At 54.5% G+C, this 67,983-nt stretch overlaps 6 protein-coding genes across 6 annotated transcripts; all 6 read left to right on the forward strand.

The window, feature by feature from the left end:
• The first annotated feature begins 665 nt into the window (after positions 1-665).
• Positions 666-21,432, forward strand: ADAM9 (ADAM metallopeptidase domain 9). The gene is made up of 22 exons (XM_080634466.1): positions 666-787; positions 7,267-7,364; positions 8,225-8,289; positions 9,302-9,380; positions 9,492-9,568; positions 10,025-10,214; positions 10,983-11,048; positions 11,677-11,748; positions 12,096-12,265; positions 13,100-13,181; positions 13,469-13,602; positions 13,798-13,969; positions 14,080-14,172; positions 14,311-14,506; positions 14,995-15,100; positions 15,771-15,954; positions 16,516-16,596; positions 17,441-17,546; positions 18,660-18,792; positions 19,248-19,353; positions 19,485-19,612; positions 20,303-21,432. Exons 1-22 carry the CDS (start codon positions 682-684, stop codon positions 20,418-20,420), a joined length of 2,562 nt encoding a protein of 853 aa, XP_080490592.1. The 5' UTR covers positions 666-681; the 3' UTR covers positions 20,421-21,432.
• Positions 21,433-21,993: 561 nt separating this feature from the next.
• Positions 21,994-28,889, forward strand: LOC308230051 (disintegrin and metalloproteinase domain-containing protein 2-like; the record flags this gene model as incomplete). The annotated part of the gene is made up of 20 exons (XM_080634503.1): positions 21,994-22,042; positions 22,127-22,185; positions 22,343-22,449; positions 22,594-22,672; positions 22,774-22,850; positions 22,926-23,118; positions 23,455-23,520; positions 23,760-23,831; positions 24,021-24,187; positions 24,529-24,610; positions 24,733-24,869; positions 24,967-25,153; positions 25,306-25,395; positions 25,652-25,850; positions 26,271-26,379; positions 26,653-26,836; positions 26,935-27,015; positions 27,373-27,490; positions 27,570-27,723; positions 28,781-28,889. The coding sequence occupies 20 exons, from the start codon at positions 21,994-21,996 to the stop codon at positions 28,887-28,889; spliced, it is 2,319 nt and encodes a 772-aa protein (XP_080490629.1).
• A 76-nt stretch (positions 28,890-28,965) lies between these two features.
• On the forward strand, positions 28,966-37,076 carry LOC308230052 (disintegrin and metalloproteinase domain-containing protein 2-like; the record flags this gene model as incomplete). The annotated part of the gene is made up of 20 exons (XM_080634504.1): positions 28,966-29,011; positions 29,292-29,363; positions 29,649-29,713; positions 30,120-30,217; positions 30,369-30,447; positions 30,804-30,880; positions 30,956-31,148; positions 31,658-31,708; positions 31,928-31,999; positions 32,608-32,843; positions 33,016-33,097; positions 33,234-33,370; positions 33,581-33,761; positions 34,484-34,682; positions 34,931-35,039; positions 35,419-35,602; positions 35,836-35,916; positions 36,358-36,466; positions 36,577-36,724; positions 36,944-37,076. 20 exons carry the CDS (start codon positions 28,966-28,968, stop codon positions 37,074-37,076), a joined length of 2,352 nt encoding a protein of 783 aa, XP_080490630.1.
• A 77-nt stretch (positions 37,077-37,153) lies between these two features.
• On the forward strand, positions 37,154-42,960 carry LOC308230053 (disintegrin and metalloproteinase domain-containing protein 32-like; the record flags this gene model as incomplete). The annotated part of the gene is made up of 18 exons (XM_080634505.1): positions 37,154-37,240; positions 37,321-37,382; positions 37,504-37,582; positions 37,971-38,047; positions 38,137-38,314; positions 38,860-38,925; positions 39,031-39,102; positions 39,242-39,408; positions 39,499-39,580; positions 39,767-39,903; positions 40,071-40,251; positions 40,637-40,726; positions 40,879-41,077; positions 41,434-41,539; positions 41,811-41,994; positions 42,225-42,299; positions 42,544-42,652; positions 42,812-42,960. The coding sequence occupies 18 exons, from the start codon at positions 37,154-37,156 to the stop codon at positions 42,958-42,960; spliced, it is 2,100 nt and encodes a 699-aa protein (XP_080490631.1).
• Positions 42,961-44,579: 1,619 nt separating this feature from the next.
• LOC308230082 (indoleamine 2,3-dioxygenase 2-like) lies at positions 44,580-50,113 on the forward strand (the record flags this gene model as incomplete). The annotated part of the gene is given in 11 exon segments (XM_080634553.1): positions 44,580-44,711; positions 44,714-44,863; positions 45,370-45,465; positions 45,989-46,108; positions 46,270-46,388; positions 46,623-46,637; positions 47,066-47,165; positions 47,332-47,449; positions 47,879-47,930; positions 49,054-49,202; positions 49,743-50,113. Coding segments are annotated over 11 exon segments (1,422 nt in total).
• A 14,950-nt stretch (positions 50,114-65,063) lies between these two features.
• Positions 65,064-65,390, forward strand: TCIM (transcriptional and immune response regulator; the record flags this gene model as incomplete). Its single annotated transcript, XM_080634563.1, has 1 exon — positions 65,064-65,390. The coding sequence occupies exon 1, from the start codon at positions 65,070-65,072 to the stop codon at positions 65,388-65,390; it is 321 nt and encodes a 106-aa protein (XP_080490689.1). The 5' UTR covers positions 65,064-65,069.
• Between the last annotated feature and the right edge of the window lie 2,593 nt (positions 65,391-67,983).

A 67,983-nucleotide genomic window follows, 5' to 3' on the forward strand; every position in this document is an offset into this window, starting at 1 on the left:
GTCCTGACTGCATCCAAACCCCTTCCCCTGTCTTATTTATGGTGCTTGTCAGCAAACCCCATACACGTGGTAGGCGGAGAGGATGCGGGGTTGAGGTTGGAGGGGGGACGTGACCCTTGGCTGTTTAAAACCACCGTTCCCCAGCGTTGTTGGAGCCCAAGGCGCTTGTTCAGCATTCCCTGGAGATGGGAGTGGAGCGAATAACCCCGTGCTTCCGAAGTAACGTCGGGTTTGGAGGAGGAAAAGCCAAAGAAAGAGGCGTTGTGTCTGCGTCCCCGTTCAGCTTCGGGACTGGGTCGTTGTTGAGAGGTGTTATTTAGTTTAAATGAGTTTTAAGTAGTTGGTGTGGGATATATCGGTTGTTTAGCTTACATAGGCGGAGGTTAAGGACGGGTTTCCGCAGGCTCCATCCCTCGGGAGCCGTCGCTGGCGCTCTTTGGACCGCAGCCGGCCCAGGCTCAGCCCCGGCCCCGCGAGGCCGCTGCCCTTCGGCTCGGCCACCGGAGCGGCCCCTTCCCCGCCGCGCCCCCCGCTGCTCCCGCGGGCGGAGCGGAGCGGCCCCGCCCCGGGGCGGTGCGGCGCAGACCTTGGCCCGGCTCCATAAGGCCGCGGGCCGCCGGCCGGACCCAGCGCCCCAGCCGGGGGTGTGTGGGGGGGGCGGCGATGCGGACGCGGAGCTCCATGGCCGGGGCTCGGGCCTGGGTCTGGGCCTGGGCCCGGGCCCGGGCGGCGCGGAGCTGCCTCTGCCTCCTGCTGCTGGCCGCGCCCGGGCAGCCGGACCGCGCGGGTGAGTGCGCCGGGGCCTGCTCCGGCACCTCGCAACCTCCCCTCGGCCCGGCCGCGCTGGCGATCGGGCCTCTCCTTCTCCCCCCTGGGGCCCCGCCGAGGGGATCCGGTAGCCCCCGGCCCTTCCTCGGGGCTGGAAGCTGGGGTCGGGGGGAGATCCCTTCAGTCCTGCCCGGGGCTCGGGGCCCGCCGTGTGGGGCAGCGCTGGTGGGGGCACGGGTGTCCGAAGGGCCGCGGTGCTGTGGGGCGGGTCGGAGATGCTGCGGAGGGGAGAGAGGGCAGCGGGGCCGCATAGACGTGGTTCTGCCCCGGCTTGGGTCGTTGTGGAGCCAGGGCATTGCCTGCATGGCAGTGAAGGGGCACCCGGCTTTGTGGGCTCTTAGCAAGTTGGTGCTGTGCTGTCTGTATGGGCTGTTTATGTATTGAAAGCGTTCCGTTTATGGGCTTTTCTGGTGCCAAATCTGATGTTATATATATGTAATAGGCAGAAATGTCTCCTCTTGTTGTTTTCCCCCTCCTGAAGGGATGCGTTGAACTTGTGTGTTCACCGTTAATGCATAGTTTTAGATCAGGCTTCCGAAGGGAGGGATCTCTAAAGCCATCGCTGATGCTTTATGCTGAGCAAGGGTGCTCTTGTGGTGGGTGTCTCTCCCGTGTTGGTGGAGAAGGGCTTCGATAGAGCTCCGAGGAGCGAAGACTTCAATGACCTGTCTGCAGGATGCTGGATGCTCGCGCTCCTGCTGCTTTGGTCAGCGTTTTGAGGAGTGATGGTCCGGTTCCTACCTGGGGGTGGGAGGAAATGCAGGTCCCTGAGGATGGGCAGTGTTTCTGCTGCCTTCCGAAGTCTCTGACCCAGCTAATTCTGCAGTGAAACCCCTTTGTCTCAGGTCTCAGCGTGAAGGAGAGGGGAGAAACGAGTCGACTGCCTCAGTTTAGGCAGGAACTTCCAGCTTTCGGGCTGGCATGGGAGTGCTTGGGACACTCCTCAATAAACAGGGATATGCGGCAGAAATGGGGCATTACCCGCGGCTATTAATGGAGAATTCCTGAATGAACATAATCATCCAGGGATGTGTAGCCGCAAGGGATTTGTGTGATAGTGTGTCCATAGGAGGCATTTGGCTGGATAAACTCATCTGGAAACCGCCTGGCATTGCCCTGTGGCTTTGCCGCTCATCTCTGCCTTGCCATTGGGTACCACACAGCCCCAGGATGGCCCAGCTGTGCTTTAGCAGTTCTTTAAGGAATTCTTAGTGTCTGTACCCTTGGTCTGAGTTTCAGTGTTTGACTGATCCCGTGGTTCAGATCATGGAGAGCACGGCTCTGCCTCACCCAACCTGGGATGCTCATTCAGCAGGGTTTGTGCTTGGTTCTTCCGAGTGAAGCCTAAAGAGAAGGGGAGCTGATGCTGCCCCTTGCAGTGCTCTGCTTTCAGAAGGAAGTTGTAGTTGCAGTTGCGTGTTTTGGTTGTTCCCGTTTCTCAAGCTAAAAGTAATGATGACAAAAAGAAGGTGATTTGCTCCGTTCCGTGGCTGGGTTTGGGTTGTGCGCTTTCCTTTGGTGGCCGTTGCCTCTGAAGAGCAGCGTTCCCATAACCTCTGCTGCGCGATCCCAGCTGAGACCCACGCAGCCCAGGGGATGTGGAGGAAGTGAGTGGGCTCCGAGGCCAAGGGGCTGCTCTCCATAGGCCAGGCTGTCACGGGTGTGGGATCCACCTGCCGGGGCGGAGATGAATTGTCTTGCACCACAGAGGGTAACGTGGCTTTGCTCTGTGTCTCCATGGAAGAAGGTTCCGAGGTGATGAGGGTGCTGTGACCCACCAGAGAGCAGCAGCCGTAGTTGTCATTGTGGAACAGGAGTAGCTGTTGTCTCACAGACACATTAGGCTGGCTTTAGAAGGGGCAGAAGGAATAGAGTCTAGACAGGAAACTCTGACAGCATGGGTCAGGATTCCAGCAGGAGGGAGGTAAGGATTTTCTAGGCAATATTGCTGTGGAAGAGCACAGTATCCTCATTAACCAACAGAAGTTGCATGAGCTGCTCTTGCCAGCTTTAGCGTTAAACCAGTATTCCAGGGGAGCAGTAACTCAAAGTAGGTGAGTTTGCTTCTCTTGCTGTGACTGTTGCTCACCTTTTCCCACCTTCAAAAAGGCCCTGTGACACAAGGAGACCCGCTTGATCTGAAGACTTAACCAACCCCAGTCGTGTGGGCACACGAGAGAAGGATGTGGCTTTGGAAGGACTGGTACAAAGTGTTCTGCTGAGGGGGATTAATTGCAAGAGGGTGAAAACTGGGGTGCAGGAGCGTGTTAGAAGAGGAAATGAGTGTTAGAGTAGGTTAAACAAGTGAATCAGCCCTGCTGTCTGCTAGGGAAGAAAGATTAACCTGGGGAGATGCATGAGCGCACAGCACACGTGAACCTTGGTACTGATGAGGTCTCCCTGGACTGCTCTGTCCTGGTTTGGATCCCCTTTCGGTCTGACTGGGAAGTAGAGCCAGTAGAGCCCAATGTGAATGTCAAAGAAATGGGTTCCATAAGGAAATATCAAACACTGGGTTTCGCTTAAAGCACCAAGGAAATCCATTGGACATCAGGATACTTGTTGGAGATCCTGGGACGCAAGGGTGGCTGTGTAAAACCTTTGGCAGCTCTTCCAGTGAGCAGCCTGCTGCCTAAGTGTCAAATGACTGGTGAGCTGACCTCAGCTATTAACTGTAATTGATTATAACAGTGCTTAATTTAATGAGTTTGTGTATTTAATGCTTTAGCAACGTGCATCTTTGACTCAGACGCATGTGGCTAATGAGAGGTTAAAATCACTGCTGCTCACTGGTAGGTGAATTGGGGCAGCATCAGAGCGTTTGCTTGTTGTACAGGGTGATGCTCTCCAGTATCACTTGTGGGGGATCCAGAGGGGTGGTCAGAGCCCAGGTGGAGCTGCACAGGCACTGCCTTGTCTCCATGAATCCAACCCTGCTCCATGTGGGAAGGGCTTTTTGCCCTTCTGCAGCTGAGACGATGATCTGCCGAGGTGTATGGAGATGGGAGATGCAGCTTGATCTCTGCTGCATGTAGACCTTACCTGTGATGGAGTGAATCCTGTAGCAGCTTATCTCAGCATCTGGAGAGCTGGAATGGCCTTGACATGTTCCGATGGTTTTCGAGCCCCTGCACGCCACGGAACGTGCACCAAATTCCTGCTGTGGATTTGGGGCGGGGAAGGGAAGATGAGTCACATCTTCCCAGTTGCCTCCAATACTTGGTAATTAAAGTCAGTCTTTAATGGGACAAGATAAATATAGTGGATGTAATTGTGTTTTTCTCCTTGGAAGTCCTGTCTCCAGTATTGTTAGACCCAGGAATGAAGGATAAGAAGCACATTTGTGGTGGGGATGCGAAGTGCAGCTCTGATCAGCTTTGGCCAGTGGCAGGAGGTGCCCAAGTACAAGTCCTGCAGAATCTGTTGCAGATTGCTGTGTTTGAGGACCATGCTTATGGTATTGCAGTGAAGCTTCTCCAAAGAGGTGAAAAAGAAGCTCCAAAAAACCGTGTAGGAAAAGAGAATGTGAGCATCTTCAAACATCTTATGTGGACAACAGCCGAGTATCCGTCCAGGTTGGCTTTTTGCTGTCACTTCTGCCTTCCCTTAACTGCTGTGAATTAAACCACCTCTGCTTTGGCCTGAAATATCCAGATGAATTCCTATGGATAATAACTGTCCTGCCTGGCAGGTAGCGTTGTTAACAGGGATGTGGTTGCAGGAACACATCTGCTGATGCCTTCCCATCACGCTGGAGCCCAGCATCTCCCTACAGTGCTGTGATAGCTGCAAATGGCCTTGTCCTGGTGGGAATTCCGCCTGTGCTAATTGGGTCAGGCCGAGTGTGTCTCAATTCCCGGGGTGAGGGAAGGTCTGAATGTGTCAGCCACTAACAGGAGCGTTGGGTGCGAGCTGGGACTGGGCTGCTGGCTTAGGGCTGTATCTCCACATGTGTTTCTTGGTAGGAGAAAGGGCTGTCCCTTCCTAACCAACCTTTGGCGGGGGGGGCGGAAGCTTTAGGAGCAGGGTTGTCTCTTGCATGTTCTCATTTCTGCTTTGTTGCACTTGTCCCTTTCATTGGATTTCTGATGAACGAGCCCAGAGCCCTCTTTGAGCGCTGCTGGTGATGCGTGAAACGTTGTGTGGGGCAGTCAGCACGGAAAGGGGCTCTTGAGAAAGGGAGGGCTGGTGGGTGTTGATCCCTGCAGGAACGGTGCTGGTGTCCTGGGGGTGCTGCTCTTCCAGCCTGCAAGAACCCCACAGAACAAGAACCCCTTTGTACATCAGGGGCTGGTGCTCAGTTTGATCATGTTCTGAAACACGAGGGAAGGGAGGATGCCAGCAGAGGGAAGAGATGCGGCAGTTAAAAGCAGAGCTGTTTGCAGTAAGTTTGAACTTGTAACGTGTGGCTGCTCCTCTCCTTTTAGTTGCATTGGGAAGCGAGGTGGTGCCTTCCTACCCTTACGTCTTAGCTTGTGATAGGAAGCACTTTGTTCATCAAGACCAGCACACCCTCCTCCTCCTCCTCTGCATTGTGCCCACAGTGAAGGGCACAATTCCCTGCACACTGGGGGTAGTGCAGGGAAGGAAAGAAAGCAGAGGGCAGGGACTATTCCATGGTTGAAAGCTGCACTCTTGGGGCTGTTCCTCCAAGAGGAAGCCTCGCAGTGTTGCACCCTTCCCAGAAATCCCTCCCAGTCCTGCTCATTCCATCGGGTGATTCACTCCTTTGTCTCATGCTTCCAAGCTGCTTTTTGGGAAGCGCGCTGCTTTCCGAGCACCTCCACGAGCCACCCCTGCTTCTGCAGCCTGTGGCCTCAGAGCCTCCGCAATTCCAACGTCGCATCCCTGCTCACAAAGGTGCTTCTTGTTGGGAACGAGTGCGGAGCAGCGACGTGCAGGCTGGCTGCGGGTGGAACGTGTCATTGGAAGTGACAAATGTCAGGAGGCTGTTTGCTGAGCCTGTGCTTTCGATGGCTCATCCAGGGAAGGAAGCAGCCCTGCCCACCCCGGTTGTCAGGCCAAGGAGGTGTTGACATGGGCTTTCTGTAGCCTCGGAACTGTTTTCAGGAAGCTTATCTCGGCTTTAATACCTTTTTCTTCCCAGCAATCACTGGAATTAATGAAGCTTCTGCAGTGATTGTGCTGGGTTACCCCTGCACAACTGCTGCATTGAAAGCAGGCGCACTGCGATGCATCCGTGATCTCCAAATGGATGTACATGGGATGGGGGAGAAGTTGAGAGCCATCTGACTGCTTGCGCTTGCTCTTGGGGGATATCAGTGGGGAAGTGGCTGGTTTTCCTAATGCACTATCTCAGTGCATCAGTATCTCATCAGTATCTCTGAGAGCTTTTGGAGGCTCTCAGAAGCTCAGCACCCTCTCACTGACCCCTAATGCATGGTGCTTGTTTCTGGAGGCTGACAAGGAGGATAACTGTTCCCTTCCCCCTCCCTTCAGGTCAGAAGCTCAGGCTGTTCTGATGAGCTCACTGATTCCATCGCCACGAGCTATTAAAACCATTGCTCTCAATCCCGCCTGCAGTCCCTGAACCGAGCTCCTGCTTCCCAGGAAGCCAGGCAACAGCCATTGATGGGAAAAGTCATTGACATGTGCAGTTTATTATGGGTTACACATTGAGACAGTTGCTTGCAGCAACTGCTGCCTTATAAAGGAAACTTGGACCAAGCTTGTGTTTGCTTCGGAGCATCTCCCTGGTGGTGCACATGCAAATCATTTATAAAGTGATCTGCAAAGGCTGCGTGCGTCCCACTTGATTTAGTAAGGTCCTGAAGAGCTCTCTAAGAACATAATGAGTAGCATGGCCCAGTGTGAGGCTTTGGCTGTGATGGACGAGGGTGTGATGCTGAGCCGGGCTTTGGGCCGGATCCAGAGGGGCTGGTGTGGGGCTGGTTCTGCAGCTTCCCCGCACAGGATGCCTGGTTTGACAACGTCTGTCTGTGTGTCCTTGAGCAAGTTCTCTGTGCTGACCTGCTTTGGTAAATGCTCTGATTCCTGCTGATGGAAAGGGATGGTGGGTGCTAGGGACACTTGGGAGACAGTAACTGGAATGTGAAGCTTTCACTTGGAAAAGTGAATTTACAAGGCAAATCCAAGCATCCTTTGCTCTGCGAGCATCAAGGTCTGTGGCTTTTTCAGTTTGGGTCTGAATCCCAGCCTGGTTTGAGTCGAAGGGACCTTAAAGCTCACCCAGCTCCAACCCCTGCCACGGGCAAGGACCCCTTCCACTGGAGCAGCTTGCTCCAAGCCCCTGTGTCCAACCTGGCCTTGAACACTGCCAGGGATGGGGCAGCCACAGCTTCTCTGGGCACCCTGTGCCAGCTCCTCAACACCCTCACAGGGGAGAAACAGCATTTTCTTCCTTGTGCCTTGCCTTCCTTGTTTCTTCAGCCAGTGTGTTTCTCTTCTGCTTTCCAGGTTTCCAGCAGGTTTCTCTGTTGTCTTCCTATGAAGTTGTAATCCCACAGAGGTTAGGAAGAGAACGGCGAGAGGCTTTCAACGTCTCCTCTGTACAGGTACCTTAAAAATGCCTTCAGTTTAGCATCTACATCCTCATGTCCCCCCCAGAACTGCCCTGGATTCTCACAAAACCCTGTTGGGCGCATCTAGCAGCAAACAAGTCTCCATCCTTACAAAAGGACACATCAGGACCCTGGTTGCTGTGTGCAGCTTTTGCCTAACACAAGGCTGTGGGGGTCCTGGCTCACTGCAGGTGTTCAGTAATAGAACTGTGTTGTCCTTTTCCAGCTGTAACGAAAGTTTTTTCTATGGAAGTCTTAAAAACAAGGAGTGAGAAAACCACAAAGCTATTTTGGAACAGCTCCTTCCTTCATGTGACTTTTCCCCAGTTACACAGGAAGGGATGCCAGGTTCCGGAGGTAGGGATAATAACAAACTAGGTTTCAGGCTCACCCACATGTGGCTTTTCCTTGTCTGGGTGCAGCTAGCTCAATACCTGGTAGTTCTGGTGTATGATTCTTTTGTGTGCTGGATATCAGGGGAGACAAGGGACCAGTGCTGGTGTGACAGCAGGATCGAGGGATTTATAATGATGTCTCTTCCTTGCGCCTTATTCTCCTGGGAAGTCCACTTCAAATGGGAGACCTGAACCTGTGACTTGTGCACGTTCTTGACTGGGGTATTTGAAAGGAGTTTCTATAACCCTGATTTTAGTAGCTGCACCTCCAGCAACTGCAGCTGTACCTAGGGTCAGCAGCACAGCCTGGCCCCGAGCTACAGAAGGTGACAGTGGTGTTCTGAACGCTGTGGTAGCGGTAATGGAGCTCACAGGGTGTTTTCTGCCAAGCTTTTTCTGATCTCAGAGAACGTTTTCCTCATTAACATGAGTAAAATGCAACTGTTGTTTTCTACACAGGACAAGGTGTCCTATGCTGTTGAGATAGAGGGCAAAGAATACACGATTCATCTAGAAAAGAACAAGTAAGTGATGAGTTTCTTTTCTGTAGGTATTAAGCTCCATCTGTGGGTCTGCGTTTCAAGCTGGCAGGTAGCATGCCCTGACCCTTGAGGCTCTTTGAGGAGTACAGTTCCACACCAGCTCTGTGAAAGCAGATTGAGTCCCACAGCCTCGGCTGGCAGCCAGGAATTGTGTGGAAGCCCTGAGCCCTGGTGATCCCCTTCGCTGGAGGAAGCTGCCGTTTGCTCAGAGGGATCTGGGGAATGGGGGGCTGGAGTCTCTCCGTTCGCATCTAAAGAGAAACAAACGGAGCTGGATTGCAAGTCAATATTTTCACTTTCTTACGGGGTTTGTTTGTTGTTTCGGGGCTCTCTTTTTTCCTGTCTCAGTAGCACACGGATGCTCCATGAGGAAGCTGACTGTATCTGAGGCCGCAATACCCATAACTGACAGACAATCTAGATGTTGTCTGCCTTGAGTTTAATTTGCTAGGGCTACTTGCAGCAACGGCAAGTTCCCTTTTATCAGGCTCTTAAATAGTTCTGTCTTCAAACTGTCAAAAGACACAGAACTCATTCACTGCACGAGCCCCTGGGGATCTGCAGCTGCCACTTGCCAAGCCCCTGACCTCAGAGACATGGGAATTCAGTGGGTTCACCACTGCAGACCAGCACTCTTCATCGTGGGAGACTTTCCCAATGCACTTCCTTCCGGAACTGGGCAGGAGAAGTCAGGCACAGCAAGCTGAGGGCTGTGAATATTTCTTTTCCTGTATGAAATGAGCACAGTTTAATGGGTTCTGATGCTTGTTTTGCAGAGCTGGAGTGAGGTGGTTGATTGGATTTCATGACCGGTTCCAGCATTCTGATAGCTTGGATTTTGCTGTGGAAATTCCCATTTTCTTTGTTAATTTTGTTAATTTCCTTCTCAGTGTCTCTTTATTTAACTGCTATTTGGGATGCTTTTGATTAGGATCATCTTGCTAGAGTCACTTCATGCAATTCCTCCAGTATTCCTTCTCCCCTTTCCTTACAGAGAACTGCTGCCCAAAGATTTCACCGTTTATACCTATAACAAGGAGGGAAAGTTGCAATCTGAGCATCCAGATGTCCAGGTAGGCTTTCTTTCTTTTTATACCCTCACTGAAGGTGATTTGAACACTGAGCACCAACGTGGAGTCATGTATACAAAATGAGAGATATGTTTTCCTTGTTTTCCCGTGTAGGATCACTGCCATTATCAGGGATACGTGGAGGGGAGCCTGGATTCTGTGGTCGCTCTCAGCACTTGCTCGGGGCTCAGGTGTAGCACAACTCCTCTCTTGTCTTTTGATTCGTGTATTTGCGGAGCCTGAAACAAAGGTCTCGCTCTGTTTGAACTGGGGTTCAGCAGTGGGTGCCTTTGGGCAGCTTCTGTGCCCCAAACCCCATTTCAGTTGGTATTTGCAATGCCATTGAATAAGTTGGTTGATGCAGTTTAATCGCTTGTTCTGTGACACAAATTTGGCTTGTGCTGGGTTGTGCAGATGATCACTTCAAAGAGCTGTGCCCAGTGCAGAGCTGGAGAGTGGAACACCTGTGTGTTCACTTCACATTTGACTGCTCTCAGGCCTGAAATGAAGCCCACTGGTTTGCCAGGACTGAGATACAGGCATGCCTTTAGTTACCAAAGAATAAGCGTTCCTGTGTTTTACTGTAAGAATCTGGGTGAATATCCTCTGTGCTTAACAAGGATTTCTCATCCACTGTTATATTGCAGGGGCTTGGTGACGATGGGGAACATCACCTATGGGATTGAGCCCATGGATTCCTCTTCTGGCTCTAAACATATTTTATATCGATTGGATAACGTGAAGAAAGAGCCCACAATGTGTGGAGTAACTGCTGAAGACCACAGAAGTGAGCGCATAGAGGAAAATCACCATCCCAGTATGACTCAGCTGCTGCGAGTAAGTGCTGCACTGTTTTCTCCACAGTAATGAGTTCTGGAGTGTTCACCTCAGAGTATGGAAGCAGCTTATCGGATTTCCTGGGGCTTAGCACATACCTAAAGGCTTCTGACTGAGCCCTTCCTACGCTGCTGGGAAACTCGGTTGCTTCAACAAAGCAGTTGCAGTTTCTTTCTCCATCTGCCTAAAGCAGCGAGGGGCGAGTGGCTGCTTGCATTATTCACAGGCAGAGCTTTGTGGGGCTTTTAAGGGCAGGAACACTGCCCTCATTGGAGAGGCTCATTAACAAAGTGGTGCATCAGAAGCCAGGAGAATATTATGGTGTTTATTCCATGCTCCTAACCATCAGGAGAACAGTTTGGTGTGGAGGGCCCTGTGTTGTTTAAAGCCTGCCTGCACAGAAACACGATTCTGGTAGAAGCCTGAGTATGAACACCATCACGTTTCACTTCCAGGTTGTTGGCATTTGCTTGTTAGTGTCTTTCAGCTCCTCTCTTTCCAAAGAAACCTGTGTGGGAAGGAAAAAGATCCCTTGCTTTTGAGACAGGAAATCTTTGTGCTGCTAAAGTTGAAGGTGAAACTCTTGCAAAGAAACTGTCATTGCATTGGCTTCCACCTCGTGGCTCTGGTTACAGTCTTGGCACGCTGTGCTTTGGGTGTGCCTCGAGCCACCCTCTGGATCACGTGAAGTTTGATGATGTCAGGGTTATGTTTTCGGTTTGCACTTGAATTACTAACACTGAAGCTGTTGCAAACTCTTCTCCCCAGGCAAAGAGAGCAGTCCTACATCAAACCAGATATGTGGAGCTGTTCATAGTCGTGGATAAAGAAAAGGTAAAGCTCATGTGTTGTTCCCCCTTCCTTCTCCCCAAGGGCTGGCTTGAAAATGCCTCTGTTTTCATTACTGCCAAATGGATTGTGGAAAGACTGACACTGTAGCCAAGGTTGTGCACGTGCACTAACCTAAATCTGAGTATCAGCATGCTCCGTGCAGTAGCCTTCAGGAAAAGAGTGAGCTGTCAGACATGGAGAGTTTCTATCAGCAAGGAATTTCGGAGTGTAAGGAAAACACATGGCAACACCTGCCTTTGCTGCCTTCTCTTCAATACTGACATGTTGAGCAATAGCAATGAAGATGCTGCTGTCTTGATTAGCATAGAAGCACAGAATAGTTAGGGTTGGAAAGGACCTTAAGGTCATCCAGTTCCAGGCCCCTGTCATGGGCAGGGACACTGCACACTAAGCCATGTTGCCCAAGGCTCTGTCCAACCTGGCCTTAAACACTGCCAGGGATGGAGCATTCACTTCTTTGGGCAATCTGTGCCAGCACCTCACCAGCCTTGACAGGGCATGTGAGCAAGGCCAGAGTGGTTTTCACGTTAACTACTCTTTAAATGCTTTGTTCCATTTCAACTTCTGTCTTTATCTCTTCTCTTCGTGACCAAGTTTCTTTGTCTTGCAGTTTGAAGATTTTGGGAAGAGTGAAACAGAAGTAAGAGAACACATGGTGCAGCTGGCAAACTTCCTTGACAGTGTAAGTTAAAGCTGGGTTAAGTGATGCTGTGTGCATCAGCCCTGCACCTCTGCTTCCTTCTGTCAACTTCGACCTTAGAGTGTTCTGATACTGCTTTGGTGAGGATGTAAGAGGGGGTTTTGTCAAGCCAGGAGCTAGAGCTGTTCCCTCAGCTCTGATGTTGGAGCCTGAGAGCACTCAGCCTGAGTGTGGTGCTAAAGGAGCACCATGGTGGAAACCCAGCCATGGTGTTCCAAACCAGCAAACCCAACCAGAAGAAGACGATTCTTGCAGTAAGCGATAGAACACCGGACACTGCTCTTACCTGAAAGTCTTCAGATACATTTCTCCTTTTCTTCTTTCCCCAGATGTACATCATGCTGAACATCCGCGTTGTACTGGTGGGTTTAGAGATCTGGAAGTATGAAAACATCATCAGCACAGATGGAGGAGCTGGGGATGTGCTGGCAAACTTTGTCCAGTGGCGAGAGAAGAACCTTGTTTTGCGCCGGAGACATGACAGTGCCCAGTTTGTCCTGTGAGTGGCAGTTCCTTCCCTATGGCTCCTGAGAAGCTCCTTCTCCTCCTGCCTGCTCAGCTGTACTGTGCTAGCGATAGCAGAGAATCAGTGCAATCTGCTGTGGGTGAGGTACTTGGTAAAACTTTCCAAGTCAGTGTAAGTGCTTTTCAGAAGGCTTCTGTAGTCCTTGAATCCAGTGCCCTCCCTGAGAGTTATCTTTTTTGCTTGTCCCGCATGTCCTGCAACCTTGTGTGTTGCCTTGTATGAAGCTTCCGCTCAGATAATCCTTTATCAGGTTGTGCACTGGTTAGACTTGTCATCTAGGGCTGCTTCCACTTGAAAATGGGCATAAACCTGATGCAGAGCACTGCATTTTGATGGAGAGAAGGCTGTTTCTGCAGCTGGTACCCAGAAGCTGGCTGCGTGGTTTGAGCTTTGACGTGAACATTGATCTGTCTGCACTGCCTTAAGCTAGCACAGAGCTTCCTATCTTGTCATCTCTGCCCTTCCAAGACGTGTGCCCCTGTGCACTTCCTGCTCTGTAGATAGTGTGGCCCTTAGGAAGTCACTGCTTGAAGCAGGCGAAGGGCAGAGGGGAGATGCTTCCCTCTGTAGAAATGAGAGTAATGAGGAGGAAGTTGACAAGGAAGGGAATCAGTGGAGTTTCGCAGGAATAAAAAGCCAGGGAACAGCCAAGGAAAACAAATGATTTTAAGGGTGGACCCTTCAGCTCTTCATATTTAGAGGGAAGATGCCAACTTTCTCTGCAAGCTTTTGTCTGAATTCAAAAGCATAAAGAGCCATGAGGCTGAACTGGCACATTCATGCTCCTTTTTCTCCCCATTCCTGCAGGAAGAAGGGGTTTGGTGGCACAGCTGGAATGGCCTATGTGGGAACAGTGTGCTCCAAGAGCCACGCAGGAGGCATTAACGTGGTGAGACATCTGTAGTGATCATGATAAGAGTTTTGCACTCCAGAGTCTTTAATAACAAAGCTGGAGGGGTTAGTGGGGGGTTTTGTGTCGTCCTCAGCTGTTTCTGGCACTTTCCTGTTACCTTTTGCATCCTTTGTTCAGCTTCCCTTCTCAGTGTGCAGCACTCGTGAACGCAGGACAGGGCTTCTTTGCTGATGCAGACAGAATGACACAAGTGTCTTTTTTGGCACATAAGTAATCTCAATACAAGCTGCCCGCTCATTTCCTTCTGCTTTGCTGTTGTGCAGTTTGGAAGGATCAGTATACAGATGTTTGCATCAATTATGGCTCATGAGCTGGGACATAACCTGGGAATGAACCACGACGATGAACGCGTCTGTCACTGTGGAGCAAGCAGTTGCATCATGAGCTCTGGAGCATCGTAAGTACCTGGTGGAAGCACCCCTTCCCATGTGCTTAGTTCTTGCAGGCTGCTTTTGCCTTCAAAGTACTCTTGCAAAGAGGCATGTTGTGCTTGGAGCTCATGGGGGAAGCCATTGTTACCCTTGTTCTATGGAGTAAGGGAGCACTTAGGGGTTGGCTCAGTGTAGAGATAAGTGCATGCTCTCTGTTGCAGGGGATCGAGGAACTTCAGCAGCTGCAGTGCAGAAGACTTCGAGAAGCTGACTCTCAACAAAGGTGGAAGCTGCCTGCTCAATGTTCCCAAGCCTGACGAAACCTACAGTGTCCCATACTGTGGGAACAAGCTGGTGGATGCTGGGGAGGAGTGTGACTGTGGGTCACCAAAGGTTGGTAACTTGGGCATCCTACAGATGCTGCCAGGGCTCCCCTTGCTGGAGAGGGGCTCTGTGTGGTGGAGGATGAGGTTTCCTGATGCTCACTGCACTTCTGCTCTTAGGAATGTGAAAGTGACCCTTGCTGCGAGCCAGGCACTTGCAGGCTCCGATCCGGTGCTGTGTGTGCTTATGGTGACTGCTGTAAAAACTGCCAGGTAAGAGGCTCAGTGCTTGGGAAGAGGAGAGCATTGGCCTCGCCGGGGCATCTGAGAGGGAACTGTCGTGTGGGTACACAGCACTGAGCTAAGGTTTCTGTTTTCTGATGCCGCTTCCTCTTCCTCCTTTCTCTTTAGCTCCTTCCTGGAGGAACCGAGTGTCGGGCGAGTAGCAACGAGTGTGACCTCCCGGAGTACTGCAATGGCACGTCCCAGTTCTGCCAGCCAGACTTCACTGTGCAGAACGGGCACCCGTGCCACAATGAGGAAGCCTATTGCTACAACGGGGTCTGCCAGTACTATGATGCGCAGTGCCAGGATATCTTTGGCTCCAGTAAGGAAGGGCACAGTGATACAGGAGATGTAGCTAAAAGAATACACTAAGTTTATTTAAACTCTACTTACTTGTTTTCCTTTAAGACCAGCTGGCTTTGGCAGAGGGTTTGAAATAGTGGCATTTATGGCTTAGTCTTCACACATGATTCCTTTGTTACGTTTAACTCCGTGCTGGTGATTCAAGTAGTAATTTTCTTGCTCTCATCACTCCTAGCGCAGTGTATAGGGCTGTAAAGAAGACAAAACATCTAAATTTGATATTTTGATGAAGAAATATCAGCTGGTATAATTGACTCAATGTTAAGTGACTATTTGTCTGTCTCTTGGAGCCTTGTAGTGCTGACATTTTCACCTCTTTATTGTCTTGATCAGGTTCTGAAGCTGTCTGCTGTGTGGAAATCACATGTAGCAGCATAATTACTCTGGGTAAAGGAGACATGATGATAGGAGATGTTTGTGTAACTTGGTTCCTCTGTCTGCTTGCAGAAGCCAAAGCAGCCCCCAACATCTGTTTTGCTGAAGTGAACTCCAAGGGTGACAGATTTGGCAACTGTGGTTTCCATGGTCATGACTACAAGAAATGTTCCAGCTGGTGAGTTGAGCCCAGTGCATCGACAAGTTCCTCACTGATCGCTGAGAACCCTTATTTGCATGCTGCAGTATCAGTTTGGGCTGTTCTAGCAGGTGCCTTGGGGAGAGATGTGTTACCCCATCATCTCACCTTGCTGACATGTGTGCATCGATCTGAAACCACAGTGAGAGAGCTCAGATGTGCGTTACCCTCCTTTCTGAAGCTGTTGTTAGCACTTGGAGCCTCCACACTTTGTTGGCTTTGCTCACTGCTGGTTTAAATTGTCTGCCCTTGACTGTTGCACATAGGAGCTGGAATGAGTTTGAATGTTTGCTCTGTAGCTGGGTTTGAAGCTTTTGGGCTTGTGCTGTGGTTTCCCATGTGTGTTCTGTAGCCTCAGGGGATCCATGCATTGGATGTGGGGCTCCACATCTCCTGTCACTGATTGTTCTTACCCAAAGCTGTTCATGTACAGAGAAAGGATCTTTAATGTAAAGATCCCAACAGCAAGAAGGGATAAAATCATACTCCTGCAGCCCTGAAATGAGGCTCAGCTCAGTTGTGTTTGGCCTCAGTTTGATTTTCAAGTAGTGTCTTCCAGTAGGAAGAAAACATCATCTCTAATGCTTGATGATCTTTCTCTAGGCCCAGATTGAAGTGTTACTACAGTATTGCTGTGTTGATGTTGTAGGAATGCCATGTGTGGGAAGCTGCAATGTGAAAACGTGAAAACCATGCCCGTGTTTGGAATTAAGCCTGCCATTATCCAAACTCCCATTCGAGACACCACGTGCTGGGGTGTAGATTTCCAGCTAGGCTCCGATGTCCCGGACCCAGGAATGGTGAATGAAGGCACCAAATGTGGTAATGGGAAGGTAATGAACAATGAGAAAGTGGTTTCTTACTGTAGTTATTCAAAGGGTTTCATGTGAATGCAGGTTTCAGCTGTGTTGTTTTGGGAGTGTTTCTGGCCCTTAACTTCTTGATGCCTGCAGTCACTGCAAAGCAGAGTGAGCCCCTCGGTTCCCAGCAGTGCACTGTGTGTGCATGGGGAATGGAATGAGCAGAAATGAAGTCTGAGAGCCAAAAGCTTTGCTCTGTGAGAGGGAAGAGCAAGTGCACGCCAATGCCTTCAGGACGACTTCCAATTAAAATCCAGCTGCATTGAAAAGCCTTGAGGCTTAGCCCCAGCACAGGAATGCGCATTCCACATCTCCTCACTGAGCACAGTTTAATTGCTGCTCCTTTACATTCAGGCCAGAGACAAAAGGCCCCAGTGGCAGTTCAGACCCCATGCTGAGAAGCCTTTTGTAGTCCAGGGCTGTTTGTGGAGTTGGGGTTTAGCCGTGTGAGCACAGGGTGGCTGATGGAGCCTGGAGGCGGGGGATGAGGGGCAGGTCAGTGAGATGCTGCCTTGCTTCATCTTGTGCACACAGATCTGCAGACACTTCCAGTGTGTGAGTGCCTCTGTTCTGAACTACGACTGTGACGTGGAGAAGCAGTGCCACGGACATGGAGTAAGTAGAGAAGGAGCCTCTGTGCTTGTTGGAATCCACTGGTGAAGGCTAAAGCCTGTGACTTTTGCTGTCACTGACTGGGGTTCCCCATGAGGGTCTCTGACTTCTTTGTTACAAGGAACACGAGGTTCTTACAGTGCCAGGCACGCTGTGGTTGTGCTTGATCAATAGTGTCCATATCCTGGTCTTTTTCGGCCCTTGGAAGTCCTGTCATTCTCTCTTTAAGCCTGTAACTGATGTGAGAGAAATCGTGATGGTAAACGTAGGGGTTCTTGAGGGTGGGTTTTGCTGTAAAAGGGTGCTTTTTGGTACTGTTCATGGCAAAAGTGCCTTTTAACAGCAAAGTTGGACCAAATTGGAGTAAGCTGAGCAAGGTTTTAAATGGTGGATGGGAACTCAAGTGTTCTGGTTTGTTTCCCTATAAAACACTCTATAAAATGTCTCTGGGGGAGAGAAGCTATAACAGTCATGAAAAAACCCTTGACAAAAGCTCTTCAGATGGCATTTTATTTGCCAGGCAAGAATTCCCAGTTCAGTGTTACGAATGTAACTTGGAACTCTGCATCCCTCCAACAAAAGAACACAAAAAAGGGAAAGCCAAGGTCTTTAAGCCATTGGGATATAGCTCATCTTTGGAAGCTCATCCTGCCCAATGCAGTCATGTGCAAGCCTGGGATGTCTGGCCAAGGGGCTGTGTGGAATTGATGTGGGTTAACGTTCTCCGGACTGAGCAGTGTGGGACGGGTAGAGCAGATGGTCGTGGTTCCTGCGTGCTGTTTAACCAGGTGGAAAGGGGGGGGTTCCTCCATAGCCTTACTGTGGTGTTTGTGCTGTTTGAATGCAGGTGTGCAATAACAACAGGAACTGTCACTGTGAACCAGGCTGGGCCCCTCCTTACTGCGACGTGAAAGGCTACGGCGGGAGCGTGAACAGTGGGCCGCCCTACATTGGCAAGTCAAGGTCGTGGCTGCTCTGGGGCCGTGGCCCTGCCTGTTGTGGGCTGAGCACAGGGCTCCCCATGGCTCCAGAGCGATGCCTCGGTGGTTGGCTCTTCACTGGGTGTCATCTGCAAACAATTCGAGTTGAGGTTGTGGGCTCGAGGGCTTGCGCTTCTCCTCTGCGATGCTGGGGATGTGTAAAGAAACTGGGCTGGTTTCATTGCCCTCGGGTGATTTTGGGCACATTGGACCAAAATCCTCTTGGACCTCCCTGTTTCCAAGCAGGAAATTGTAGCCCTTTCCATTCTTAGATCCAAACAAAAGATGTGATATAGCTGGGGATGTGGGTTCAAATCCATGGGTGTGACTGTGCATCTCCATCAGGATGCGCTGCTTCCAGCAGTGGTGGCAGAGATGAGTAGCTGCCCTGGTCTGGTACCTGCAGATGGTTGCATGTGCACTCATCTGGCAGAGGTGGGCTGGGGCAACGCTGGTTGGGAAGTCACTGTTTTATTAGTGTTTGTTATTTGAGGGCAGACAGCATGCTTACAATGTGTAGTAAATACATACATAGTCCCTGCCCCAACCAACTTAAGGTACTGAAGAGGGGTGGAGGGAAAAGGCGCTGTGGTGGTGCAGTAACAGACTGGAGAATCACGGTGGAGCAAGGACAGATGCCTCAAGACATCAGACAGCAAAAGGGAAAGGTCTTTTAATACAACCTTGTTAAGAACCTGAGTTCTTTGCCTACAGCAAACAACGGTAGGAAAAGAGGAAGATTTAGGATCAGCCCAAAAGGCAGGAGTTCTCTTTCTCTCAGTTGAGCTTCACAGTAATGTAGTGGAAGAAGAATGAGGTATTGATCTAGTAATTCAATGTGCTGGTCTAGCCCAGGGTAGTAGAGCACTCACAGTTCTTTCATCTCTGACCAAATGTGAGGAGATAATCAGAAACTAACCCATTTGGCCGTAGATCTTGCAGTCGTCTTAGAGTCTTTAGCTTTTTCTTCTATGACAAATGGAAACCAGTTGGAGAACAAGTGGGACCAAACGCAGCTACAACGGGTCCAGCTACGATGCTGTGTAATTCTTTATTCCTCTGTCGTTTCGTCCCCTTCCCACAAAGACTCCTCGCTGAGGAACGGGCTCCTGGTGTTTTTCTTCCTGGTCCTCCCACTCCTTGTAGCTGCTGCTCTGGCGTTTGTGAAACGAGACAGGCTGAAGCGGTGCTGTCGGAGAGCGATGTTGCGCAGCCACGTGTACGTACATCTCCCTCTTTCCTTCTCCTCTGCCCTTCTGCAGTAGTCCGTGGGCACTTGTTCCAGGCATGTTCTAGTCCTGAGATGTCAGGCAGAGGCCCCCACATCAAACGATGCTTGTAGCTTGTCCCGGGCAGTGACAGAAAAGATCAATTCATCTTAAATTGGGGGAGCAGAGAACTTTCTTTTTGCCATTAAGTCACCCATTGGTGATGGGGTTTGTGCTGTCAGGTCCCATCTTTGATAAAAGTGGGCAAATGACTCTGTCATGGTCCTAAACAGAGAAAGGGCTACGTTGTTCATTAGGTTTGTGGCAAGTATCATCTTCCTGACATCTGATACGTGCTGAGATGGTACAAATCCATCCAGCAGGTTCGCAGTGCTTGGCTTCATGGCCTGCAGAGTCATTCTGTCAGGGTTACATGCTCACACGCTCCACATCGCTTGGGTTTCAGGTCACGTCCGTCAGCACCTGCTTGGACTGAAGCTGAGGCAAGAGACCACCACCACCACCGAGGCTTCTCGCACGGCATGCCCTATGCGCCAAGGAGTACCCCTATGGTAGGACCAATCTCCTCTTTGTCACTTTCCCCCCCCTAGGAAGTGTCTTAAATATCCCTTAACTAATGGAACAAGTATTTCAGTTCCCTACGTGCAGGTCTGTGAATGCTCTCCTTGTGTTTTCTTCATAGGATATGGAACCAAACACCTTTCCTGTCCCATCTTACCCAGTTAACCAGCACCCTCAGCAGGCTTACCACCAGTCTTACTACCCGCCTCTGCAGTACCAGGCCCCACAGCCACAGAAGCTGCCGACAAGGTTGGCTGAGTTATTGCACATAACTACTGCTATTTGCACTGATGTGTATATACTGTCATTGTCTTCATCTCTGTAAGCACTGGGGTGTTTGATCACATTCTGTACACACACAGGACTGACCTTTTACTGCACGAAGCTTCTCCTTCGTTTCACACTGTGGAACTGCAGTGCTATTCCCCACAGCATTCATTTCACACCCTGTCACAGCTACATCTTGATTAACAGGATTCAGAATGCTTTTGTGGGGCCAGATTAGCCCCATGTACGGGTGAATAAAGCACCTCTCACAATACCTGGTTTAAAAGGAGATCACTCAGGAATCTGTCATTCTGCTGATGGGGGAGTGTTATTGCTCAGTACAGGATCATTGCTCAGGAACTTTGGACAGAAAGTTTTCCTTTCCTTTTCATTTTACTTCTAAGATGTAATGCCTGTGCTGAAAACCGTGCGTATCCAGAAAGGGCAGGGGATGGGGCTTGTGTTGGTGGGAAACCTGGGTCTTTGGGAGGAATGCTGTGTTAACACACTGGGTTCCCTGGGGCTTTCAGGTGCTGGAAAGCAGCATCTGACCACAGCATGTTTGAAATGGGGCTTCAGCTGGAAGCTGAGCTTGTGGCCATGCAGTGCAGGCAGGGGATGAGTTAGGGGGCAGTCACTGGGGCTCACCATGGCTCCTGTGTCCTCTTGCAGGCCACCACCTCCGCAGCAGCAGCAGTGTGCACCTCAGGGACCGCCTCCGTCGCAGCACAAGTGTTTACCTCAGGGACAGTACTTCCCTTCTCGACCCGCACCTTTGCCTCCCAAATAGCTTTTGGCTTCTGTGGGGCCTTGACGTGAGCTGACCTGGTCACTGAGAGCTGAGATTGCAGTTACCCTGCGTGCATGGAGTGGCCCTCGAGCCTTCCCGCTGCGGCCCGGGGTGAGGCGGATGAGATGCAGCACCGAGGAATGTAACACTTCAAATACCTCTACCAAAGCTCCAGGGACTGAAAACACCCAAACCCCATTCCCAGCTTTGGGAATGGCACCGGGCTGGAAGCTCGGTCACTGCTGGAGTTCAGCACTTGAGAGTTGCTTTGGGTTCCCCTTGATGCGCCCGGATGCTGGAGTTGGGTGGGATGTGCAGTGAGGAGCTGAAGTGACCCCGTTACCCTTCTCAAAGCAAGGAGATCAGGCCACGTAACTGAAAGTGGCTTTGCAAGGACTGGAAGACATTGTCCATGTACCCAACGACGGCACAGGGGGAATCGGGTGTCAGCGTACTCTTTCAGAGGAAGATAAATATATTGTGCACATGTTTATGCATGTATATATGTGTATTGATGTGTAATAATGCACTTGAATCCTTTTATGCTGACTGACACTAAGCTGTGCTGTAGGAGCACTAAATTTAACGGTTGAAAATGAGTAATGATGAGTCGCTAAATGAGAATCATGTACTAACGTCCACTAATACCACCGTGTTGTGGTAGTGAAAATCAAGGTACGAAAAGGCATGGCCACGTTTTGGTTGGAGGAAATGGGATGCTCTCAGCTTTGAATTCGGATCTCAAGAGCACTGGGTTGAGCCCTTGGTGAGGAAAGATGAGGTCAGGGTGATGCTGCTGTGCATGGGTCACAACTTAGAACCAGGTGCCCAAACTTGCTAGAACTAAGTACTGAAAAGAGCTCGGCTTTTTCCCTTTGTGCTGGCCGCTGAGTGCAAACTCGGCCTGTAAAATCCCCCCTAATATTGCCAAAAATGAAACCTTTTCCTCTGTATATACATCCATGTATACAATAACAATGTGTATATAGTGTTTGCAGTAATAAAATACTTGAACTCCTGTGGTTTCCCGTAAACGTAGACTAAGGTTTATAACGCTATTAAAATCTGTCAGCCATGACCTAGGCTCGCACCAGATGTATCTGTGGGGTCCTCTGTTTGTTCCCTGTAACCACATCCCACTTTTCTGCTGTGTCCTGCTCCCTGGGGGCTGTCTATCGAGACCAGCTTCACGATGGGGACGGGAGAGGGAATCCAGGATGGAGAGAGACATATGGACTGTACCTGAAGCTGCGTCCACTAAAAACTGTGCTGAAAACGGTGCCTTTTAACCCATGGAGAGTTTTGACACTGCCCGCAGCGTGGGGCAGGACGATGCCACGGGAAGGACCCGGCTCCGGCGGGATGCTGATGCTGACTCCTGACTGTTGTGTAACGCGTGTGCCTGTCCCCTGCGCATCCCGGTACCTCCCCAGGGGCTGCTCCCGCCCCGCGCTGTAAGCGACAAAGAGCAATAAAGACGCCGGGTTTTGTCCAGGGCGCTCGCTAGGCCTCCGCCTCTGCTTTCCGGGCTGGGCGGGGACGAACGGCCGCGGGGCAGCCGTTACCGCCGGCGATGGGGCCGCACCGGCCGCTGCTGCTGCTGCTGCTCCTGGGGCCGCTGCGTGAGTCCGGGGCCGCCCCGCCGCGGCTGATGCTGGCTCCGGGGTGGGTTCAGCACCGCCCGGGTCTCTCTTCCCTCCCTCCAGGCTCCCAGGTGCTGGCTCCGGTCACGGTCCCGCTGCGGCTGCCCCATAACGCGACCGAGGCACGTTGCTGCGGGGCCTCCAGCTGCAGGGGTTGGGGTGCAGATGTGCTGGCAGCTGGAACGGGGGGATAGACCTGTCCTTGCTCCTTAAGGGAGCAATGAGCTGCTTGTGCTTGCCCTGGGTGCTCCCAGGTGCCCTGCACACGCTTTCCCGCAGCCAGTGGTGCTAATTCCCCCTTCCCCTGCTCTCCTGCGCACCAAGGATGCAGTGTCCTACGTCCTCAGCATAGAGGGGAGGCTGTACACCATCCGCCTGCACCCGCAGTAAGTTGGCCCCGACGCTGCTGATGGCAGTGGGGTTTGGCTCTGCCAGGGCAGTACTGCAGCTGCAGGCCCTGCGATGAGTTCAAGGAGCCAGGTAGGGGATATTATTGTAGGTGCTTCACTTTGGATGCCTTGCTTTTGTAGCGTCTTTTTATCTGAGGATTTCAAGGTCCTCGTGTCGAATGAGGTGGGAGCTGCACTCGCTGATTCAATCCGGGTCAAGGTAACTTTGGGTTGCTTTGGGGATTACGGACCGTAAGGGATGCAGCCCAGTGCTGTGTGGGTGATGGGTGAGGGGATTGGTTGTGCTCTATCCTGATGTAGGGAAGCTGCTACTACCAGGGCTACATCGACGGCTTCCCCGGCTCAGCAGTGACCCTCAGCACGTGCTCGGGGCTCAGGTAAGGAAGCAGCACATCGGTACCCAGGGATGCTGCAGCAGCCGGGTGTCAGCATCCGCTGCTGTCCCGTGGCAGGGGCTTGCTGCAGTTCGACAACGTCAGCTACGGCATCGAGCCCCTGGGCTATTCCCCTGCGTTCGAGCACCTTGTGTACCGCGTGAGGGACGGGACGGCCGCGGGTTCCCTCCTCACCAGCAGCCGCCCCGAGGCAGGGCCCGATGGGCTGACGGCGATGGAGGCACCGAGCAGAGCACAGGGACGTGATGAAGTGAGCTCCGAGTGCCGGTTCTGGCCCTGCTGCTGCTGTCCCCGTCACACAAAGGGGGTCTTATCCCATGGGAAGCTTTGCTGGGTGCTGTCTGGGTGGACAGGGATGAGGGGGGGTGTCACCTGGGTTGGTACCTAATGAGAAGCATCACCAAGGTAAAATGGCTTTGGAAAAAGTCAGAAACGGCAAAGTTAGAACAGCTTCTGCCTTTGGGCTCATTCGAAGGCATCAAAGAGTTGCTTTTGAGTGGGTACTTGAGTAGCGGGGCAAACCTCGGGCACAAGGTGACCATAGGATGGAGAAATGAGTCGCATTGGAGGCTCTTTTCCTTTCCAGCCACTCTCAGCTGCAGCACAATCTCCCAAATACCTGCAAGTGTACGTAGTTTTGGACAAGGCTTTGGTAAGTCTGGGCCACTCGTTTCGCCCTTGTGTTTGCCTGATTTTGAGCACAAAATGATGCCATTTCCCACCTTTTATACGTATTTGTTTTCCCTTTGAAAACTGTTACGTACTGTGGATTTATCGGGAAGAAAGAGTGAAATCCACGGCTTGCATTTACACGATGGGATGTTGGCAATCATCGTTCCAGTGATGAGCGATGCCTTGGTTGCTCTCACGTGCTCTTGGGTTATCTTTCAGTATGACCGTATGGGTTCGGACACGAAGGCAGCGACGCAGAAGATAATCCAGGTCTTCAATTGGGTCAACAGTGTAAGTCTGAGAGCCTGTAGTGAGGTGATGGAGGGCTTGGTGTTGGTAACGGCCACCTGAGTGCTTTGGTTGTGGGAGGAGGGAAGTCAAAAGCCTTTCATGTGGATGGCACCCAGTGGCTGACCATAGCAATGGGCTTTGCCTGTGTGGTTGAATGGGTACCCGAGGAGGCGGTTGCTGTGCTTTCAGGTGTTTCACCCTCTCAATGTCACCATCGTGCTGGCCTCCCTGGAGCTGTGGACACAGGAGAATAAAGTATTGACAGCGGGGGAAGCAGAGGACCTTCTGCAGCGGTTTTTGCAGTGGGCAAAGTCCCACCTCGCTCTGCAGCCGTACGACACCGCTTGCCTCTTGGTGTAAGAGAGAGGTTTTGGTACCCGTTAAAGGTTACTCGGTAGAGATCGGTTAAACCACCATGGGTTAACTGCAAATACTCCTATGAAAAATGGGGGTTTAAGACGCATTTCTGACGTATTTCCTAACCCCTTTATATCCTGGCAGTATTTCTTTCAAGTCCATATCTTCCAGCCCAAATTTCAGTGCCAATGTGGTGGATGTGATTGTGCCCGCGGCTCCTGGCCAGGGGTTGATGCAGCCCCGGTCCCTGGGAGCACCGGAGCATCCCAGGGGGGACTCAAGCCATACAAACCCAGGACCCCCAAATTACCCCCAGTGATGGGGTCTCCCTGTGTTTCAGGTACAGGGACCAAGCAACATTCATGGGCACAGCAGCTCCGGGGAAGGCGTGCCAGAGAGATGCTGCCGGCATCGCGGCCGTGGTACGGTGCTGCCTGTCCCCCCCGAGCCATGGGGATGGGCGGCAGCATCCGTGTCCGGAGCTGGGATCCGATGGGAAGGATGCGCAGGGAAGATGCTGCAGCCCCGCTCTCTCCCCCTTTAGTACCAGGAGGCCACGACGCTGGAGTCCTTCTCTGCCCTCCTGGCTCAGCTGCTGGGGCGCAGCCTGGGCATCGGCTATGATGGGTCCCCGCAGTGCCGCTGCCCCGGGCACGTCTGCATCATGAGCCCCGAGGCGCTGTGAGCTGGTGGCTGGGTACCAGGAGGTGGGAGGATGGAGGTTTTGAGGCTGGCAATAGATGTGTTGTCATATACATGAATAATTGCTCTGGTTTAGACACGTCAGTGGGGTAAAAGCCTTCAGCACGTGCAGCATCCGGGACTTCGAGGCCTTCCTGAGGCACGGTGGAGGCACGTGCCTGTTCAGCAGACCCCGTCTGACCGGTCCATCCTCCCAGAGAGCTGCCATCTGCGGCAATGGCATCGTGGAGCCCGGCGAGCAGTGCGACTGCGGGGCGGCCAAGGTGGGGGATCAGGGCTGGGTATGGGCGTTGGTACCATGTCTGCCTTCACAATGATGATCCCTGGAGATGGAGCCAGCCCAAGGTGCGTTATGTGGGGTTTGAGGTTGTCTCTCAGCAATAAGGACAATGTGGGGTTTGTGATGCCCCCACAGGCCTGCTTGAAGGACAAATGCTGTACTGCAGGGTGTCAGTTCAAGCCGGGAGTGAAATGTTCCTCTGGATCATGCTGTAATGACTGTCAGGTAAAGCAGAGCTTTCTACATGGTTTATTCTTGGGGAAAGAGAGTGTTCCCATGATGAAGGATGGAGACAAACCCTGTGCTGCGCAGAGAGGTTCCAGCAGGAGCATCCCTGGGGATGCCCTTAGGGCAGTGCATGACCTGAGTGCCTCAGAGGGGGTCCTGAGAGCACTGGGGGGGGGGGGAGGCTGTGATGGGGGTCCCCCACTGGTGTCTATGTGCGGATGAAGGGTCCTTCCTGCCTCCTCCTCCTCCTCAGTTCAAGCGCAAGCACTGGCAGTGCCGCCCCGCCGCCGACGAGCAGTGTGACCTGGCCGAGTTCTGCACCGGGGCCTCGAGCTCCTGCCCCCCCGACCTGTACGTGCAGGACGGGCACGGCTGCGAGCAGGGCACCGGTTACTGCTACAAGGGCCGCTGCCAGTCCGCGGACCTGCAGTGCCAGCACATCTATGGGAAAGGTAACGGATGCTCTGGTTGCAGCGGGGCTGCCATGGGGGGCTCAGTTGGTGCCTTTGCTCTGCAATGCACTGGAGGGGCAGCGGGTGGAGGGGGGATGCAGCTTTAGGAGAGCGTTGCGAGCTCAGCTCTGTCTCTGGTTAATAGGCACTTCATTAGTGTGTGGTTCTCAGAGGTAACAATGAAAGCAATAACATCAAATGCACGTTATTCTCTGTGAGCAAGCGTAATCAGTAACTGACCTCCTGTTTGCTAACGCCTGGGGCTGGCACTTCAGGGACAGGTACTATGTTTTCTCCAGTTAGCAAAGAGCATCTCTGCTCTGCTGCGAGCAGCACGGAGGGCAAAGAAGTGCTTGGGTACCGCAAGACCCCCCTTTGGGTTCATTTAAACGCGAACAAATCCTATCGCTAAACTCGTAGGTTCAAGGAACGCTCCTGTGGCTTGTTACGAGGAACTCAACAGCCAGCGGGACAGGTTTGGCCACTGCGGGTCGCAGCGCAGGCAAGGCTTTAAGTCCTGCTCTTGGAGGTAGGCCTGGGGAAGGGCACGTTTCGGCAGGGCTTTACAGTCCAGGGCAGCATCAAGGCTCCAGCTCGTAGGAAGGTTTGCAAAGCAATAAGTAGGTGTGTGTTCTCCTTGGTAGCAGGGCGATGTCTCTCCCTGGGTCACAGGTTGACTTCCCCGTCCCGCTCATCCTTTCTTACACAGCTTTGCATTGCGTTGTTTAATGGTTCTAGTGCTCCGTCAGGTAGCAGTGCACGGGTGTGTGAGTTACACAGCCCCTGCACGTGGATTTTGTAGGGATCTGAGGTGCGGGAAGCTCATCTGCACGTACCCGCACAGGAATCCCTTCCCGACGGATGTGGCTGCTGTTGCCTACGTCCACGTGCGCGGGCAATTGTGTGTGTCCCTGCATTACCTGCACACAAGAGCAAGGCTGGATCCTACCCTGGTTCCGCCAGGAACAAAGTGTGGCTCTGCGAGGGTGAGAAAGCGTTTTGTGACCCCCCAAAGCGACAGGACACGGGCTGGGCGCTGTGATGGCAAAGCCGTGCCAAGCTGGAGCTGTTGTGGTGGTTCTAGGTGTGTATAAACGGCACTTGTCAGCCACACTCGGTCCTGGGCTATGACTGCGATAGCAAAGCCAAGTGCCACGGCCACGGCGTAAGTCACCGCGTTGAGAAGGTGATGGTGTGGTTGGTTGATGGAAGGGGGGGAAAGAAGGAAGCAGAGATGAAGGAAGGAAGAACTGAGGCAGCGGAGCTGGGGGAGATGCAAGTGTTGGGTGGCTGTGATGGGTTTTGCAGGAGGATGATGTCTGATGCTTGCTCAGTGTCTCAAAGTCTCAAGATCCTGCACTTCAGAGTGTGTTCCTTGTCTGATTCCCTTCCTAAATGACCTTGGAGTGCTGCTAAGTGCCCATGGCCTTGTCCCAACCATGGGCCAGAGGCTGATGGTGGTCGGGGCAGGAGGGTCCCTTGCATGGATTCATCGCTCAGCACCCATCCCCTGCCTTTCCAGGTGTGCAATAACAAGGGGCAGTGCCACTGCCACCCTGGCTGGAAGCCCCCGGACTGCCTGCAGAGGGGATCCCGCCTGGGGGGCAGCATTGACGGCGGCCTCCAGCTCTTTGATGGGGGTCAGTACCATGGGGAGGTGATGGGCGCCGGGCTGCGGTGGAGGAGGAGGGCGCTGGTCCCATTCTGCTGCCCCACCAGGTCTGCCCCTGGCGCGGGGGATGGAGGATGTGACAACGGCATGGCCGGTGCTGGGCTCCTGCCTCCTCCTGCTCCTCCTGGCCGGGGCCGTCTGCCTCGTGATCCGGTGGTGGGCGCTGGGCTTGTGCGGACCGCGGCCCCCGAGCACCAGCAGGTGAGGTGCCAGGAGGGGATGGGGCACGGCGCTCCCCCGGGGAGGGGGAGAGGTGATCCCTGGGGCTGGGTGATTCCCTCGGGAGGCGTGGGTACGAGGAGGTTCCCCCGGGCTTAGGAGATCCGGGGCTGAGGGGATCCGGGGATGGGGAGATCCCAGGGATGAAGGGACCCGGGACTGAGGGGACCTCAGGGATGAAGGGACCCGGGGCTGATGGGGTGCGGGGATGGGGAGACCCCAGGGATGAAGGGACCTGGGAATGGGGAGACCTCAGGGGTGAAGGGACCCGGGGATGGGGAGACCTCAGGGATGAAGGGACCCGGGACTGAGGGGACCCGGGGATGGGGAGACCTCAGGGATGAAGGGACCCGGGACTGAGGGGACCTCAGGGATGAAGGGACCCGGGGCTGATGGGGTGCGGGGATGGGGAGACCCCAGGGATGAAGGGACCTGGGAATGGGGAGACCTCAGGGGTGAAGGGACCCGGGGATGGGGAGACCTCAGGGATGAAGGGACCCGGGACTGAGGGGACCGGGGGATGGGGAGACCCCAGGGATGAAGGGACCCGGGGATGGGGAGACCCCAGGGATGAAGGGACCCGGGGCTGAGGGGACCCGGGGATGGGGAGACCCCAGGGATGAAGGGACCCGGGGATGGGGAGACCCCAGGGATGAAGGGACCCGGGACTGAGGGGACCGGGGGATGGGGAGACCCCAGGGATGAAGGGACCCGGGGATGGGGAGACCCCAGGGATGAAGGGACCCGGGGCTGAGGGGACCCGGGGATGGGGAGACCCCAGGGATGAAGGGACCCGGGGATGGGGAGACCCCAGGGATGAAGGGGTCCGGGGATGGGGAGACCCCAGGGATGAAGGGACCCGGGACTGAGGGGACCGGGGGATGGGGAGACCCCAGGGATGAAGGGACCCGGGGATGGGGAGACCCCAGGGATGAAGGGGTCCGGGGATGGGGAGACCCCAGGGATGAAGGGACCCGGGGATGGGGAGACCCCAGGGATGAAGGGGTCCGGGGCTGAGCCGCTGCTCCGCACCTCCCAGCAGCGCCGTCACCGCCGAGAGCAGCGACGTCTCGGAGTGGAGCTCGGTGACGGGCCTGGAGATGGACACGGAGCCGGAGCCGGGCGCGGGGTCGAACCGCGGGCGTTAATAAAGGCGTTGGGCGGAGCCGCGCGTCCGCGCTGTGTGCGGGGGCCTGCGGGGCCGTTACCGGCCGCCGGGGCGGGATGGGGCCGGGCCTGGCGCTGGGAACCGCGGTGGTGACCGCGCTGCGTGAGTGAGAGCCCCGGGACCCCCCCACCCCGCCGGGCAGGCTCCGGGGCTCCCGGTGCCGCTGCCCCGGGGGCACACGGGGATGGGTTCGTTCTCCCATCGCGGCGGCCGGCACAGGAGGAGCCCCGGGGATGGGTTTGATCCCTGCTCGTTGACAAGCGTTGGACCCCGCTGGGGCTGCAGCCGGTGCCGGCTGCCTTGTGCTGGTCGGGAGCGTGTGGAGCTGCCTGGGGAGGGTGGCAGTCGGGATGGAGCTGCTGGTGTGGTCCCTTCCGAATAGGATATTCCTTGTGCGGCTGTGGATGGGAGGGGGGGACTGGCATCTGCGCCCCATTTCGTTTCCTGGTGCAAGGTGGGTTCGTTCAGCTGGGCTTGATCTCACCCAGGGGTCATGTTCCTGGGCTCTGATCCAGCATTAGGCACGCACAGAGCTTTGTTTTACCTATGCAAGTGCCTAAATACTGCAGGATAAAGTGTGGCTGGATGATAGCAGCGTAGAAACTAGAGTTGGAAGAACCTCTGCAGGTAGCAACTGTGTCTGTCCATGGGCTATAAAGGCGTCTGTACAGGTAGATGCAGTCCTGACATGGTGACAACCATCTGGGATTGTAACTGGGAAAACTGATTCTTTCCCTAGGGTCACAAATGCTGCTGCACATCACGGTTCCCCAGAAGCTGCTCTCAGAAACAGCTGGAGAGACGGTACTGAAGAAATCATAGAGTCATAGAACAGAACCATGGAATGGGTTGGGTTGGAAAGGACCTTAAGATCATCCAGTTCCAACCCCCCTGCCATGGGCAGGGACACCTCACACTAAACCATGGCACCCAAGGCTCTGTCCAACCTGGCCTTGAACACTGCCAGGGATGGAGCATTCACAACCTCCCTGGGCAACCCATTCCAGTGCCTCACCACCCTCACAGTAAAGAATTTCTGCCTTAGATCCAATCTAAACTTCCCCTGTTTCAGTTTGAACCCATTACCCCTTGTCCTGTCTCTTCAGTCCCTAATGAAGAATCCATCCCCAGCATCCCTATAGAACCAAGCTCCTTGGAGCTCTCGTGCTCACCCCTTGTGTTTGCAGCTGCCCTCTGTGCCTTTCCACAGCCAATTCTCCCTTTCTCTGCTCTCCCGCATGCCAAGGCCACAGCATCCTATGTCCTCAAGATAGAGGGGAGGCCGTACACCATCCGCCTGCAGCCGCAGTGAGTTGGTCCTGATGCTGCCTCATCCAGCCACAGGGTCTGGCTCTGCCAGGGCATCACCACAGCTACGGGACCCTCAATGACCTCTCTAAGCTCTGGATAAGGGCATCACAGAGCGTTTCCAGAGGGTTTCCGTGTTTTTCTGGTCTAGATTCTTTTTATCGGATGATTTCAGGATTTACACGTACAATGAGAAGGAATCTTTGCGCTCTGCCTCACCCCCTATCAAGGTAACCGTGGCCTGCTCAGTGCTTCTGTTGCTGCCTTGTGCCCAGGGTATTGCCTCTCTCCACCTTTTTGCTTCCTCATCACAGCATAAGGGTAAAAATAAGGTTTCCATGCGTGGTCAGGTTCATGTTTGGGGAGGTTTTTGGAGATCGTTTGGTTTAAAGGTGGTGATTCTGACCATGGCCACCCTTCCTTGTGGGGGGGACCATGACAAGAGCCAGCATCACGCTTTATCGTGCGGGTGCCACATCCCCACACTAGGATCTCTCCTTAATCCCTCGAGAGATGGGCCATACAACCCTCGATGCAGCTGCCTTTCAGCCACGGAAGGGGCTCCTTGTGCTCTATCCTGATGTAGGGAAGCTGCTACTACCAGGGCTACATCGACGGCTTCCCCGGCTCAGCAGTGACCCTCAGCACGTGCTCGGGGCTCAGGTAAGGAAGCAGCACATCGGTACCCAGGGATGCTGCAGCAGCCGGGTGTCAGCATCCGCTGCTGTCCCGTGGCAGGGGCTTGCTGCAGTTCGACAACGTCAGCTACGGCATCGAGCCCCTGGGCTATTCCCCTGCGTTCGAGCACCTTGTGTACCGCGTGAGGGACGGGACGGCCGCGGGTTCCCTCCTCACCAGCAGCCGCCCCGAGGCAGGGCCCGATGGGCTGACGGCGATGGAGGCACCGAGCAGAGCACAGGGACGTGATGAAGTGAGCTCCGAGTGCCGGTTCTGGCCCTGCTGCTGCTGTCCCCGTCACACAAAGGGGGTCTTATCCCATGGGAAGCTTTGCTGGGTGCTGTCTGGGTGGACAGGGATGAGGGGGAATGCTTGTGTCGGGTGTTGTGTGGGTCATTACCCATCTAGTGCCTAATGAGAGGTGTCCCCAAGGGCTACAAGGTTTGCTGATGGGTTTGGAAAAGGGGGATATTTCTCCCTCTGGTTTGCAGATGCTTGGCAGCGATGTGCTGGCTGCTTCAGCCATAGGATTCCTGTGAGCATCCCAGGGCTCACCTTAGCCCAGAGCCAATGCCATTAGCAAAAGACTTCAGCCTTGTCCCAAGTGTTAATGCCTGGCTTTTGCTATCTGGTCTGACAATAACATCAGCAGATGGCAGCGCCTTCGGGAGGGTTTAGTGTCCCAGGCGAGCCAGCATTCCTTATGCCTCGTGACTGAGCTGGTGCAATGAATGATTAACAGCGAAGAACCCTGTTTTCCAGCCCAGGTACGAGACGAAGATCGCGCTGCACCTCATTGTGGAGAGGGCTTTGGTGAGTCTGTGTCAGTCGGTTCCTGTCCTGTGTTTGTGGTCTTCCCCTGGCTCAAGCTGTGCTAAATCAGTGCTAAATCACTGTGGTGATGGTTCCCATGGTCCTGCCCGGCCTGTGGCCACGTTTCAGTGTGCAGAAGCCCCTCTGAGAAAGAGTGTGACAACCCCACGTGCTTCTGCATGGCAAATAACCTGCAACCAGCCTCGTGTCCTGTTTCAGTATGACTACCTGGGTGCAGACGACTATGTTGTGGTCCAGAAGATGGTTCAGGTCTCCAGCCTGCTCAGCGTTGTAAGTTTTGTATGATTTGGATGTACTGAGGTGGAAAACGCGATGGCTCGTTTCAGCACACTGATACCCATCACACTGATGGGTAGGATTTGACTAGTTTCGGAGGAGATAATAACTAAATGTGCTTTCTGGTGGTACCAACTCTCAGCTTTTGACTCTTCGGGTTAGGCTGGCAGAGCTTCAGGTTTGCGTAGGACTCATCCAGGCTGGGGTAGGAGGCTTTTGCCCCTCACTGATGCTGTAAATCAGAGCCTGCAGCCTCTGCTGCTCTTTTCCATCTGCCTCTTAGGGAGTGACTGGGGCTTGTTCCTGCCTGTGTAGCACACAGCATAGGCATCCGTGTGAGCGTTTGGCTTGAAACCCAAGGGGCTAGAGTGTCTCCTCCTGGAAACAGGCAAAAATGCAGACAAGAAGCAGTTTGTGTATTCTGTGTGTGTATTTAACATCTCTGCTCAAGCTGAGCTTGTCTTTATTAGATCCCGCTCACTGAACTGAATTCGGGGTTTCCCTTTGGGACACGCTTCCATGCCCATTTCCTGCACCATTTCCATCACACACACACAGAGCAGCAGATCAGCTGCCAACTGCTCCCGTCTGTTTGCCTGAAGGAGCAAGCATTCAAGCAGCCCCTGAAACGGAACGTATGGGAGCAGCCACGGCTCTCGTTTAACTTTCAGATGTTCAAGTCTCTTAATCTAACCGTCACACTGTCCTCCGTGGAGGTCTGGATGGATAACAGCATCCTGAAGACAACAGGGAATGCAGAAGAAGTGCTGATGCGGCTGCTGCAGTGGAAGAAGAGCAGCCATGCCCTGCACCCCCCCGAAGTGCCCTATCTGCTGCTGTAAGAATCAGTTGTCATTGTTTAAGAGCAGATAGCAGCCTGCTGAACGCCCGTGCTTGTGAAGAGCAGACTTTGCTTTGGATGGGATGCTTCTTGTACAAGCTAAGAGGCTTTGCATGCATAAAGCGGGGCAGCACCATTGGCTCTGCCTGTGGATGCCCCTGTGTTTCAGGTACAGGGACCAAGCAGCGTTTGTGGGCACAACAGCTCCAGGAAAAGTGTGTCAGAGAGATGCTGCCGGCATCGTGGCCGTGGTACGGTGCTGCCTGTCCCTATCAGCCCTATGTCCCTGAGCCATAGGGATGGATGGGAGCATCCGCAGCCGGAGCTGGGATCCGATGGGAAGGATGCGCAGGGAAGATGCTGCAGCCCTGCTCTCTCCTCCTCTAGTTCCAGAAGGGTGTATCGCTGGAGTCCTTCTCTGCCCTCCTGGCTCAGCTGCTGGGGCGCAGCCTGGGCATCGGCTATGATGGGTCCCCACAGTGCCGCTGCCCCGGGCACGTCTGCATCATGAGCCCCGAGGCGCTGTGAGTTGGTGGTTGGGGATGCTCCCATCGTGGGTGTCTTGGGTATCTTTTGCTCAGGCAAGATCCATTCTGGCTCTGAGTTTGGCAAGGGAACTGCAAGACACCCAGGGTACCGCTGCGCCTTGTGCCAGCATCTGAGCTGCACAGAGATCTGGAGCGAGCGAGCAGGGGTGGATGTGTTAACACACAGATGGATAACTTTCATTTTAGGAATTTCAATGGGGCAAAAGCCTTCAGCAACTGCAGCATCAGGGACTTTCAGAGCTTCCTGAAGCAGAACAGGGACTGCCCGGTCATGAGGCAAGCTCAGCGCCAGCATTTCCACCATCAGAGTTCATGCGGCAACGGCGTGGTGGATGCTGGCGAGCAGTGCGACTGTGGCTCGATAGAGGTGGGTGCTGAGAGCGGGTGCAAGCCAGGCTCAGGGGGTGGATAAAGCATCTCTAGGGTAAGACACACAAGCGCAGCGTTCCCACTGGTCCCTTGGCCACATTGAGGGGTCTGTGTGCTGGGAGGATGGGGTCAGGGCAAGCGCTACCCAGCCCATAGGGAAATCTGCAGCGGATAACGATTCTGGATGTGTTTGCAGGACTGTGCCTCAGACAAATGCTGTACTCCCCAGTGCCTCCTCAAGCCAGGAGCGCAGTGCTCCTCGGGATTATGCTGTCAAAATTGCCAGGTGAGTGGTGCCCAGCGTTATCAGAAGTTAATCCCATATTTCAGCCATGGAGAAGGCGGATTCTATAGGAGCATCGTCAACCAGCCCTCTGGTTTGGCTTGGATGGGTATATCCAGAAACCTTAATGGTATTTGTGCTGCATTTTGTCTCTTTTGGATCATGCTGTAATGACTGTCAGGTAAAGCAGAGCTTTCTACATGATTTATTCTTGGGGAAAGAGAGTGTTCCCATGAGGAAGGATGGAGACAAACCCTGTGCTGTGCAGAGAGGTTCCAGCAGGAGCATCCCTGGGGATGCTCTTAGAGCAGTGCATGACCTGAGTGCCTCAGAGGGGGTCCTGAGAGCACTGGGGGGGGGGGGAGGCTGTGATGGGGGTCCCCCACTGGTGTCTATGTGCGGATGAAGGGTCCTTCCTGCCTCCTCCTCCTCCTCAGTTCAAGCGCAAGCACTGGCAGTGCCGCCCCGCCGCCGACGAGCAGTGTGACCTGGCCGAGTTCTGCACCGGGGCCTCGAGCTCCTGCCCCCCCGACCTGTACGTGCAGGACGGGCACGGCTGCGAGCAGGGCACCGGTTACTGCTACAAGGGCCGCTGCCAGTCCGCGGACCTGCAGTGCCAGCACATCTATGGGAAAGGTAACGGATGCTCTGGCATCACTGGTACTAACAGTGAGGTCCAGGGTGGAAGGATCCAAGCGGGATGCATGAGCACGCTCTCTCCTGTGTGAAGTTAGGGAATGTGGGCACTGCTGGAGTGTGCGGTGTAGGAAAAGGTGGGGGGACCATGGGAAAGGAATGGGCCATCCAAAGGGGGGGTTTCAGGCTGAACGTGGGGGCAACAGAGCTATCCTGGTCTGTAATCAGCTTTGCTTCTATACTTTCAGGTGCAAAGAATGCTCCTTTGGCCTGTTATGAAGAAGTCAACAGCCAGCAGGACAGGTTTGGGCACTGTGGCAAGCACCCGATGGATGGCTACCGGCCCTGCTCCTGGCCGTAGGTTGCAAGGGGATGCAGGGCGTTGAACCGGGGACATACAGTTAATCTGTGCTTCCTTTTCCTGTCCATGCAAAGCAATAACCTGTGAGGAGGTTGCCATAAGATGTTTTGCAGTGTTAGCTCTGGGTGTTCCATAGGGAAATGATGATGGAGAGAAGCTGGAGGCAACTGCAGCACAGACCTAATGGGGCTGCAGTGGATGCTCTGGTTCGCAGGATGGCTCCTCCCGTGCTGTCACAGATTCAACTCTTGCAGAGCATCACATCCATGTGGTTTTATGTTGTGTAAATCCCCCTCCCCACTTTGTGCACCTGGACATTCCCAGCACTGGGATCAATCAGTGCTGTGTTCTGATTCATTGTGCTGATTGTCCTAGGAATCTGGGATGTGGAAAGCTGGTGTGCGTGTACCCGAATCGTCTTCCCTTCACAAAGATGAAGGGGGCCATAATTTATGCTCATGTGCAAGAGCATCTGTGCGTGTCTTTCGACTTTATGAACGGGCCCACAAAGTTTGATCCCCTCATGGTGCAGGAAGGAACAAAATGTGGCCCTGGAAAGGTGAGAAATCCTATGGGATCATCTGGAAATGGCACAGAATTAGTGGTAGAAATAGCTTCATTTCACAGTGTGGGTTAAAGGTGGTCTGCACTTAGAGTTCCAGTAATCACTGCCTGTGCAGTCCCTTTGGTCATTCTTTAGGGCTCAGAATGCTTCTTAGACTCATGGCAAACAATGGTGAAGGGATGTAAAAGCACCCAGCAGGATTCTTCCTTCTCCGTTTGGTCCTGCAGGTTTGTTTGAATGGCACGTGCCAACCACATTCAGTGCTGAAGTACGACTGCAATGTGCAGGAGAAATGCCACGGGCATGGGGTAAGTCACAGCAGCGCCGTTACCTTGGTGGTGTTGAGTTGATGCTGCTGCAGAGGAATGAGTGGTTCTGGTAAAATGGCCCTTGGGGCTTGTTTGTGAATGGGCCAGAGCTGTGTTTTGGGTTGCTGTGGGAGAAATGAAGTGAGATTGCCCGAATTCCTTTGTGTCCCAAGTGAAAAACAAAGGAGATAAAGGAGTGTGGAGTCTTTGCTTGTCCAGATTAGCAGAAAACTGGGAGGGGAGGGGGAAAGCAAGAATATTTAGGGAGGGTTTAACGGCCCATCATGGAAATGGTGTTGGAAAGGATGAGTGTAGCTGTGCGGGGCAGGGTGCTGTGTCTGGACCGGGATGTGTGGATGAGTGCCGCAGTCCTGCAGCAGTGAACCAGGCTCCTCAGGCTGTACAAGGAGGGATGCTTTCTGCCCACCCTGGTGCATGCAGGTGTGCAACAACAAGAAGAACTGCCACTGCCATCGGGGCTGGAGCCCACCCAACTGCGAGACCACAGGACCCTTTGTCGGCGGCAGCGTCGACAACCCATGGGAGGCCGGTGGGTGCCCCATGGTTTTCCTGGGTACAACAGCAGCTCCTACGACCCCACAAACTGTGACGCTGAGCCCGTGGCATCACCCACAGCTGCACCTTTGCTTTGCTCCCCAGCTGGAAGTGTCCAAAGCTCTGCCCTGCTGATAAACGGGCTGCTGCTGGGCTTCGGCATCCTCCTCTTCCTCCTCTGTAGCATCATTGTGGTTGTGAGGTGGAGGCGGCAGAACGGGTTCTTTACAGGGAGGTGGTTGCGAACCCAGGGGTGAGTTGGTGGTGAAGCAAAACAAAACTTCCCGACACCAAGCGGGTATCCGTGTGCGGGAGCCAGGGAAGCAGGTTTTCCAGCTGGGAATTCCAAGGGAAAGGGGAAAAGCACAGGCGAAGCTGCAGGACCGGGGGGAAAGGGAGAACGGGGGCTCGCCCGTGTGATGGGGAAGGGGAAAGCGACGAGAAGCGGGGCTGAGGCCGGGTGTCCCCGCAGCCCCGACGACGGCCGCAACGCGGAGCCGGAGTCGAACACGGACACGGAGGAGAGCACGGAGCTGGAGCCGGAGCCGGAGCCGGAGCCGGGCGGGGCCGCAGAGGCGGGCGCGGGGGCTCCCCGCAGTCGTTAATAAAGGCGTTGGGCGCAGCCGCGTGTCCGCGCTGTGTTCGGGGGGGGGCGGCGGGGCCGTTACCGGACGCTGGGGCGATGCGGGCAGCGCCGGGGCTGTGGCTGTGGCTGGGGCTGGGGCTGGGGTTCGGGCCGGGGTCGGTGGCGGCGGGAGGTGCCCCCCAGGTAGGTGCGGAGCCCCCGGCCCCGCCGCTGCCCGTCCCCCCAGCCCCGCTGGTCCCTAACGCTGCTCTCCCCGCGGGCAGCGTGCCCGGGCTTTCAGCATCCCCATCGAGGGGACCCCGCGCACCGTGCGGCTGCGGCAGCAGTGAGTGGGGCACAGCGGGACCCGCACCCTCCGTAGCATCCCCCCCCCGCCCCGGGCCGAGGGGAGGGCTCTGTCCCGCACGGTGCCCGCTGCAGGGGCCGCATCTCTGTTGTGTGCGCAGAGCGTTTCTGGCGGAGGATTTCCGGGTGTACAGCGATGGCCAAGGAGGGCTCACAGAATCCGAACCGGCACACGTGGAGGTAACGGCTGTGCCCTGTGCTCTATGCACCCCATGCGTCTGAATGGGGAGGCTGCAGGAGGAACACGCAGAGGGGGCTTGTCCTGCTCTGTCCCAACACGGTGCCAGGGAGTCAGGGAATGGGTTGGGTTGGAAGAGACCTTAAAGCTCATCCAGAGCAGCTTGCTCCAAGCTCCATCCAGCCTGGCCTTGAACACTGCCAGGGATGGGGCAGCCATCGATGCTCAGACTTCCATGGTTGGTGCCGTGTGGCTGAGGAAGGGGGGTTCCCAGAGGTGTTGTGCTTCTCCCTGTTGTGCATCCTTTCCCTATGGGATTGGAGACCATGGCGCTACCCAGGTCTCTGGGGAGAGGGCACCGAGCCATTGACGTGGCTTTGCTGCTTCCAGCGGGATTGCTTCTATGAAGGCGACATCAAGGGTTTCCCTATTTCACTTGTGGCCCTCAGCACCTGCTCCGGCCTGAGGTAAAGCCATTGCTGTTCCATAGGGATGTTGGTGTCATCCCGCAGTGGTGGCAGAGCCATTCCTGCCACTCTGCCCCCTTGCTTTCCAGCGGGATCCTGCAGCTCGCCAATGCCAGCTACGGGATCAAGCCTCTGGAAGCTGCAGCCAGGAATCAGCATCTCGTGTACCGGATATGGAATGAAAACACAGAGGCTCAGCTGCTGGCAGAGAAGAGTTCTCTTGTCTGGCCTAAGGAGGTGCCACTGGAGCCAGAGGATGCAGTAGCGGTGAGTACATCTCCTGGTGGGATGTTGCTGTGGACATGGGAAGTGTGCAGCTGAAGGATGCCTCTTTGTGCTATAACGTGTTGTTCCTGAGTGTATTCAGTGCAGCAGATGCTAAAGGGCTTTGTAACTTATCTGTGCTAAGGATGAGGCCTCTGCTTGTGCTGGGAGGGAGCTGTGAGGGTGGCTCGAGCCTGGGTGAGCAGGTTGGGGGTTTCTTGGTACCCAGTGCTTGTGTGGCACCAGGAGGGTATGGGGCTGTGGGGATACGGAGCGGTTGGGAATGGTAAGGAATCCCTGCTTGCCTCTGCTCTGCTGTGAGAGGCCTTTTTCAGCCTTTCCAAGATGCTCCTTTGTTGTAAGCACTGATGGAATCTGGTTGAGGATGTCATGTTGTGGATGACGGAAGGACGGCACCTCGGGGCTGTTTGTCTGACAGCTCCAACTGGCCATGAAGTGCAGAACCTGACCATGGACTATGAACGGCAGCAGCTCTGCACTAACACGTGCATGGGGGTGTTGTGTTTTGTCATTTGATTTTCCTATAGGTTAAGGAAGCCGCCAGCAGATCCCCTCTGTACCTGGAAATGCACGTCGTTTTGGACAAGGCTCTGGTAAGCAACAGGAGCTAACCCCCTTGGGATGACCAGGAATACGTGTGGCAGGGACCACAGCCCCGCACGGTGCCCTGATGTGCTCTGATGCTTGCCACCTTTCAGTACGACTACATGGGAGCAGACAAGGATGTTGTGGTGGCCAAGATAGCGCAGCTTTTCAGCTACGTGAACAGTGTAAGCTGCACCCTGAGCGTGTATGGGATGTGTGGTGGTGGTGTGGGCAATGATAAGGCCCCACACATAGAGCAAGCTGGATGCTGTGGCTCAGCAGGGCTCTATGGACCAGCCGCGGTGTCTGTCTGCCTCCCTCCAGATGTTTGCTCCCCTCAATCTGACCATGGTGCTGTCTTCCCTGGAGCTCTGGATTGAAAAGAGCCGAATCCCAACCACAGGAGATGCCGAGGAGCTGCTGCAGAGCTTTCTGCAGTGGAAAAACGAGCATCGCGTGTCGTGGCGGCAGGACGCAATGTTCCTATTTGTGTAAGATAAGGATGGCTGTGAGAGCTGGGTCGAAAGGGAAGGAGGGTGCCGTCACCCCGTGTGTCAGACTGACTCTGGTCTGTTCCCCAGTTACAGGGAGCAGTCCCGCTATGTGGGTGCATCTTCTGCAAGGAAGCTGTGCCTCAGACCCCATGCTGGAGGCGTTGCCTTGGTACGGTCCCTCCGTCTGTCTGCCCCATAACCTCCCATCCCTACAGGTGATGTGGTGAGCGGTGCCGCAGCATCTAAGCCCCATGCACATCCCTGGCTGAGGACCCCGCTCCAGGTGGGAGCTGAGCTGTGCAGCCGAGGTGCTGGGGCACAGGACCCCTCACACCTTCCCTCCCTGTCCCCACAGTACCGCAGGGCCATGACACTGGAGGCGTTTGCAGTCACCGTGGCCCAGCTGCTGGGGCTCAGCTTGGGGATGGAGCTGGAGGACCCTGGGAGCTGTCAATGCGCAGGAGCCGCCTGCATCATGCAGCCCAACTCAGTGTAAGGCTGCCCCTGGGCACGCAGAGGGGTTTTGGTGTGGTACCCGAGTGATGCCACCCATGAGGGCAGAGCAGGGGATGTGCCCACGAGCAGGGGCAGAGGGCACGGGCTGCTCCGTGTTACTGATGCCTTAGAGCGTGGTAGCACAGCCCTGTCCTCACCTGCAGGCACTCGCCTGGTGTGAAAGCCTTCAGCACCTGCAGCATAAGAGACTTCCAGCGTTTCCTTGCCTCTGGGGAAGGGCAGTGCCTGCGGAAGAGGCCGGCCATGGATGTAGCCTACAAAGCTCCCAGGTGTGGGAACAAAGTGGTGGAGCCGGGAGAGGCTTGTGACTGCGGTACAGCAGAGGTGAGCTGCGGAGCATTGGTACAGACAAGCCATGTGGGAACATCCCCAAGGGAGGTGGGAATTGTACCCTCCAGTCCTCTCTGCAGGCTTTATGAGACCCTGAAGCCAAGCAGACACTTGGCTGTGGTGGCCACCGTGTCTCAAGTCTGTCACAGAGGACTTGTGTGGTGGTGGTGATGGATGGATGGGGCTTGGAAGTGTTGTGAGGATGGACAATATGGACGTGCTATGGGAGCATGGGTGGCTGGGGGCAGCCAGCATGGCAGAGGGGGACGTGGGTGCCATCGGCCACAGCAGAGCCTGGGAGATGGGAAAGGCCAAGCTTAATCCCTTATCCTTGGGAGAAGCGGGACCTTTCCCGACTGTCCCCACCGGTCACCTCCAGGAATGCAGGCGTGACCCGTGCTGCACCATTGGCTGCAAGCTGAGGAGGGGGGTGCAGTGCCTGACGGGACCGTGCTGCCAGAAATGCCGGGTGAGCCGTGTGATGGGATGGGAATGCTGCATTCCCATGGGATAATCCCTGCACCGGCATCGCTTGCTTACCTATATCCCCCTGGTTTGGCCATCCCAGCCAGGCAGCCCAGTTCTCCTATTGCAAGTTCTCCTCTCATCCCTTTTCTCTAGTTTAGGAGGAAAGGCGCAGTTTGTAGAAGCAGCTCAGAGGATGAGTGTGAATTGAAGGAATATTGCAACGGCACCTCTGCGCAGTGCTCACCCGACCTCTGGGTCATGGATGGGCATCCCTGCAGCAGGAACACCGCCTTCTGCTACCGGGGAGCCTGCCAGACAGCCGACAAGCAGTGTCGGAGGATCTTCGGCTCAGGTGAGGGTGATGGATTCCGGGAGGGAGAAACCCTGGCACCCGCACCTATGTGTGTGTGTGAAACGGGATGGGTGGTGTGGAGGAAAGGGAGGAAACATGTTGGACTACGTGCCCATCAGTGTGCTGTCAGGGCACGGGGTAGTCTGGGGTGTTTATAAGGTGTCAATGAGAGCAGAGACCTCATGGCAGGTGATCCAAGCTGGAGCATCCCACCATGGCGGGTTGGAGGGACCAGGCTGGGTCTGATGCCGGTGGCCCCGAGCATCACTGAGGAGCAGGGTAGCCTGTGGAGATGCTCATTCCCAAGGTGGAGAGAGGCTGTGGGACAGACTGTGTGTGTTGTTCTGTGTTTGCAGTGGCCAAGAATGGGCCCTTGGCTTGCTATGAGGAAATTAACAGCCAAATGGACAGAATGGGGCACTGCGGCTCCAACCAACAGGGTTACCAGCGGTGTGCATGGAAGTAAGTGCTGCGGTGGGGTCTGCCATGGAGCGGGAGAGGTGGGATCCCAAAACGTGCAAGGGAAACGTTGCTGAGCACTGAATGAGTCCATGTGGAGCTGCGAGGGGAGATGCTTCCCAGGCCTGTGTGAAGGTGAGGGTGCCGTGTCCATGTGCTGGGAACCAGGCGCTCGGGGTCCACGCTCCCAGTGGTGATGGCAACGGAGCTGCAGTGGAAGGTTGAAGGTTGAAGGTGGCTGTGGCCAAGTCCTTTGCTTGTGATGCCTTTGCAGGGATCTCCGGTGTGGGAAGCTTGTGTGTGAATATTCGAGCTCCAGGCCGTTCACCAAGGAGAAGGCTGCGGTGATGTACGCTCTGGTGCAGAACAAGCTGTGTGTGACATTGGACTACATGAAGCCTCCCACGGAGAGGGACCCCATGCTGGTGAACGATGGCACCGTCTGTGGTGACCACAAGGTAAGCGATGCCCTGATGGTAGCAGCTCCTTTGGGAGAGGAAGGACCTGTAGAAAGCGTTGCAGTGGTAATGGCATCAGGACCACGAGGGCAGTGGCTTTTCTTTAGCTCCATCCCAAAGGAGTCGGGATGGATGCATGGGAACCCTTTCAGATGGGTCCATCACGAAGCCTGATGCTCCCTTGTGAGCTCCCTGATGGAGCCAGGGCTGCCTGTGTGCTTGTGCTATAGATCTGCCTGAACCAGATGTGCGTGCCTGTCACTGTCCTGAACTACACCTGTGGGATGAAGTGCCACAATCACGGCGTAAGTCGCGGCGCTCGTGGTGTTTGATGTGCTGGGGATGTGGCTTTGCTAAAGCAGCCATTGGGTCCTATCTGTGGGGAGGAGCAGCAGAGGTGAGGTTGGTGGTGGAAGTGCCAGAGCATCTCTCAAGGCTGCTCAAGTGCCACCAGCAGAGCCCTGTGCCCAGTGTCTGGTGGGTGAGGATGTGCGGGCATCACTCTCTGCAGGGGGTGATAAATCCCATCCCTCCCTGTCTGTCACACAGGTCTGCAATAACCTAGGGACCTGCCATTGCTATCCCGGCTGGAAACCACCAACTTGCTGGGAGAGAGGAGGGGCAACAAGCGTGAATGGCAGCAGTCCCACCAAGCAGGGTGAGTGGTGAAGGCAGCAGAGGGAGAGTTCTCATGGGATGGATTCCTGTTCTGGTAGTGACTTGTCAGAGCCACTGGGGCTGGGCAGGCACCCATCTGGGTTCCATGTTGTGTCCCCTCAAGGGGGTTGTTTTGTTTCCTTGTGCTTAAATGGAGCAGATGTGGAGAGCGTGGGCTTCGCGAAGGTGTGTCTGGTATTCATCTTCTGCTTGTTTGCGCCGGTCACCCTGGCGCTCCTCCTCCTGCTGCTAAACAGAAGCGGCCCAAATTGCTGTCGCACCACGAGGGTGTTGAATGACGACGAGTGAGTTCGTGCTCTGCACCAAAGGGCGTTGGGGTGATGGGGTGGAGGTGGCTGTAGGCAGCAGGAAAAGTGGAGCCTGGATCAGGACTCTCACAGTGCAGCGTACCCAAGGTGGGAAGAGGTTTCTAACCTCTTAGAGGTGTCACCTGGGGACCTGGTTAGTGGTAGACTTGGCAGTGCTGCATTGATGGTTGGACACAACGTCCCCGCGGCTCGTGGTGGGTCTGGCCGCCAAAGGAGCTCCATGTGGGTCCATGTGGCTGGAGGTGGGTGCTGACCATAACGGTGCTTCCTCTCCAGCCTCAGGTTTCAGAACTCAGTCCAAGGAGAGCAGGGCATGAGGAGCGTTGCAGTGCAGCACAATGGAGGGAGGCTCATGTGGCAACAGTCTTGGCAGCCACGTAACCGCGTCCTGTACAGTAACAACTGTAAGCGTGTGTAGTGTGTCCGGCTGTTGTGTTTTCAGTTGTTCAATAAAAGGTGCTCACAAGCAATGAGGAGTTGTGTGGTTCCTGAGCAGCACCATGTACCTGAACCAGGACCCTTCCAACCCATGGCATCTCCATCCCTTCCCACCCACCCATGGCACCTCCAGCTTTCAGTGCAGGCACCACTCCCGGTGCTTATTTTCCCCCCGGAAACCCCTGTTTGAGCAGGCCCTGCTCTGAGCATCCTGCCAAGCCCCCCTTGCATGGGGGGGACCCACCAGCCTGCCCCAGTGACCCCCGGCTGCAGGGCCCCTGCCCGGCGCCGACCCACAGGAAGAGCTTGGGGCGGATGCACTGGTCCCTGCCATGGGGCAGGCTCCTTCCCGCTGGCGTGGGGCTGGGTGGAGGAGGAAGCCTGAGTCATCGGAGCAGGAAATCCCCTCTCTTGTCCCTTCCCTGGAGCCACAGCCCCTGGACAGGCGCCCCATAGCCCTCATCATCACACTGGGATGTGTGGGGTCGGGATGCCCACAGTGCGGTACCAGGGTGCCATTGACCACTGGCAGTTATAATGGACTTTGATGGAGATTTGATGGCAAATTTGATGCCAACTCAGCTCCTGTTCAGGAAGCTCACTCAAAATGCCAGTAAACCCTTGAGTGACAAGAAATGTGGGTTAGGGAGCTTCACTCCTTGCTACACAGGACTTTGGATGTGTAGCATCCACTCCATCAATTTATTTTGGCTATGCTGGGCACAGTGTTAGTGTGAGCATCAGCATCAGGTACAGGGAGAGCCTCCTGTATCGCTCCTGTGGTGCTTGGTACCTGGGGATGTCACATACCTGACAGAAGCTACGGCAGGTCCCAGAGCCACCAACACAGGTCTGCCCTGCTCTGCCATGCCTGGCGCTGTGGTGGCTGCAGGTCTGTGCTGCACGGGTGCTGTGCCCAGGTTCTGCAGCCCCCAGCACCATATGGATGCTCTCTGTGTCTTGCACGGTTCCTGCACACAGAACATGAGTTTGGCATTGCCAGGATGCGGGGGTACAATGCAGCATCCCTGAGCTGGGGTGACCTGAAGCACCCCAGGTCACCTTGATGCAGCCTCCTGTGAGAGCCTGGAGCATCCCTGCAGCTCCAAGGGGAGGTCCTAGGGAGAGCCAGCTCCAGTCCCAAGCCTTCCCCATAGGTGGATGCCCACGGGGCTGGAGATGAGTGTTTGCTCTATGACAGCACCTTATCAGCAACCTTTAACCGTGTTTGCTCGGCCACTCCGGCCATTGGGCTCTGGCTCCCGCCGGGACAAGGAGCGCTGGCTCAGCACATACCGGGAGCAGGGCAGGCACCAGGAGCCAGGTCACATCCTGACCCTGCAGTGATGGAGCCCGGCCACGGTTCGGAGGAGCCTCCGTTGCCTCTGGCGCTGGCGAGGTTTCAACTCTCTGAGGAATACGGCTCCCTGCTTCCTGAGCCTCTGGTAGGACACGGCACAGGAACAGAGGGGTTGGTGGCGGCTTTCGGGTTGGGTTTCGATTTGATGCTACTCTAACCCACTTGATAAACAGCAATGGGGAAGGCACGTGCTATTCAGGCACAGTTTCATAGGATAAGGTGCTCAATTTGCTAGGGATTAGCAAGAGGCACAGGGGAGAGGAGAAGGGGGTTTGCAACCCACTTTGGCCTTGGCTTCGCAGGATTCCAGGATGAGGAGAGCGCTCAGCCCCCAAAGAAAGCCCTTTTCCAGCACGTTTTCCATGCTGAAAGCGGTGCCATTAATCACTGGGTTTACTTCACAGCAGGGAGAACTCAGGGCCAGGCAGATGCTTGTTTATCATCCATTAACCACGATCACAAGGGCTGCTATTACAAGCGGGGGAAGCAGACACAAACCATTAACTGCAATGGGTGAGGCTGGATGGATGCTGGTGGGTGGATGCAGGCGCATGGTGCATTAAGTGTCCTCCTTTTCCCCTCTCTACCAAGACAGAGCTGCCGGAGCCCTATGGTCCATGGATGGAGATTGCTCACGACCTGCCTCAGCTGATCACGAGCCATCGGCTCCGCTCACGGGTTCACCAGGTACCTTTATCCTTCCCATCCCCAAAGCTCTCTCAAGCCTTGTTCTGACACAGCAGTATCTGCACTGCAAAAGTGCATGGAAAAGCAAAGCCGTGTCCTTAGCAAGGGCACAGCCAGATAAGGATTAATGCCACCCAACAGCAGCGCATCAGCATTGGTGGTGGATTCTTGGGCTCATCCCGGCTGAGGAACCCAAGGCTTTAGGGTCCGTGGTCCACCCGGACCCATGCAAAACGAGAGGGATGCCTTTATAAGTGAAATGCTGTGATTTATTGTCTGTGTTCGTAGACCAGCCTCAGGGAATCAGCAGCAACCTGAGCAAGGGAAGTCAAGGAGCCAAAGGCTCGAGGGTCCATGGTCAACCTGGACCCATGCAAAAGGAGAAGGATGCCTTTATAAGTGAAACGCTGTGATTTCTTGTCCGTGTTCATAGACCAGCAATAGGGAATCGACAGCAACCCAGGCAGGGGAGGTGGGATGGAAGGTGGCTTGGAATGGCACTAGCAGGGTCTGTCCTTGGCAGATGCCACAGCTGAGCACCCAGCACCTCCATGGGCGCGAGGAGCTGCACTTGGCACATCTGGTGCTCAGCTTCATCACCATGGGCTACCTCTGGCAGGAGGGCGAGGAGGGCACCGTGAAGGTAAAAACGTCACGGAGCAAGTTCACCTCCTCCTTGGGGTCTGGGGCAGCTCCCCTGGGACTCATCCTATGGGAGCAAAGCCCCTTTCCGGAGCGTGACCCCTATAGACTGGCACCATTCACCTGACCGTGTCTTCCTCTCCTGTGTTTTATGCCCTTCAGGTCCTGCCCCGAAACCTTGCTGTCCCCTTCTGGGAGGTCTCACAGGCTCTGGGCCTCCCACCCATCCTCAGCCACGCAGACATTGTGTTGGCCAACTGGAGGAGGAAGAACCCCAGTGGGTAAACAGGCAACAGCGGCGACCCTGAGCAGGTCCCATCCAGCACAATGGGGGCCAACAGATCCCAAACTGCTCCTGTTCCACCAAACCCCACTGAAACCCACCATCGTGGGGCCTGTCTTGGACCAGTGAGCCCCTTTGTCCCCCCTAGAACAGGGCCCATTGCTGATTCTAACATCTCTCTTTTTCTCTCCTTTCCTTGTATGTTTGCTGGCAATAACAAAAACGCCTTCAGGCCTCTGGAAATCGAGTAAGTATTTAAGATGCTTATTTATTTTCAGGCAGTATTAGTTTTGTTTGGCTTGGCTTGGCTCTCCAGCACTGCAGGGCTCTGCTTAGGTTGAACCTCTCTCTTGATGTATGAGCACAACAAAACCAGCTCAGTCTCATTGGCACTCAAATGCTACTGCAACAACAGCAGAGCACCATGACTGCGGCTGAGCCTCGCTGTCCTGGGCCAGCCTCATAGCCCAGTGAGTGCACGGAGAGGATCCTGGATCCCTTAGAACCACAGCAGCCCCTTTCCTCTTGTGCTCTGGGCCGGCTCTGATCAGCCCAGGGTGCAGATAAGAGGCTCTGTGGGTGGGGAAGGTTTGGTCCCAAGGCTCAGTGGGTTTTGGGGTGCGCAGGGAACCCCTGAGAAGCACCTTCCTGACCCCCCATCCTTGGCTGCTGCAGCAACCTGGACACCATCATTGCATTGCCTGGGGGAAAGAGCCTGCGAGGCTTCATCCTCATCACCCTCCTGGTTGAGAAGGCGGCTGTGCCGGGCTTTAAGGTAGGGGATCACTGTCCCTCACAGTGCTTTGATGGGGGTACCATCCCCTGCGCCCTTGCTCATGGGCTGTGGGCATGGGCAGAGCCGGTAGCGGGTACCCAGAGCCGCTGTGCACAGACATGCCAGCCCCTCATCACTTTGTGTTCTCCTTTCTCTCCTCTGCAAGGCCATTGTGGAGGCAGTTCGTGCCGTGCTGCAGCCGGATGACGAGACCCTGCACAGAGCCCTGCAGGAGATGGCAGAGGCCATCCGGAACATGAGCAAGGCTTTGAAGCGGATGCATGGTAACAGCATCATTGAGTGGAGGGCAGCTTGTGTCCCACAGTGAGGTGGGACCCATCAGCTGATGGATTGGCGCTAGTGCTTGGTCCATAAAGCATCTCTGGAGGGATGGAGAGGGAGGAGGTGGGAACAACCTGGTGCAGCTCAGTGATCCCAGTGTGATGCACAGTCCCTGAGCACCTCAACGGCTCCAGGGTAAAAGTGTGGGGTGTTTTTGGGCTCCAAGCACTGATGCTGTGCGGCACACTGCGGTACCCAAGGAGCCAGGGAAGCCACCAAGGGCACCATCACCACGCCAGGTCCTTCTCTGAGCACAGATTTGGGTCACCTCGGCTGTGATAAGAGGGGCACAGCCACATGAGAACCGCTGGTGCGGGGGGAACGAATTGCCTTTTGCTTGCAGTAACATCTCTGACCCGGTTTCCTCCTAGACCATGTGGATCCAGCAGTGTTCTACACCGTGATCCGCATCTTTCTCTCCGGGTAAGTAAAATAATCCCCCACAAACACTAGAAAAGGTCACTTGGGCAAGGCAGAACCGTGACTGTGAGCCCGGCGCTGCATGTTTGTCATCCCTCCTCTTCCCTGCGGGGCTGCGAGCATCCTTCCCAAGGGAGTTCTATTCTTATTTCTCTTCAGCATATCTCAGCATCCCTAAATCAAAAGGCTCCATGCATCCGGCTTAGGTTTCTCTCATATTTTATCCAAGCTGACCTTGTCTTGATGGCCATCAGCCTGGAACAACATGCCTTTTAAATTCCCTTCTGCTTAGAAGAGCTTCCCACTAGTAAAGATTACTATAAATACAGCCCTGGGAGAGCTAAAAATACGCTGGTGATGGATAATGAACCTATTTTCTCTGCAGTTTGTGCAAAAGCTGCTCCAGCACTCACACAGCCCTAGCAGCCAGCACTGAAAGCCTCACCAAACGGGTGCATTCTTCAGAAGGTCAAGAGATATTTTTGTGCCAGGCACGTTATCTCTGTGAAATTATAACCCCTTTCCATCTGCAAGCATTGGTCCACGCACGGAGCCCGCTGCAGGGGCTGTGGGTTGATGCGTGCACCGGTCTCTGGGCTTGCTGAGGATGAGCAGCTTGAGGAGAGGGAGGGAATCACGCTACAGGCTGGTTCTCTGCTGTCTTTAAGGGCACTGCCTCAAGAGTAACAAGGAATAACCCAAAGTGCAAACTTCAGGGGGTCAGGAGAGTGTTTTGGGTGATCGGCTTCTCCCAATGGCCACAGGCATCTCAAGGCATTGATGTCAAGTGCCGTTATTGCCCCTCCGCTCCCGCGCACCCATCTCTGCACATGGATCAAAGCCCAAGGGTGCTCATCCATGCGTGGCATCCCATAGAACAACCCCTAACTCCTACTCAAAGGATAATTGAGGATTCCTCCCTATACCCATGGCCTTATGGTGCACCTCAGCACGGTGTTTGCTTTCCAAGTGCATCTCCCATTTGAGGACAAGGCTGAGTGAGGAGGAAGAGATCCATGGCTGGGTTAGGAAGGTTTTGCTCCATGTTACCAGCTCGGGGTCTCTGCTTGCAGCCCCTCCATCCCATTCTCTGCTCCCTGTCTCACTGCTGTGTCTTCCTACTCAGCTGGAAGGATAACCCGACCATGCCAGATGGGCTGATATACGAAGGGGTATCCGATGAGCCCATGGAGTACTCGGGAGGGAGCGCGGCGCAGAGCACCATCCTTCATGCCTTTGATGAGCTCCTGGGCATTCGCCACAGCGAGGAGAGTGGTAAGACACCCACTGCTCCTTTTTCCCAAGGGAATAAGGGGTGAGGGAAGAACCAAGGCAGAGCGATGCCCATCTCGCCCTCACATTGCCTGGCTCTGCCCAGTTTGTTAGGGAGGAAGCCTATACACGAGGCTCTGGCAGCATTTCCTTACTGCTATAAATCCCCAGCTGGACCAGCCTCTGCTTTCTGTGTGTCAGCTTTATACTGAGGTTATAGACGGGTACCGAGATGAGGGAGCAGAGCATCCTGCCGGTACCTCAGCTCACCCATTCACACCTCATCACTTTAATCCATCCCACAGAATACGCTTATCAGAAATCAGCAATCCCATTCTAACAGCAAAAACTCAACCCCCCCAACAACCCAAACCCAACGGCTGAAAGCAAGGGCCAAACTCAACCTTCGAGGCTTAAAACCAGCCTTAATGGTGCACTGGCCTAATATGGGTCTTCCTTCTCAAGTCGTCAGCCATGCAGGCGGGGGGCTGAATGCCAGGGTGCTTTAACCCACTGATTTCTCCCTTTGCTGGTGCCTTGCAGCCGCCTTCCTGCACAGGATGAGGGGCTACATGCCCCCGCCACACCGAGCCTTCGTGGAGGAGATCCACCGTGCCCCATCCCTGAAGCAGCACGTGCTCTCCTCCGCAGACACACGGCTCCACGTGGCTTTCAACCAGTGCGTGTCCGCGCTGGCGGACTTCAGGTCCTACCACATCACCATCGTCACCAAGTACATCAGCATCGCGGCGGCCAAGGCCAAGGCCGGGCGGGCAGAGCAGGGTACCAAGTCTGGCTCCTCCACAGGGAAGCCTCCATCCGCACTGGAGGCCAAAGGGACCGGTGGGTCCCACATCTTCAGCTTCCTGAAGAGCATCAGGGACACCACCAGGGAAGGGATGATAAGTGCCTGACTTGCCATAGGGTTTGCACTGTGCAGGAGGCCGCACGGCTCCGGTGCGCGTCTGCACCACCTGAGCCACAATCCAACCACAGGGAACTTCACCCAAACCTCCTCCAGCAGCACCCTTCCTGCTTGTGCACGTCTGGGACATGTGGGACATGCTTTGGGTTGTTGAGGGAGGAAAGCACCGCTGCTGGGAACCCCCGGAAGGCACACAGTGAGTGCAGCATCCTCCCGCAGCATCCTTCCACAGCACCACGATGGGCACAGCATCCTTCCATGGCGCCGCGATGGGCACAGCATCCTTCCACAGCACCACGATGGGCACAGCATCCTTCCATGGCGCCGCGATGGGCACAGCATCCTTCCACAGCACCACGATGGGCACAGCATCCTTCCATGGCGCCGCGATGGGCACAGCATCCTTCCACAGCACCGGGATGGGCACAGCATCCTTCCACAGCACCGGGATGGGCATAGCATCCTTCCATGGCACCGCGATGGGCACAACATCCTTCTATGGCACCAGGATGGGCACAGCATCCTTTCAACGCACCAGGATCAGAACACACACCCCCCCCCCCCGCCCAGCACCGGGAAGAGCCGTGTCCGTCCAAGCCCTGCTTGCTGCACCGCACCAGGCTCACTTCCCCCCGAACCCTGGGGTTACACGGCCTAATAAATAAAGCAGCGCTTTCCCCCCCCCCCCCCCCCGGAGCCGTGCTGCGGGCCCCGTGTCTGTCGCCAAGCCGCGGCCCATCGCGACATCGCAGCGCTTGCCCATCGCGAGGTGGCGGCAGAAACCCGCTTTTGGCTGTGCCGCAGCGGGATGCTGGAGCGGGGGGGGGGGGGGGGGGGGCAGATCAAACAGCGCACCCGTCGGAGTTTGGGGAGGGCTGCGGGGCTTCCCGCTGCCTTTGGCACCCAGACACGGCTCCTCTCCCCTCACCACCCGGCTGTGGCATTGCAACACCCGGACGTGGTGCTGTTGGGGTCCCAAACGACGGGGGCAACCTCAAGGCATTCAGTTCTCATCGACCCTTTCAGCCTGATCGCGATAGATGGGCTGGTAACGGCGAGCGGTGCCGTCTGCATCCCGCGCTCTGGATGGGAGCCGGCGGTTCGGCATCGCTTGTGTCTGTACAAGGCAGTTCTGCCTGTTCCCAGTTTGAGCAAGAGGCAGAGATCTTGCGTAGCTGCTGCGTCTGCTGCGGGAGCACAGGGAGATGCTGCTGCCAAACGCAGCTCCCCAGCCATGGGGGTGATGCTGAAGTCACTCAAACCCTGCAATATTTGGGCACTCAGAGGCTTTGCTTTCTTACGTCTCAATGAGCAGCAGCAGGTTGTGACAGGGGACACGGGGACACATGGTTTCCCCAAGGGATAAAACCACCCATGGTCCTCCCTAGGTATCTGCAGCAGAGCAACACCAGCCTGCTGCCTAATAGAGGGGCTCTTATGATAGAGACACCATGAAGCCAGAGCAGCAAAACCTCACTGCGTCGGCATGGGTAGGCAGGTCTGCTCCAAGAACAGGGTTAAATCCTTTCCTATAATGCCAGGTGCCCTTTATAGTGTGAGCACGCCCCCAAATGCCTTGGAACCAGCATGTTGAGGGAAACAAAGCCATATGGCACCGTGTTTTGCCTGCCCAGGTTTTGCTGGCACGGCCACCAGAGACGGGTTTCGCACCCAATCAGTGCCGCGGTGCAAAAATAGCTGTGGCAGTGCCAAAAGAGAGTCAAGGTCCTTGGAAATGAGACTCTGTTCCCATAAGGGCAACAAAAAGCTCGGCTCGAAGCAGTAAAGCTCCTCGGTGAATTCTAGTCTGTGCCCTCTTTAGAGGTTCAGGCTTAAAGCTGGGGCTTAGGAGATGGTATCTTCAGTAAACGACCTATGGGAAGGTGTCAGCATCTTTAAATCTCAGCCTGGCAGCCCTCATTGCGCTCGGATCTTCATTTGTGACCAGCTGCTGCATGCTTGATGTGGGGAATATTTCATTCTGATGCTTGTCTTGGTCTATTACGTTTCAGCCCATTTCGACTTGGAAGGGAAAAGAAAAGATACTGCTCCAGCTGAATGGAAACCCCCAATGGGGCTCGCAGGGCCCTTCCCCTGCCCAGACCAGCACAATCACAGCGATGCTCCAGCTCTGGGGCAAGGAAGGTGCCCTAAAAGCTGCAAAGCCCATGGCGTTCCCAGATTGGGAAACTACACAGCGAGGGCTCGCCACGTCTGAGGTCCCTTTTCCAGATGCTTTGTTAGGGACAGCACGTGCATTAATCACATTCAGCTCCTTTAAAATCAGATTCCAGGAGGATCCTGCGGCACTCCTGCACTAGGCAGGGATGCACAGGGGTGCACGGACCCTTCCTGCAGGATGGGACAGCTTTGCTTTCTCTCTGTTCCCAAATCACTGCTGTCTCATATTGATCACAGGACACAGAGAGCTAAGGTCTCGAGTGCCTCACGACTGGCAGCACTTTGCAGTGGCTCATTTAAGCCTGTGCCTAAAAAGGCCGCAACAGCAAGACCCCTGCAATGGGATGAGCCCATTTCTGCACCTCTTTACTAAAGTGGGTGCTTTTACAGCAAGGAGAAACCAGCAAAAGGGCAGAACCCCCCTCCCTGAACACAGCAGCATCTGGCAGGGAGCTGATGCAAGACCAAGCGCGATGTCACAACCCTCAGCCCCAACAGCAGCCACAGACCCGACTTAGAGCCACCCACAAGGAACCTCTCTTATCACTGCAAACAGAGGCCGGGCCCTGCAGCGCTGATGTACACGTTGCCATTGTGAAGCTGCAGCTCCGGAGCCGCCCCGGCAACACGTTCCAAGGTCTTGGCTCCTTGTTACCCCTTTTATTAAGCAGAGATTCCCCTGTGGTGCCTGCGAGTGGGACAAATCAGTGCTTGCAGTTCCTAAGATGCCATCCCAGCCATGGCTCCGCTCCCCAGGACATCGCGCAGCCCAGACTCCTGCTTCCACTTTTGTCCCCGTGTCTTGTTTGGAATCGAACACGAACACAAACATTTGGATTCCAGACACTTCCCAACCCCGACCTTATTTATCATACTTGGCTCCGCTCCTGGAATCAGGGCCAGAAGAGGCCCTGAACAATTTATGTTATTTAACAGGCTGTGCATAGATCAATCTCGCTCTTCCCCTCTAGCCACGGGTTTCCCTCTGTGGTTTGCTGCACACTTATTACGTCCGTCAATATCCAAGTAATTAAAATCCCCCATTATCCGGGTCCTGGCTGCCTTATGAGCTCCTCATAAGCTATAAAACCTTTGCTCATCAACCTTCCTTAAGTGCCCGGGAGGTCTGGAGCCCCATCTCAGCATCCCCTGGCTGCTGTTACATCCCTGAAGGTCCCATTGAAGCTGCCGCTTGCCATTCCGCTCCTCGCCTTCCCATTCTGTGCCAGGATTGCTCATTTTCATTCCCATCTTTCTCTGTCTGCTGGCAGCCGCCAGCTCCTGCCTTGCTCACAAGGCTGGAGGCAAGGCTGGGACCTGCTGCGTTCCTGGGATGTCACATCCCAGATTTGGCCCCATTGGCATGGCTGCGATGGACGTGTACCTGCGGTGACAGCATCTTTACAGATGTGTCTCCAAGCTGGGTCTCTTCTCCTGCACAGCTCGGCCACAGGCCTCAAAGCAATGTATTAATAACAGCCAAGTTTGCTTTGCAGTTCCCCCTTGGGAGGGATGGGAGGGCACAGAAAATACATCACCTTCTGGTGCTGCCCAAGACCCGATGCTGTATCAGGTCCATGCCCTGAACACTGTATCTCTGACCACAGCCTGGCTTTATCTCTGACTGGGGGATTACTCACCTTGGCAGGACTGACTGCAGTCTAGATATGATTAAAGGACGTGACTCAAGCCCCAGAGTGCTAATTACAGCACAGAAGGAGGAGAGGAGCTTCTAAATTACACCTAATATGGAAAGTGAATTAGGAACAGATTGAAAAGCCATCGCTGCGGGGATGATGAACCTGGGGCTGTCCCAGCCTGGGGACACACCAGATGCAGCACCCTGAAGCAGCCACAGGCCTCTTCCCAACGTTGTTCCTGCTCTGCCCTTGGCGTCACGCTGCTCTCCTCGCTCTGTCTCTCCATTCTGCATGCTCTTTACCCCAGCATCTCTGGGACCTGCCACCCCCAGCTCAACAGCAACCTCTGAGCAAGCCTTGGAGGAGCCCAGTCATGGAAGATGGGTTGGTGTATGCTCCCTGTGGGACCTCTGGGTTTCTGCTGTGCTTTAGCATCGCAGCCTCACCAGGCAGCGACAATCTGCTCATCTGCTGAGGGCTCTGCTGCATCCATGCACGCTGCAGTCACACTCCCATCACCTCCCCTCGCTGAGCCCGATGCCTGCACTGCAGCAATGCGATGATGCTGGGGTGAAGCGACACAAGGGACATGCCCGGGGCTGTCACACACACTCAGCTCCATCTCCAGCACCTCCCATTTCTGCCTGCTAAAAGGACTAAACCAGCCTAAAGCCGGTGCCAGGCAAACGCTGCTCCTGTTTTCCCATGGAAATGGGAAATGGCATCGTGATAACGTGAAACACCAGATGGGAGGATGCCCAGAGGTTGCTTTGGGCAAAGGGCTTTATTTCAAGCCCTGATGTCCAGCCAGTGCTGACACACCATTGCCCTGATGGGTTTAATTCCCCCTTTGGCCTGCAGTGAAGCAGGGGAGATGCAGGGGTCTCTGTGTGCCTGTGGCCGAGCAGCTCCTGGGCTGGTGACATCCAGAGGGGAGGTGACAGAGCCCACAGACTTCACTGGGGCCGGGGCTGTCTCTTTCTGTGTGTACTTGGACACAGCACAGCAGGTTCCTGGTTTATGAGGATGCTTTGGAGTAATCTGAATAATAAATGCCATGAAGAAAGTGCATTATTGTGAAATAGAGGTTTTCCCAGTAAATAAATCCTGGCCGTTATCTGCATGTGTAACACGTGCATCAGGAACAATGGGTGCTGCCTGGGGGGCAATAAACCAACATTGCCTCCCTTTAGCTCACCTCTTACTCCAGCTCCATCAGGGTTCATAGCATCCCAGCCTGGTTTGGGTTGGAAAGGACCTTAAAGCTCCTCCAGTTCCAACCCCCTGCCATGGGCAGGGACACCTTCCACTAGAGCAGCTTGCTCCAAGCCCCGTCCTTGATCACTGCCAGGGATGAAGCATTTGAGGGCTCAATGGGGTGATGCCATCAGGGCAGGGATCACTGGTACCACATCACCCCAGTGCCTGTTTGCAGTGTTACTCACTGCACCAGCGCCTGCTACACCTGGCAAACAAGGACAAACACCCACCATGGCAATGGGGCGGGCGCAGGAGCCCTGGGCGATGCCTCAAGGGCTCTGTCAAACCCATTCCTTAGGGAAAAAGAAAGGGATTCAAAGACAAGGCCCTGCTATTATTGCAGTAAGAGGCTGCCTCACGCTGGGCTCTGCTGCTAAATATATTCCGTGTTTACTGTAGGCAAGAGCAGTGGGAAGCCTTCTGAAACGGCACTGGGGTTGCTCCAATTCTTTTCAGCAATCAATCCCGCCCGGCTCGAGCCGTTTTTATCCTGACACGAATGGAAACTATTCCCCTGGTTTCATTGCTACTGATGAAAGACGTTTCCTCAACAGAGAGGAGCCCCACAGCCCGGGGAAGTAATCCCCAAAGGAAAGCATCCCGAGGGGATGCAGGGCACAGCTCGCAGTGGGGTGCCCCTGCAAGGAGAAGGGGCCAGTCAGGACATGACCCCACGGGGTCAGGAGCCCTTCACAAGGCTGTTATAATGCTTTTGCTTCCCAATGAATTTGCTGAACAAGAGCCTTCGGTATTTACCCTCATGCTGGCCAAACACAGCCAGGCTTGAGGCTGTTGTTGCTGGGTGCAGGCAGTGATTTGTCGGTGGGGATGAGACCCTGGAGCAACGGGGATGGGGGTGCATGGATGGGGTGGTGGCGAGCACAAGGGTGAGGGTTCAGGTCCCTCCACTCCTCTCTTCATCAGCTGCTGCTGTGACGAGTGGGGCCTGTGGAGGGGCCGGTTTTGGGGTCAGATCTGCTGGATTTTGTTTACTTTCCCCATCAGTTTTCCCTAAACAGCAGTTGGGAAACGCTCCTTCCATGAACCTCATCGGGGCCGGAACTGACTCAGCTTTGTGCACGGAGAAGGCTCTGGAGACAGCTCAGCAGCTCCGTAACTTAATGTCACGCTCGTCACTGTTTACTGACTGACAGACAACCCGTTTCGGTTGCATTTGTGCCTCACGTCAGCATGGCGTGCCCAGAGCTCCCTCTGCATCCCTGTGGCATCCCTGAAGCACCCCTGCAGCATCCCTGCAGCATCCCTACTGCATCCCCGCTTCATCCCTACTGCATCCCCGCTTCATCCCTACTGCATCCCCGCTTCATCCCTACTGCATCCCCGCTTCATCCCTACTGCATCCCTGCTTCATCCCTACTGCATCCCCGCTTCATCCCTACTGCATCCCTGCTTCATCCCTACTGCATCCCCGCTTCATCCCTACTGCATCCCTGCTTCATCCCTACTGCATCCCCGCTTCATCCCTGCAGCACCCCTGCAGCATCCCTACTGCATCCCTGCAGCATCCCTGCTGCATCCCTACAGCATCCCTACTGCATCCCCGCTTCATCCCTACTGCATCCCTGCTTCATCCCTGCAGCACCCCTGCAGCATCCCTACTGCGTCCCTGCGGCATCCCTACTGCATCCCTGCGGCATCCCTACTGCATCCCTACAGCATCCCTACTGCATCCCCGTGGCATCCCTGTGGCATCCCTGCTGCATCCCCACAGCATCCCTACTGCATCCCTGCCACATCCCTGCAGCACCCCTGCAGCATCCCTACTGCATCCCTGTGGCATCCCTGCAGCATCCCTGCTGCATCCCTGCTTCATCCCTGCTTCATGACGCTGCCTGAAGCAACAGCCACTCATGGGGTCAGCGGCACCATTCAAACAGCAATTTGGCATTTCAAGAGCAGCAGTGACCACTGCCACGCACAATAACACCCAAACCTTGAAACTTGGAATCTCCCTTTCCCCTTTTCCCTGCCCGCTGCAGGGACAGGACCTGCTGCTCCCGAAAACACACGGCATTGCTCAGCTCTATCTCATTGATGCCTTCATGGAGCAAAAGGGAGCAGCTCAGAGCAATCCAGGCTCTCAAATGCATTCAGACCAGCAGCCCACAGCCCACACTAGGGCTGTTTTACCCAGTTCTCCATCTAAATGCTCCTTTCATGTACATGGTGTTGCAGCACGTCAGTGTGCTGGTGAGGCCGTGGAATGTCGTGTCACACAGGAGGACTGAAAATGCCATTTGTCTTTCAGGGCTCCTTATGTAAGACAGAAAAGAGGGAAAAGGGACACGGCTGGAAGCAGCATTAGGGCTACCCATCCCCTCTAAACCCCCTCGTGCACTGACTGGGTGATCCGTGTGCTGATCCAGCCAACACTGATGCTGGGAAGCAGTGACTTGGAAGAACTCAGACTGAGCACAACCTACGTGAAGTGTAGCTAAAAGGACAGATAAGACCCAATACATGGCTCGGAGGCCTTATCTCCCCAGGCTGAAAGGGTGGCTGGTACCAGTGCTGGCTCCTGCTTCACTCCAGCCTCAGACAGACCTCATGATGGGCAGATTTCTCTCCTGAAGGCTGGAATAAAGACAAATCTGATTTACTTCTCCCAGGCAGACGCCAACAGCTTCAACAACGGGGCTGGTTTCTAGCTTGACACCCAACCTGTGACGGATCGGAGCTGATGCTCTGATCCTGATGCTCTGGCAACAGACACTGCTTGTACCATGCACTGCTCAGCCAGGTTTCCTCCCAAGGGGCTGCACAGCACTTTTACCATACCCGCATGCATCTACCCAGCAGCATCTCTCTCCCCTGTCCTCCCCTCCTACACAGAGCCCTTAGAAACTTACAGCTCTAAACCGGTCCTTTTCTGTTTGAGCCGCCTGCATAAATAACCCCATGCAGACAGGGCGAAGCATCATAAACCAGCGCTGACACTTGACAGGGATTCAAGGGCACGTCTCGAGAACAAAGGCAAGGCTCCCTTGTAAACAAGGCATCAGTCACTTAGAGTGTATCAATTAGGGAATGTGATTGCTGGAAGCATCTAGAAGGCATCACTGCAAGAGCTAAACACGGTCCTCAGGGGCTTCCCACACTGCGGCCATATGGGGGTCTGTGTCCTGTGGTGCTCTCATGGATACGGGGATCATGGGAGCTGCCCTGGCTCTGCCTGGCACCGGCCTCAGCTGGGCTGGTGATGCCAGCCTGGTGCCCCAAGGTGCCTGCCTCGCCTCTGGGCTGAGATAGGGTTTACAGCCCTGTTATTGCTCCCTGAGGTGGAAGCTGACGTGTGCTGGGTACAACAACCACAGGCAGGAGTGCAGTAACCTGCATAACCCCACCAACAGGCACAGCAGCCCTGGGAACAGCCCCTGATGGGCTCCAGCAGCCGCACTGCTCACAAACCCATGCGACAACCATGCGACAACCATGCGACAAGGATGCAACATCCATGCAGAACAACCCCCGTCCCCCAAGAGCAGCAGAACCCATCAGCCCCGGCTGCACAACACTGAAGGGGTCTGCAGCAAGGTCTCAACAAAACCAACCCTAAAATCCCCTATGGAGTCCCCATCCCTGTGATTCTGATGCTGATGCTGCTGTGGGCAGGGCACGGGCAGGGACCTGCAGAGGTTTTGGGTTGGGGTGATAGGAAGAGGATGGCAGAAACTGCTTTTCTATGGCACCCACAATGTGAGTGCTGCCGGGCCACAGGGGAGGGTGATGGGAGGCAAACACCATCTGTTTTCTCCGAGGAGCTCTTTTGTTGCTGGAGGAGTGAAGTACAAGGCTGATAACGGCGCAGTCTCAGGCTAAGCTCATCTTAATCTAATCATCATCACCTAAGGGTTGATCTCCTGATCAGTCTCCACAGGCCCAAGCTGGATGTTTCCCTCAGCTCCCATTAGCAGCTTGCTTCTCCCAAAGCAAACCCTAAACCTCAACCCAAACCTGCTCCCAAAGCCATGCTGCTCCTCCCCAAAGCACCAGCCCCAGCCTTGTGCCCCATTGCCAAGCCCAGAATCTCCTCTGCACCAGCACAGCCCTGACCAGGTACTGCAGGTTGGCAGCTTAACACCCCCTTGGACCCCTTCATTGCCTGGCTGCTGCCCATTGCCACCGCTCTGTGTTCAGCCTGGCTGTGGCAGCATCCCGCTCCTGGCATTGCCATGCCATCTCACACATCTGGCTTTCGGCACTGCCATGCCATCTCACACATCTGGCTTCCAGCATTGCCATGCCCATCTCACACATCTGGCTTCCAGCATTGCCATGCCCATCTCACACATCTGACTCCTGGCTTTGCCATGCCATCTCACACATCTGGCTTTCAGCATTGCCATGCCATCTCACACATCTGGCTTCCAGCATTGCCATGCCATCTCACACATCTGGCTTCCAGCATTGCCATGCCATCTCACACATCTGGCTTTCGGCACTGCCATGCCATCTCACTCATCTGGCTTCCAGCATTGCCATGCCATCTCACACATCTGGCTTTCGGCACTGCCATGCCATCTCACACATCTGGCTTCCAGCATTGCCATGCCCATCTCACACATCTGGCTTTCAGCATTGCCATGCCATCTCACACATCTGGCTTTCGGCACTGCCATGCCATCTCACACATCTGGCTTCCAGCATTGCCATGCCATCTCACACATCTGGCTTTCGGCACTGCCATGCCATCTCACTCATCTGGCTTCCAGCATTGCCATGCCCATCTCACACATCTGGCTTTCGGCACTGCCATGCCCATCTCACACATCTGGCTTCTGGCACTGCCATGCCATCTTGCACATCTGGCTTCCAGCATTGCCATGCCATCTCACACATCTGACTCCTGGCTTTGCCATGCCATCTCACACATCTGGCTCTGGAGATGCAGCCCTGGGCTGCAGCCACGTCTCTGGGAGCACTGGGGGCACTCAGGACCCCCCGAAACAGAGCAGTACAAAGCGCACATCCTGTCTGCCACCCCTGCCCAGCAGAGGAAGCGGCTCAGCAGAGATTAGAGCCTTGCTGAGGGGGGCACTTGAGCATGGGACGTGTGTCTGGTACCGTCGCCCGCGGGCTGGGCTGTGACAATGGCCTGAGCCAGCGCCGAGTCCCAGCCCCAAAGCAGGATTTCCCGTGAGCCCGTCCCCTCGGCAGCAGACAATGCGGTGTCTGACAAGTGGAGACGGCTCTGCCTTGGCCCTGCTCTAGTGAGGGGGACTTGGGGAACATCAGGAAGATCCAACAGGAAATGCAGCACAGAAAGAAAGGGTGGTTCACGCTTGGGAGTCTAAACTTTGCTCGCCATGCTCAGGCTTGCTGACACAGGAGGAAGATGCTGGAGTCAGGATATTAAAGTACTTTCCCTTATAGCAGGGCATGGGGAGCTGGTCTGCAGACCAGTTTCATGCCAGAAGTCAACGTGTCCTCAGTTCAGCTTTGCTCAGTGCAGGGCTTCTTTAAAAGGGTTCTGCCTCTTCACAGTGCCAGAAGTTTCTGTTTCTCCAGAGGGATGATTTACTTACTGTAACTGGCTATTCATTACGTCCTGCACTGCATTATTAACTCGGTGATCGTGCATTTAGCAGAGAATTTATGAGAAATGAGGAGACATTCATTATCAGTAACACCACAAACTTTACTCTTATATGGTGTCCGTGCAGAGCGCGATGCTCAGCTCCTGCAGGGCTCACACATGGTCCCTGGGCAGCCTCGGCACAGTCAGCTCAAGCCAGCCCAACCTGCACCCCTGCATCAACACCATGAAAAGCTGCCATTCAGTGCATGGCACCCGTTGCTGGAGCAGCTGGGCTGTTGCTGGATTAGCCCATACATCAGCAGAATGGGTGCACAGGTTAGGGTGAAGGAGATGAACACAGGATGGAGGGAGCCCTATGGAGAGTGTGGCTGTCAGGAGGTGGCAAAAGATGCTCTTGCTTGCAGGAGGCTGCAGCACAGATTGATGCTGTGCAGAACACACCTGACAGAACAATGTCTGTCTTAGCAGCCCAGAAGCCAGCATCTCGTTTAGTTTTCCTAGGCAGGATAAAGAACAGTATTCAATAGACACAGTGCATGCTTTTTTTCCCTATTAGAAACTTTCCCGAAGGAATTGAAGCAGCTGAATCGTGTCTTCTGTTGCCTGGTTTTTAGGCAGGGTCCTAAATCCACATGAGCAGGATGGTCTGAGAAACGCCTTCACTTTCCAGCAACAGAGCTGCAGCAGAACTGCCATTAAATCACATCCCCCTGTACAGCACATCCGAAGTGGGGACCACAGGACAAGCCACAGGGAGCACACACGTGGCCGAATTAAGCTCTGGGGTTGTGTAAGCAAAGGGCACAGCTTCCTGGCATGAGATGGGGGACGAGTGCTCACAGATGCTCTGTTAAGCAACCAACAACCACAGAAAACCAAACCAGAACCCAGGTGGGGTCTGTGTAGACAGAGGCACACGACACACAGTGGGCAGGATGGGGAGCCGGGGCCAGCACTGTCATTCGCATGACCTGGGTGAGCATTACAGGCTCCTGGGCATTTCAGAGCTAAAGAGCTAAACCACATTATATATACATATATATATATATAAAGACAATAATTTAACTTCTTTTCCTGTTCCAAACCCTTCCAAAGACTCAGTTTTAGGCTCTTTCACACACAGCTGGGTAGGTCTCTGTTAGCACCGATGCTCTCCTAGGGAACCGCTGTATCTCCTGATGCCACCATGGTATTACAAGCCGTGCAGGCTTAGGCAGGCTAGTGAAAGGAAAGCTATGCAAAACATGCCCCAGCAAAATGCAAAGACATCCCGAATTACCTTCTTTGGAGTGATTTTGGACAGTTACATGAATGCAGGCTATGCTCTCTGCAAGAGTTTGCGGGAAAGGCACTGCCTGCCCCGGCCTTCCCTCCACCTCCTGCTCTCGGGAATGGGGGCTTCCGAAAGCCCCTCACATGGTGTTTGACCCAGTGAGGACCCTGCTTTACCTTCCCCTCTCCTATAATGGTGCAGCTGGGGTCCTGCAGTCCATAGCTCTGAGCCAGAGATGCCTCCAGGTCTATTTAACCACCCTTTGCATCACCAGCACAGCACAGGCACCGTCCTCCCTGGATCTGCCCCACAGCAACTGCAAGCTCTGACTGAGACCCTGAGGCTTGGCTTAGCCTAAAGCCTGTCACAAGTGCTTCAGCTTCAAACCCTGGAGTTCTCCAAGCCCGTCACATCACAGGAGGCAGAGCGCAGTTAGGGATGGGGCTGAGCTGCGCTGCGGAGACGGTGGGGGTAGGAATTAATCCTCCCATTAATGTGTGAAATGGAGCAATTGCGTTTCTCAAAGCAATTATGCACTAATAGCGGGAGAGCGGTGATAGAAATCGCATCTCCTCTGAAGTTTTGCTCCGTTCCAACACATGAATAATTCCTCCTGGGCATTACTGGAAAAGCAGCATTAAAAGACCGATACAAACAAAAATTACTGGAAAAATCCCAGATGAGGGATGCTTCATCTCTCCGTCAGAGCTGAGCACAACTACATTTACACAAAGTGGGCAGAGAAGCTTGAAGGGGCAAAGGCATTTGTCACCGCTCGGCGCGAGATGAGCTCACGAGAACACACGTGCTTCATCTTGGCAACTTTCTGATGTCTTCCTCCCAGTGCATCGGCTTTCGCCTCGGTTTCCATGGCAGATCCTCTCGTGAGCTCATGCCTTCCACATGTATTGCTAATTTATGCTCTCAGTCGTGCCTCCCTCTGCAAATACCCGCAGAACGATCCCATGGGCAGCGGGAGCGGTGGGGAGCAGGCGCCTGTTAAAGTGCCTCAGCTCTGGGTTGCAACCAGGGGAAACAAAGAAGGACTCGGTTTCTGCAGCCGCAACATCACGGCTGATCTTCGAATCATCGAGTCATGGAATGGGTTGGGCTGGAAAGGAGCTTAAGAGCATCCAGTTGCAACCCCCTGCCATGGGCAGGGATGCGTCGCACTCGACCATGTCACCCAAGGTTGTGTCCAGCCTGGCCTTGAACACTGCCAGGGATGGAGCATTTAAGTAAAGATCTTCTTTATCTCCAACCTGAGCTTCCCCTGTTTCAGTCTGAACCCATCACCCCTTGTCCTATCCAGTCCCTGATGCAGAGTCCCTCTGCAGCATCCTTGTAGCCCCTTTCAGATACTGGAATGCTGGTACGAAGGCCATCTTCTGGCATTATTTTTTGCCCTAAACACTCAGAAATGGCATCATCTGCCCGGCGAAGCAAAGTCCATCCAGCATTTCTGCAGCCACTTTTACAGGCAGGCCTTCCCTTCCCACCGTGCTCCAGGCAGCACTTTGCAGCAGAGGACCACAATGAGCACGGTCCTTCCTTCCTACTGCTCCCCCTTATATTTCAGGTTAACCACGAGGCTCTTTCCCAGAGCCACATCAAAAGGATCCCATTTTCCGGGTGGATTTACCAGCCCTGCAAATACTGAGCAAACAGCAACTGATGGTAATCCACACAAATACGGCAAGACTACAGCAAACTGAGAGGCTTTTCAGTCTTTCTGGCAGGAGGAGAATCGCAGGGGTTTGCAATGGGGTTGTTTATGCACTAAAGCATGCAACAGCCAGCACAAACAGAAGAAATTCCACCACCTGGGTGATGTTACATGGGGTCTGCTCATCGCTGCAGTCAGAGATCACCCCACAGCTCCCTGTATAGAAGGGAACCCCCTGCGCTGTGGGGCAGAGGCTATTTCTGGAGTTCCTCGCTGAGGATGAGTAACAGGGTCACCACCACCACCAATAAACAAGCAGCCGGTTTCCAAAGAGTGCCTCTGCAGCATCCGGCTGCTTTTAAGCCAACAACCCTAATACACTTATCCCGGATCCCTGGCTTCAAGTGGCTTTTGAACCCACTGCTCTTCTGGGCCAGATTTAGCTGTGCCCCGTAATACCAGATTCCTGGTATTACGTGCCCAGGCTTTGCACAGTCAGAGCCAGCCCATATCCTCAATGAGTGGGCATCATGGAGATCCCGGGTTGGAAGGGACCCAGAGGGACCATCAAGTCCAACCCCTAAAACTAATCCATATTAAGAGTGAGACCTCCCAGCCCGAGAGCTTGGCACTGGGCAAGGGTGGTGTGGAGAGCACTAACTCTATGGGAGCAGAGGAGCTGCATCAGTGAGATGGAAACTGAAGGCAACGGATATCCAAGGCAGGAGAAGGACTTGGTGCAGAGATTTACCCCATTGAGAGCATGGCCATGTGGGGTGTGACATCCCGGGAAGTCATCTCAGAGGACATTGTGGATCTGCTGCCCCCAATACACCCCTTGCCAATTAGACAATACAGCACTGAACAGGAGCTGCATCATCTGGGAAGCAGCAGAAAGCATCCCGTGCCTGGGCCTAAGCAGGTTTTGTTCTGCTGTGTAGACAGAGACACAGACAAGCGCTCATCTGCGTGCACTGGCTCGCAGCTATCACCTCTTGTTAGTGCTGCAAGAGTTTTAACTGTTTATGATGTATCCTGAAGGCAAAAGGGCCGGGAGCAGAGCGTGTTCTGAATGAGTCCCTCAGTTTGAAGCTGCACAAACGCTGCTCAAAGGAAAAACCATTCCCGTTGCGGAACGCTCCAGGAGTGTTTTCCCCTTGGCTGCAGGACAGCGGCAAGTTGGCACTTCAACTGTTAAACTCGCCTGTGACCATCCGGTGTTGACATCAGCGTGAGCTCATCGCTGTAACTTGAGCCTCGGGCTTTTTCCTCCCTCCTGCCTTTAAATACAGGTCCTGGGAGCCAGCACGGCTCGGATCCACCGAGCGACCCAACCGGGAGCAAACCCGGCTGCACCCCACGTAGATGAAAGCGAAGAGAAGCCCCAGAGCCGCAGCCATGTCCACATCCCTGCGCGTGAGCCCCTCGGTGCACGGGTACCGCTTCGACACAGCCCTGCGCAAGAAAGCCGTGGCCAACATCTTCGAAAGCGTCAACCAAGAGTCCCTGCAGAAACTCTTCAGGAATTCTGGGGACAAGAAGGCAGAGGAAAGAGCCAAGATCATCCTCGCCACCGACCAGGACTTGGAGGAGAAAACGAGAGCGCTGATGGCGCTAAAGCAGAGGAGGAAAGACAAGCTGCTGCAGTTCCTGACGCTTCGGAAGTACTCCATTAAAGTCCACTGAGCCAGAAATGGAGGAGAACGCTTCAGGACGGGACTGTTTGTGAGCTCCCATCACGCACGCAAGCTGCTGCGGGACAGGGGATGTGACAGCAGGGCTGCAGCCACCGCGCACGCAGCAGCAGCAGCGGTGCGGATGGTGCTGCAGGCTCCAAAGGGATGGCAGCTCCCGGCGGCCGTGGGGGCACTGCATGAACCCGCACGATGGTCCTGACCCATCCCGCATGCCTGGCTGCGACTCGAGACCATGGACTCGGGGTTTACCAGCCTTTGCCTTTCCAGACTGGTTCCCTTAAAGGCTGAGCCCTGGCAGGGCTGGGATGGAGGTGCTGGAGACCCATCAGCTGCTGATCATGGATCACTCAGTGCACTGGATGGGTGCAGCAGGTCCTTCAGGGAACGCTCTAAAGACACACTGCGCGTCTGATCCTTCTCTTTCTCCAGCAGTAGAAATGTTTGCACAGAAGCAATAATAATGACAAGGTTTCCCTGAATTTACTGTGAAGTTCCTTAATGTTTTGTTCACTTCCCATTAACACCGAGAATCTAAATAGCATAACTACAGTTCTTAATGTGTGTAGATTACAGTATCTGTTAGGCGAGTGCTTCATGGTAAAGTTTTGTGACAACGTTATTATATTGACTATAATTTATTGCTTACAGCAATGTGAAATGTAATAAATTAAGAAGTAAACCTCAACTCGCTTGTCTGAAATGCTCGGTTCTGCTGGAGGAGTGGGGTTATATGGTTTTGGTCATTTCCTACAGAGCAGACAACATGCACCTCTCCTTGACTCCCCAAAGGCTGCTCTCTGAGCATGCAGCCCCCCCAGCATCAATGAATACTGGGTGCAGCCTCATCAGCAGCACCCATCAGAGTCTGACCCATGGTCCCATGAAAGACCCCACCAAATTCAGCTGTAGATTTCCTTTCCCCTGTGTAACCTACGACAACGCCATCCGTTGCAATAGCGTAACAGGAGGATCAGGTTAGAGAACAACCAGTCCTGAGCCACACTGAGCGCTCCTCCGGGCTCTTGGTGTTCCTGCAGCACAGACCGAGAGCTCAGATTTGGCTCCAAAGAAACAGAAGTGAGTTATGAACACTTGGCAGCAGAATTGGACTCGGTTTTCCTGCAGATTATGCCATGCTATCCTGATAGACTATGTTGAAAATACTTAAAAATAGCCAAGACTGGTTATTTATAAGCACATCCTCTAATAACCCACTGGGTTAGAATAAAACATTCCCATGACTCTGCTCACAGCAACACAGATCAAACAATTCAGAAGAACGAGAGACCAGCCCTTAGTAATAACTCCAAATTGCCTGGAAGTCAGGGGGACTGGAAGTAATCCTTTAACAGCATGGATAATTGTCATTGCTTATAGCATGGGGAGGGATACCCCAGCATCCCTGAAAGCACAAGGCTGGGGAATGCAATCCACATCAGCTGCAGAGACCTCTCCGGGCATGGCTCCTGGGATGATAAGAGCTTGGATCACGCCTGGTTTGGGGATGGACGTTTCTGGAAGTGCTTTCAAAGGCTTTCCAGAAGTGTCCTTGCTCAGAGGAATCTGCTTCAGTGTGGGATTTGCTCCAGTTTTCCGGCGTCCAACCTGCCCCATGCGGCTGTTTCACCCGCTCATGACACGGCCCTGCAAAACCATCCTCAGTGACACAAACTGCCTCAAATGGGCTATTCCCAAAAAGAGCCAAATGAGCCTCCGTGCAGCAGCCCCAGGCGTTTGGGATGCAGCGTCTTTCCTCCCACTCCGGTAGGTTTTCCCATCGGAGCCGTTTCTTGTGTGACAAACACCCAAAATAGAACCCAGCAGGGTGATGCAGCCACCAAATCCATCTGCCTCTGGGCTGTGCTGTAGATGGGATCCCAACAAGCCTGCTGCAAGCGGATGCTCTCAGAACCCCCGCCGTGGGTACCAAATTAGCTTTGTGCTGTCCCTCTGCTTCCCACATCCCTGGCTCTGCTGCTGGGGTTTTGCTCATCCCATCGCCTGCCCTGGACCATGGAGCTTTAAACAGGGCTATGGTGGGAGAGTCTCCCAGTCTAGGGAGAGGGGCTGACAATGGGACACACACAAGGATGCTGGTGCTGTGGGACATGCGCAGAGCCACTGCTGGGGCCTTTTCCATATAGAAAATGAATCTGAAGGAAGCTTGCAGCAGGCTGGAAGCAGCTCTGATGGAAACATGTCCTATGATCACCCAGACATTCCTGCTCCCAAGCATTTGCATAACATGATTGATAAGATCCTGTGATTTTACAGTCCCTCTTGTCTCATTACATTGAAATCATTATTCCAAGTGGCATCCCTGATGAATAAAGGCCACTTACAAAAAAGATGTTTCTGGGTTTTTTACAGTGGAAAAGGGCACTTTTCCCTGCGTTTGGCATGTTTGTGTTGTGGGAACCATGCAGTGGCTAAGGAGAAATCACAGTTAACTGCTATAAATTGCTGTCAATGAGATACAGGCACCCAACCATCACCCATCACAGGCCTCTTTGCTGCTGCTCTCCGGGGCTGCACAACGGGTGGCTCCGAGCACCCGGCCCCGGTGACGCAGTGCTCACCGC

Source organism: Psittacula echo (assembly GCF_963264785.1).
Source record: "Psittacula echo genome assembly, chromosome: 25".
NCBI classification, from domain to species: Eukaryota; Metazoa; Chordata; class Aves; order Psittaciformes; family Psittacidae; genus Psittacula; species Psittacula echo.

Coding starts and splice junctions, on each gene's coding strand:
- ADAM9 (XM_080634466.1), top strand. CDS start 682: ATGGCCGGGGCTCGGGCCTGGGTCTGGGCCTGGGCCCGGGCCCGGGCG. Junction 788..7,266: donor CGGGCAGCCGGACCGCGCGG/GTGAGTGCGCCG, acceptor TCTGCTTTCCAG/GTTTCCAGCAGGTTTCTCTG. Junction 9,381..9,491: donor CTGAGCATCCAGATGTCCAG/GTAGGCTTTCTT, acceptor TTTCCCGTGTAG/GATCACTGCCATTATCAGGG.